Source organism: Notothenia coriiceps, unplaced genomic scaffold (genome assembly GCF_000735185.1).
Source record: "Notothenia coriiceps isolate Sejong01 unplaced genomic scaffold, NC01 NC01_scaffold00035484, whole genome shotgun sequence".
Lineage (NCBI taxonomy): Eukaryota > Metazoa > Chordata > Actinopteri > Perciformes > Nototheniidae > Notothenia > Notothenia coriiceps.
The window spans coordinates 213,410-274,184 of record NW_011368185.1 but is presented as its reverse complement, the minus strand read 5'-3'; the positions used below and the strand labels follow the sequence as shown (position 1 = coordinate 274,184).

Below are 60,775 nucleotides of genomic sequence, written 5' to 3'. Positions count from 1 at the left end.
CAGTTCCACCGAACTCATCAGTTTTAAATGGGATGTTTAGAAATGTGTAGACATTTATAATTAAAAGGTGAACAAATGTAACACTCAGATAAAATACGTCGAGACGCACTAAAACACCCGATACTTCAGTCCGTTCGATGTCTATATTTTCATGAGTCTATAACCATGAATCATTTCCATCTTCTATGAGTCTAGAACATGAACTTCATTTTTCATCTTCATTGAGTAGTCTACAACATGAAACCTCACTTTCATCTTCATTGAGTCCATATACTTATGAGACTCAGTTTCATCTTCACAGTCTAGGACGTAACTTACTTTCCACAATGAGTCTAGAACATTCACTCGTTTTCATATAGTCCAGTACGTTTTATATCATCTTCTCTTCATAGTCTAGCTGACTCAGTCCATTCTTCATGAGTCTAGAACACGAACTAACCATGTCCATCTTCATGAGTATATAACATGAACTCATTTCATTCTTAATGAGTACTAGAACTATGTACCATTTCACCAAGAGGTCTCGAACATGATTTCATCGTCGATCAGAACTTACTGAACTCATATTTCGTCTTCATGTCTCACTCCTATATGAGACAGTGCCATTTTATCTTCAATGAGCTAGAACATGATCTCTATACTCATCTTCAGTGAGTTAAACATGTATCTTTTCATCTTCATTTCTGACATACTATTTCATATACATTCACTCATTCTTATGTGGTAAGTGTCTTTTCAGGACTTAATTTTACAAATGACGGTCACTTGATCTTTCATAATGTAGTTTTATCATTACTTCATTGCTGTCTTTTCATCAGTAACCCGTCTAGCCGTAAAAGTCTTATATAACTACAAGTCTAGTAGCCAACTATACTTCCACACGGAGTTCGATGCATGTCTACGTCGATTCAAACTTACTGATACATATGACGTCACATGAACACCGAAAGAGTGGAGCACTTCTTCCGTAGTGCTTTGTGTTTACACCAACAAATATCGTATTTCTTGTAGATTAAATTACACTCCATCACCTTTATTTAGAAACTCATACACCATATATTATTAAATTAAATGTTGTCGACCTTCTTCGACCTTTTACGTGGAAACTTTTACCGAACTTTTCACGACTAAGACTGAAACTTTCCACATTCCTGGGACAATTTGATACTTTTGCCATTCCGTCACGTACCATCAATTTATAATTATAATTAAAGTACTACTTTTACCACTTACCTTCTCCGCTACAATTTTGACTGTGTTTGTCCCCTACGTTTTGTGTGCATACCACTTTTTCTCTCTTGATAAGCTTCGTCTTTTTTTTTGTGCGCATTATATGGTAGACTGTTTCCGACACGATATTACGAAGTAATTGAACGATAAAGAAATATTATATTGAGTCTAGGTATCTCTGCTCTCTACAATTCAGTATGTTAGTTCCGGAGAGGCCGTCCACCCCTTGGAAAAAAAAAAGTTTAAATGTTGATGGAGCTCCCGGCATGTTTACTAACTTGAGTTGAGCGAATTTTTATGATTTAGTGTCGGTAAGTAAACGGAAAGAAAGTACGACACGGTTTCTTTTTCGTGGGAGAATAGGTCAAAGGAAGACTGTGTTTGTTCTACAATTACATGGGATTAAAGCAAAATGTAGTTTTACTTGTATAATACTTCAATTTTATATAAAAGACAGTTTGTTTTAATCTGTTTTCAAATAAACAAAGTAATGGCTTTCAGAATATTAAACTTGTTTCGGCAAATTCAGATGATAAATACAACTTTGAAGCTTGTAACGGCATAATTACAAGCAGAGAACGGACTAATGTAACATCACAGCAAGCATAACAACAGCCGGTGTTTCTTGTAAGTGTTTCCCCGGTACACAAACGCAAAATACACAAACACACTCGCGAGCTTCCCCCAGAACAGTTTACAAACGAAAATGTGTCTTCGGGTCAATGTGACTGATTTCGATAGAGCAAGTCACATTTGGTTTAGGCACGAAACATACTACCAGTAGATACATTGCTTTCAAAATCGCTCTGTGTTGAATCAATAGGTTATATTTCGTGACTATAACACGAAATGCCGCGAGTGCTTCATCCTCTGAACACCACAGGATGGCGACTGTAACGCACATAGGTACGCTCCTCTGAAATGATTGTCCCCTTCAATTATTATTATCCCTCAATCGAGTTCGCTATTCAGCTCGCTAACGTTAGCTTAAACAAACGTAACATGCAACGTTAGCCTAATCTGAAATGCTCTACTACGGCGTACCTTTCATGTGGCTCGTCAGCGCAGACTCTCGCATCGTTATTTTTGCAAACTTTGCAGGAGGCTACTCGTGGGCTTGACCCTCGTCTTAGCCATGGCTTCTATTTGTCTTCTGATGGCCAACGCTCCTTGAAACCTCCTGGCACACTGTCATCTATCACTCATCAGAATGCCCAGGTCACACGTAATACAAACACTTGCAGGTCGCGCGCATAGCGCAGGAAGGTCGCAACGGAGCTGTTTTATGTAGAAGCGAAGCAATTCTTTTCTTTTAATCTAAAAAGCGAACTATTCAGTCAGACAGCCATTTATTGTAAAAGTAAAGCATTTACATTTTCAAGCACTTTATCTCAATTTCAAGCACCATTCCCAAAATTCAAGCACTTTCCCAACCTTGAAAACACCACCTCAAATTTCAAGCATTTTCAAGGATTTCAAGCACCCGTACGAACCCTATAAGTGACTCTTTCTGTGCACGTCTTCAAGAGAGAGGGAAAGAGAAAGTGGACAATTGCACATGATGTAAGTTATTAATAACTTACTCAGAATGCTGCTCAGTCACCCGCCCTCCCAAACCGCTGATATTTTCAAGAAGCTTCCACAATGCACTCGTATTCTACGAATAATATAATACTAATATGACAAGTGTAGCCTATTATTTATATAAAGCTATGCAGACAATCAAATATACCACACAAATAAATAGTATTGCAAAAAAAGAAGCTACACAGCATTCATATGTTGATTTTAAATTTGAAAGCTTTTATAAATGAAGCTTGAAACCCTGCTGGGGTCACCCCGCAGTGATGTTTGGTAAATTAACCAGATCTACATCCTCTTGTTGCTGTAAAGCTGCACCACACACCTGAAGCCAGTGTTCCTCTCTTTCTGTTTTGGGAGGATGAGCAGAGGAGCTGTTTGTCCGGCTGCGAAAGCAAAGCAGCTGAAGATGGACTGGGGGTAGCGGATCCTCTGCAGGTGCTTTCTGAAGATCTCCACCATCTCCGAGCTCACCTCCTCATCAAAAGCCACCTTTATCAGCTGTAAGAGGTATTCATGAAAATGATTATTTAACGAAACACGCAACATTTGATAAATCACTGAATTTGTATCAGTCCAGCCCAAGCAACGTGGGTTGAGGCTATCTTAAATGTAGAAAACATCTCAAGGGTTAAGAGTTGACACTTGCATCTTTCATGTTAATAAAAAGATAGGAATGAACCATAAAAACTTTTACAGCAGGATATATAAATCCTAAAGAAACACATGCTTGGCTGAAATTAGCTTTTCTCGTTGATTCTTAGAATCAGTTATTTTGAGGATCTATGTCAAGATTCCTGGAAAGAGACCTGTTGGGTTTTTCAAATGTATTGTTTTGGGCCACACAGACACAAATTATCCAGATAAAAGCATAAATATTCACACATCAGGAAATGATGGACTCTTGATTGTGTGGTAACCTGTACTTCAGATGATATAATAACATGTATTTATTATTTGAGAAACAGAACCATAGATTAAGTGTGTGAGAGAGAGTGTGTGTGTGTGTGTGTGTGTGTGTGTGTGTGTGTGTGTGTGTGTGTGTGTGTGTGTGTGTAAACATTTGAAATGTATGTTAATGTTGTTAATTATTTTGTATTGTGATGCTTTGGCAACATTGTTTAATTTAACTTTCATGCCAATAAAGCCCCTTTGAATTGAATTGAATTGATTAAGTAACCATTTGAGCACCATGTCCACCCATCCATTTAAAATCTTAGGAAACTTAGTTTGTCCACCCGGGACTAAGATCAGATTGCAGTGTGTTTCGTTTATTACCTGGAAGGACGCGGAGCGGAGCTGCAGGCCTTCCTGCATGTTCTGCTGCAGCTGGTTCTGGATGCTGATCTTCTTCTCTTTGGTCAGCGAGGACACTGGGAAAGCTCGGATCACTGCCTGCTCCCCTACTGGACACAAAGAGGACGTTTTTTTGAGGGTCAGACATGAACTTGTGATGTCACCAAGGCACCAGATCTACTAATAACTTTAATGGTTTTGAAAGGTCATTCGTTAATGAAGAGGGTTGAGTCTGCTGCTATTTGAGACTTAAGAATGCACTGAAGTCCAAGGAAAATGTTGTACTTAGTTCTAAAAATTGAAATACATTTCATTTAATCAAAAGCATAATTTGTTTCCATAAACCTAGAAATGTAGCTTAAACTAAAAGCTAATGTTGGTGTTGTTCAGTTTTTACCGAGTGGATCATGGGGGGTGCCTTTAAAGATGATGCGATATGTGGTGAGAAAGAGGGCTCCCTCTGCTGGCAGGATGTGGGGGCCCCCCAGAAGACCCCCGGTGGCCTCCTCTCTGCCGTCAGGGTCCAGAAGAACCCGCAACCCCTCTGACACAAACTCCTCTCCAGGGAGCAGTGCTGGACGCAGAATCTTAGGCTGATGGGGGAAAAATAAACACATTATACTCAAGGACAGATGCTACATTTTACCTGTCTGTAAAGAACGTATAAGGTATTTTTCTTCAGAAGTTAAGTGCTTTATAATGAGGGACTCAGCACAAAGCATTGACGTCAGAGAATCAGATTCCAGAAAAGCCAGGTAAATCAATAAACCATTATTATTTCTAATCACAGACCGTGTTTTTGCAAGCATCACATGCACGTCACTATCACAAACACACACAGACACAGACAGACAGACAGAGAAGGAGACACACACACATTAGATATCATTCTAAAAAAACAAGCTTGCCAAAAAAACTGATATATTTTCTCCGTAGGGACTCATTTACCACTCAACCCTCTAGCTAAACTCATGAGATGGTTTTCGAGAAAAACACTTTGACACTCTGTGTGGGTTTGCATATGGTTTTTCTCCCTCTGGTAGAGAAACACTCAGTTGTTCCACAGCCACAAATTAGGAAAGAGGAGGGTATTTAGATCCGTTATAGCATTTCCCATTTAGACCACAGCCAACCTGGAGGAGTTCAGCTCTGGTCAGGAGTTAATAAGAGCTTCCTGAATACATCCTTCAATAGAACGAGAGGTCCTTTCCTCATTACGGCTGAAGCGCGGCTACTTCATGACCTGCACCTTATTGCATTGTTAGAATTCTTTTTATGTGTTTTTCTCTACTACTACTTTTACTACTACTACTACTACTATTCAGACTTGTTATGAATCCAATGTCAGTGTTGTTTTCACACTTTTTAGTACTTTTTGGCATGCTGCTCGCAGCTAGCAGCAGGCCAGGAGGGAAGCTTAGTCCAATACATAAATGTTGAGAGGTTAGCCACAAAGAACAGCAGACGATCTGCCCAGACTGCTCACCGAGGTCTCCAGGTTGCTCCCTTGGTAGTACTGGCACGGTGCTTGTCTGTGTGTATGAGTGTGTGCAAGAGGAATTACCAAGAGCCAGCCAACATATTGCAAAGCAAGCTCCAAAAGACCAACTGGTAAAAATAAAAGTGCAATTCCAGTGACTGGAAAAAAATAGAGGAGACTCTGAAGCTGATGATACTTAACTTATGACAGTTTTGGACTTGTTGGTCTTGATTTGTATAAGTCTAACCATTATAATTGTATATACACTGTACATAGAGACAGGGTACACTTAAGTCCGGAAGAAGAAACAAGTGAATCGATCTCCATTGACTTTCTTTCATATTTCTCTATTAGCAAAACAGAAAAATGCCTTAAAACTGCTGTGTTGTGCACCACTAATTGGGTTAAGAACAGAGAACTAAGTCTTATAAGACTAAGTCTTAGAAGCTGCCAATTCAATACTTCACTACTTACACTTTCACTTCAACACCCTTTTCTGTAAGTTAAGCTAAAGTATTTAGACAATATGCACTTTGTGATATAGTGTATCAAAATGCTGGTTAATCACCGTGGTAGCAACCTACCAGTCACAAGGTAGCCATGCCCCAAAGCATGCTTGTTTTTCTTAAAGGGACCATACGTTCCAACATAAATATCTCAAATATAATTTAGGTCATAAATCATGTGAAAAGCAGGGTCATTTGCTCATAGACTACAATACAAAGCGGACTTCCTTTTGCATACAGTAGAGTCACGTTATGCAGGCTAATTTGCAGCTCTTCTTCTCCTGGAGGTTGTTTTTCCCTTAAGGGGCATGTCAGAGTGTGACGTGTTTCTAAAGTCCTAGCAGCCAAGAAAAGAGCGACACTCACCTTCTGAATGGGAGGTAATCTCCTGCTCTCTCTGTGAACTGCATCCAGAGCCTCCATCTGCATAGCAACGATGCCTGTGGGTTCACAAGTGGACGTCACCAACCACATGTTCATACACAAGTGCACACACGGACCAGAGAAACACATGTATGTCTACACGATCTTACAACCAGACTGTGTATTCAGAGATTTGCAATGTCAGGGGTTAATTAGCTCAGACGTCTGTTGCTGTGAATACACTCACGTGAAGGGGTTATTCCTCGTAAAGGTGAGGGAATCAGGACAGTGGCACAGTTTGAATGAACGCTGTGAGTACTGTACCTGGGATCATGCTGTGCAGGCTCTTGATGTGTTCCTGGGTTACTCCGCTCTCGGTGCACACCTTGTCGATGAAGCGGGCGACGAACCTGACCACAGAGTTAGCCACATCGCTGTTTTCTGAGTCCTCAAACCCGCTTTCTGTGTCAAAGCTCTCTGCCACGCTTCCGGCAATGCTGTAAAACACACATGATGACACAATGATGATGAGAAAGAGTTAACCAGCATGTCCCAGGAGGAGATTTGAGAAGAGAGTTTCTGTTGACAGAAATGAATTTGCACTGTGATAAAGAGCAGTATGAGCGAAAGTGATCTGCAGCAGTTTAGTGTTGATGCCCTGATCAATGGCTCGGACTCTGCGGTCCAGAAGAATGTCTCACATGAGACAGTGATGCAAGCTATTCTCTGGATTCATAGTTAGTGGTGAGATCCAACTGTCATCTGTTAAAAAAAAGCAAGTCTTGGGCAAAAATGCAAGGAAAAAAAAGAGACAAAAATGTCCACACAAACAACTTCTTGGCTGCAATGTTTCTGCCTTCTCAACAGTGAAGAAACATAACACAAGTAAACAGTACAATTGTGTTCTTGCAGGACATTTAAAAAAGAAGTTTAATAAAGCATAAATGCTGTTCAAAACTAAAAAAAATGTACATTAACATCGTGTTCTTTTGAATATTCAGTTCCAATGGATGAAATTCTGAACAAATTATCTTTGGCTGTATGTCTTTAAATTCCAAGAAAGGACGTAAATAGGAGAACTTCCAGGATTTATTTCACTCCACAGTCACTGAAGAGCCCGGGAAATCACTTCCACTTCTATTTTGTTTGGTTTGGGTGAGTACAGTGTAGCTCCCATTAAAGACACCCTAAGGGTTTTGAACTTCTCTAAAGTAAATGATCCTCACTCTGTTTTATGCAGCAGTGATGTAAGCCCACAGGATGGAAAGTGGGCCGGAAACAGGAGAGGTACTGTGTTCAATTTGGCTGAATGAGAAGGTATCGTGTAGACTGTGAGCAACGCCACAAACGCCCACATACCTATCATCAGCTTAATAAGAGAGGAACAAATACTCCCAAATCATAAAACCTTAACTTGGAGTCTCTTCCAAGCCGGTATATTGCACGCACACCTTCACTCAATCCTGAGGGTTTCCTCAGCTCAGAGCCTGAGCCCAAACGTTGTTGAACTTGCACCCAAGAGGAGATGCCAAGTACACAGACACACAGAGCAGCAAACTGAGTTTCAATGGATGTTTCCTTCTGCACTTTTTTTCTTGCGACAACAGGGCATATTTTTTTTTTTAAAGCTGTTGTTGGCCTGTGGAAAAATGTAATCATAAGAAATAACTCCGGAAAAGCTGCAGATAGAGCCATAAGAAATGAATGCAACTGATTATTTAATGTTGTTTTTATAGTCAATAATTTGCTTTGTTAGTTCCAGGTTTAATATGTGCAATAAGTTCATTTCAATACGTTTTACAATAAACATTGAACCAGTCCGGCCCTCGACGAGTCATGGGAGCCTGCCTGCAGGCAGCAGTCTCAGGACACCTGCACTCTGAGACACCCGCTAGACAACAGTGGAGGGTTCGAGAAACAACCGTGTTTGCCGAGTGCACCGCGGCGGAGGTGGGGAGGTTCCAGCTGGGAACCTCCACCCCGCTGCCGGACCCGTGGGACCCCTGAGTCAGACGGTGTGTCTTGGTCACGCTTCATATCGGCCGGCCCGGGAAGGAAGAGGCACGCTGAGTGGGGGAAGTCCCCCACCCCAACGCAGCACACCCTCCCGGCCATCAGAGTCGAACCCGCAGTTCGGAGGAACCGACCGCCAGAGCACCGGCGCGGAGAGGTCACAGGAAACGGTTTGAGTTTGACAGAACTGGAAGAGAACTCTGTGCTCCATACATACTACTACTACTACTCCCCTCCCTACACTTTTAATGCGGAGGCCCTCCGACAGTGGGTCGCGTTTGCCATTCGATCAGTGAGAGGAGAGGAGAAAAATGCAACAAAAATTGTCAAAATCCATTAATATATGGATGAGTGGGGGGGGCTGGACACAGGCCGTGGGGGGACACCCGAGACAGGGCAGTGTCCCCGGTAGAAACCGGGTGAAATAGCCAAAAAAAATAATAATAATAAAACCGGGGAAAAGTGAAAAAAAGTGAGGCGGGCAGAGTCCCCTGTCAACTCCCGTTACATTCCTCCATGGTGTCATTTGAGCGAAAAATGGCTAAGTCAACTTTTACGAGAACCAGGCTGGGTGGGTCAAAAGGGCTTAACCAAGGCCGACCCAAAGTGCACGGTGGGCGGACTCATCACCTCCGTGATGAGTCTCCATTGTGATTTGAAAACTTCCATCAAACGAGTCTTTCGGGGGGCGGGGAAAAAACGTGTTCGTCAGAATCGTCACTTCCTGTACTGACAGTGCAGGTGTCCTGAGAGTGCAGCCTACACCGGAACTGTCCTGAGAGTGCAGGCCTGCAGGCAGACCCCTCTCCGACGAGTACCGATTTTTGTATTTTGGCCCACTGTGCATTTGAGTTTGACACCCCTGCTTTACATGAAAATAAGGACCCACTCCCCACGTCCCTCTGAGAGATATTTGGTTAAAAAGAACACAATGGTGCTCTAGGAGGAGATTCAGGCGATAAGGTGGTGGTGGGGGGGGGGGTTACCTTGGTTGGTTATTTGCTAATGGTTACACAAGCCAAACTATTTTCCTGAAACTTTCAGAATCTCTTTACACAGAGGGGACACATTTTATGTATAAAAGACATGAAAAAGTGGATTTTGCATAATAGGTGACCTTTAAATTATTTCTCTTCTTAGATATCAGCCTGACCTGTTTGTGACGATGCTGTTGCTGCCGCTCTCCCAGTCTGCGACGGGGGGGTTGCGGAGCAGCTTGAGCTTGCTAGTGTCCAGAGGAACCAGCAGGTACACCATGAGGCTGGCGTAGTGGATGGCCTGGCTGAACACAGTGCTCTCCTCGTTCTTCACCAGCTCGTGCTGCTTCTCCTTGCTCAGGCTGGGCCACAAACGCAGCTGCTCCGCGGCCAGGTCCATGGCCGTGTGCTCCTCCTCTCGGCCCGCCGCAGCCTCGGAGCCCGCATCCTGGAGAGGTCACAGGAAACGGTTTGAGTTTGACAGAACTGGAAGAGAGCTCTCTGCTCCATACATACTACTACTACTCCATTCCCTACACTCTTAATGTAAATAATATCCTGCTTTATATTGTCTAAAGCCCTTCAATGGTGTTTTATTGTCCGAGTTTATAGATGTTTTATCTTCACGGCCTACTGTATATTTTCGACTTTTTAATGCTGCTTTAATTCTATTTTGAGATGTTTAAAATCTAGTTTTGTTTATTTCTACTCTTTAATTCTACTTATGTGCAATGCCTTGTTTTGTTATGTTGTTTTTTATGCTGCTGCAATGCAAACATTTCCCAAATTGGGATCAATAAAGTACCTCTTATCTTTATCTTATCTTAACTCATTTAAACTTGACCCCTTGAAACGCAATGGTGCCTGCTGAGTGTGTCAGAGGACCATTTCTCAAGTATGTGTTTTTTTTTAAAACTTTTTTCTCTCTATTTTCTAAATAAAGAACACTATTGACACAAAGAAAAACCAATACAAGTCCTAGTGATCACAGTAGGCAAGAAAACAGTAGCAATTAAGAAGCAGGCATTTTGCTTGAATAATCAATATGCTCTTTATGTCAGTGGAATTCATATGATTTATCCCACAACTTGTATTGGTCACTTTTCCAGTCTAACCTTTAGCCTGGCAGTGATGCTGTCTTTCCCCTCCAGGGTGTTCAGGTAAAGGGTTCTGATCTGACTCTGGACCTCGCTGTAGAAAGTGGCTTCCCAGAACTGCTGGTTGGTCCAGATTGGATGGTCTTGGATGCAGGTGTAGGCAAACTGGTTCACACCGGCAACCAATTTCTGCAAGAAAAAATATAATTCATAGAGTCAGGACGACGTAAAGAAGTACATTTAACAGCTGACTATGCCTTTGAGTGAACTGTTTTATGAGTCAACATTAGGGAATATAACTGAAATGAGATGAGCGCATTAAATGCCTTCAAAGAAACGACAACATGCAGTGTTATACAAGCTGAACTCATCCCTGTTTCTCTGATAGTTTATGTAATATCACCTAGCAACAGATACAAACCAGATGTCGCATTGTCACGCATTGACAATGTTATTGTCTACAGTTTAGATTCAGATTCGAACGGAATTTATTTTTCATGATACGGATGTTAAAAATGACGTTTATGTATTGAATAAACGAGAATTCTAAATAGAGAGACAGATGATCTGAATTATAACTTCACATGCAAAACCTTGTTAACCCCGGTCAGTGCAAACACATGGAACTCAGCCAAACTCTGTGGAAAACCACAAAAAATCTTATATCCTATCCAAAGTTTCCTAAAAAAACAAAATATGTCATGCAGAATTGTGTGTAAATGTGTATAAAATGAAACTCAAAACAGTCTTGAAACTAAAATGTAACACCTTAAAAAAGAGTATTTGGTTTATTTTTCACAAAATTATCCAGCTTTACTGGAAAGTTGTTTTGGCTTAATGTGAACCTAAAGCTGCTAAAACAGTTAAGTAATACGGTACTTTAATAACAATCTCTTGTATAGGCTTTTATAATAGACTCTTATATTTGTATATTCAATTTACTTTTACTGCTGCTGCCTTGAATAAATATACCTTGCAGTATTTGTGTTTAGTCCTGCGTTGCTCCCAGAATCCTAATCATTGCAATGCAGCCCTCTACATGGAGGCAGTCAAGTTTATTTCTCGATGGGTATTTGCATCAAGAAAGAATTTGGGCTGCAGAAAGTGCCCCTTGTAAAGGGGGTTTGCCAAAATGCTGGGGAGAAGTGGAAAAACACCACAAAAAAAAAGTCATCCATGGGATTTAAAGTGAAATCAATCATTCCTTGTGAGTTGTAACTTTTTAACAGACAACAACCCTAAAGGAAATTAGACCCCCCCCTCACTCCTTCTGTGTCTGGATATATTTGGAAGCGTTGCGTTGTTTTTCATTAGTGAGGGCTGAAGAGCAAAGCACCTGCTGCTTGCAAAAACAGCTACTAAAGGGAATGTACAGTGTTCAGCTAAAGGCATTAACGCTGGCCCATACTGTACTCGATAGCACACATGGTACACACCGCAGAGAAACAACATTACACTGCAAATAAACTCAAGAGAAGACAGGACAGATCCCAGCATTCGCCAAGCGTCCATCTCCCAGTAGAGACTGCAGGCCACGCGTAAGGCTCAGGCCTGTTATTTAATTAGCTTCTGATTTCTCTCCCCTGAGCCTGACACATGCACACTGGTTCCCATTATCACTTCACAGTTTGCCTTTGAAGGATGAGAACTAGAGGGGTTACTGTAATTACAACGGACAGAACAAGAACAGCTCTATTCCCAGTGTGGTGGGCCAGGAGCCAACACAGAGGAGAGCTGGCGGTGAACACAGAGCTCATGCCCATCCACAGTTAACAGTGTTTTCAGTGTGCTTTATAATGATTCAGATTTATTTTATTTACATTTACAACTGAATGAATTCATAAAGATGTGTGTAATGCAAGTAAAAAGACATCTTGAATACATGCTCTCACTTGTTCTTACACAAATGTTAAAGCAGGCTCTTGTTGCTCCTCTCTCTAATATTAGATATTTCGGGGAACTTTTTACTGCTCAGATCAGCAGACTTTAAAAGGTTTTTAAGATAACTATATCATGTTGGCTAATGAAGGATGCCAACATGAAATGGATACAATAGGTCTCAATTTAGGAAGGGAATGTTGGACACAAGTCTGAGGGACTTGAAGGCATACATGCAGAAAATAAAAGGTAACCACTGGTTTTTAAATTAGTCACAAAGCCAACAAAGGCTTTTACACTTAAACGTCGACAAATCAAATATAAACAACGCCAATATAATTGGTTGAGAATCATGAAGATTAAGGGCGTTTTTAGACATTTTGTTCAGCTTTGTAATAGATTATGTAGAAAAGTAAGGCTGACATTAAAAGCAATTTTGAGTTTAGATGGACTGTTGTCTCTGCAGAAATAGAGATGATCAAATGTACTTTGCCGTCGGAGAATGTGTGCATACCACCTTACATTGAGTATGGGAATTAGGCCAGGAAAACTTTGGATGAAATGCCAAATCTGCTGCCAAAAACACTTTGGCAAGAGGCTAAAATGTGTGACACTGGTCCTTTGAGCACATGGTCACCAGGCTGATTGCAAAGGAGTCAGATTTTAGGGATGGAGCTGCATTACACAAAACCATAAATAAATGGGGAAAAATACAATAGGAGGAGTCAAGCCCTTTTGGTATTTACATGGTAACACCTTTCTATCACAGGCGCGTGGGACGTGTCTTGCAGCAGATGTTGTTTGGGTGGGTGGGTGTGTTTGTCTCTACGTGATTTGACTACGCTGTCCATTCTCAGCATGGCTGTCCTTTTTCGACTTGTCAGATATGTGCAGGTCATCTTGACCGAGGTCATCACTTCTGTGAATATGATAATACAGGGAGCTTAAAGAGACATCTACAAGATGAATGGGCAAGGAGGAGGACAGGGAATGAGAGGAGAATGGAGAGGAAAGGGAGGACGAAAAAGAAAAGTAGGAAGTGTAGACAAAGGGGAAGGAGGGAGTATAGCACTATCAGACCCATCTGCCCGTGTGACTCGTGAAGAGGAATGCAGGGTTGAGGGTGAAAAACAAGCAAAGAAAACACAAGGGGAAGACAGAAGGGAAACAATGCTGTGCACAGGTCAAATGATTGAGGTTATCAGGATTTGGGATCTTGTTTAGAACTCTAGGACATGATCCCAAGGTTCACAATATGACTGACTACGACATCTAAGCAGCATCCCACATGTCAACTGTGACTGAGAAACGAGACAGGTTGTCAATGAAAGGTGTGTAAACTTCTTTGTAGACACTTAGTGTTGACCACTGTTTATGATATGTCACCAGCCTGGGGGCAGCAACATCATTTACAAGTGTTTTGTAAGAATTCATAGCATTCCTGAACTGCAGATACAAAAACAGTTCATCTGCGGTAATGCATTCTTCACCTGAACAAAATCTATCCTCATTATTGCAATTCTACGTGAGTCAGTGTGTTGCGAGGAAAGTCTTCGCATCCTGGAACCATGAAACACTTTCTGTTCAAACAATGTATTTACAGTCTCCAGTCACGTAAAACAAACAGAGAAAAAGGCATGTTGAAAATCAGACTAATACAAACCCATCATGGCACCCATAGGCCAAAACTGTGTAAAAACACCATGTACAAGTAACATAAATGTTCCAAAACAAAGTAAACATAGATACGGTAAGTAAAGGGCTGGACATTTCTGAGATATACAAGGGTCAGGCAGGATGTCACTTTCGTGGAGAGCGTTTTCAGAGAGCAGGCTGCCAAATCCCCCCTATGAATAAACTTTGGCTTTAAAGAATGCTAACAGTCAAGTGCTCTCGCTGATGTGGAAGTCTTCCAGAATGGTGTTTGGGTTTTTTTCTTGCTGCTGTATCCAATCTGTGTTTTCCCCGAACAGAGGTATTTACTCCAGAGACGCAATCCAAAGGACGTCAACGACACCTGTTCATCTCCTGACAAACCACCCCAGCACTATAGATAATGAATGCCAGAGGAACTTTCCACACAGATTAGAACCACAACAAAATGTACAACCCAAACTCTAACAAAGGGCCACTGTGCAAAGGTTGTGTGGCATTTGAATAAACTTCACCTTCACGGGCCAAATGACACCATCCACACATGATCCAGGCCAAAATATATTTTGCATATCTTCCTTTTATCTGATATATGTGCATATGTCTATCAATACTGCTGGATAAGTTTGATATAAATATCCAAGAAAGGTCAAGCTGAGGGGTAAGCAAAGACATGGAGAGGTAAAACAACTTAAACATACTGTAGATTGAAGCTCACTTGCATAAACTGTTCAGTGTCAACACATGACCAAGAATAAAACTAAACACCGCCTGACTCCATCCGGCAGAATCCGGGAGCAGACCGTTGTGGAGCGAGCTGAGCTTTCCACGTTTCCTGACCTGGAGACTTTAGGGGCCATTGGGACGGTTACACTGTTAGCTGATCACAGAGTGAGCCGACTAAAGCCTGGCCAAGAAAACCAAACAAGAACTTCACCATTGTCGGACTACTCAACTCAAACAGTCACAGATACGCGATTTGTTGAACACTAGATTCCGATTATTCAATTAGGGCATTCTACAGTCTGTTATTTTTGTTTACATATCAGAGTTGAAGCAGATATATCCAAACATAAAATAGCTCCTGACGTTTCGAGCACCATGGTCTTCCTCGCAAATTGCTAAATGAGCTTGACTAATTCAAGTCCTGCATCACCCCCGTTTATTTCACAATAATGATCCACCCTCTGTACATCATCCCAGTGGCAAATGTTTTTCATGCAATAGCAGTAGAAATAAACAATGTACTGTATATCTTATGAGAATAAAAATGTACTACTGTGTTCACAGTGTACATGCATGAACATTACCATCTCTGACTCATCTCAACTAAAAACTAATTTATTCAGAATTTGAGTTATTTAAAAAGTTCTGTACAACATGACAAAGTGCAGGAAATCAAAAGGTGAATACCTCGTCACAAATCAAACTTGGAAAAGTTTAACAACGGCATCCCAGTACCATCAACTCCACTTTAGAGTATAGGGCTCTCAGCTTTTATTATACAAACCATTTTAAGTTTATGTTCCGTTCACAATAAGGTTTAAAACAGTGAGAGAAGAACTGACCTCTCAGCAGCATGTTCAACAACATCCTACCAAGTTCTGCAGAGGTAATTTAAAAACAGCTACAAGATAAAAGCACCCATCTTTAATCACTCTCACATTGTTTGTCAATGACTTTCCTTTTCAGGTCAGATTCAAGGACATGTTGGTCATTAACTGCATAAAGTATTCACAACTGTTAGAATAAATAGCTACTGTAATGTGAAAAGCATAGTTTGAGCGACCATGCGAGCAAAGGTCGTTCTATGGGTTTCATGTTCCTATAGAGATGGACGGCTGCAGAGGGGCCTCTGAAAGATGAGATGGGCATGTATGCTTCAGTGTCATGGTACATTTTGTTCTTTGCAAAAACCAAGGCAACCCCTTCCATCAAACTTGTAAGGCTCTCTTTTGTAATGCCTCTCGATCCCCATGATGACAGCTGCTGGGACGCTCCATCAGCGAGCTTTGTTTTTCTAACTATTTCACTGCATGTTTCTTGCGCCACTAAAAGAGAAATTACAGAATGATTTTGGCAGATTCCCTCCTGACCTCACTTTACTTTGTCTCCCTTTGGCTGAGGCAGAGCTGGAGCATGTCAGCAGTTCCAATAATCTGTAAATAAATTGGGTGTTTTCTCAAAATATTCTTTCCTATAATGAGTTGCCAGTGTTAGACAATGAAATCATTTATAATCTTCAAACTCATTTAGCTGGATATCACTACATTACTTCAGAATTGTGACGGACAATGGATGGATATAAATCATAGGTTTCTCTTTAGTGGTATATTCTTGTTGCATGGTTGAACAGAAATGCACTAAACTACAGAACTTCACAAGATTGATGAATATTAATACTGGTGGCCCTGAAGACAAACAAGAAAACAGGGCTTATCTGAGGTTCTGAGCCTGTGCCATGTTAACAGGATGAGTCATGTGGTGGTGAACAGCGGGCCAGGTCCCATTGCAGCCCATTAGGGTATGGCACTGGTACTCAACAAGAAGCCAGTGTGGACAGTTGTGTCTGTCCCCATAGCAACAACCAGGCTGTTGTTGAATTGTTGTGGTGAATAATGTAGCTACCATGTGTTGACAATGTGGTGAGGAAACTTAAGGCCATGGCCCGCGCTCTAACTATGGAGGTTTACCACATGTTCTGTGGATGTGATTACTGAGGGATCAACTGAAGTTAAAAGGTTGATAATGTTGTCCTTTTTATGGCTATTCTGTGCATACAACCTGCCCTATAGTCAGGGGTGCACATAACTGGTACGCAGGTACGCATGCGCGGCAACAATCTGAAATGCGTACCGTCACTTGTGTCACAAAGCGCATTTGCGCACCGACGTAGGCCTACCTGTGAAGCTTTTCCAGAAGGCGGTTAGATCCCCGGACGACAGAGTCGGTCTCCATGTGCACAGACAGGGCTGCTGTTAACGTCGGTCTGTACAACGGAATTGTGCCAAAACTACGCCAACCGGCTGCGGAGGGAGACTCCCCCCCTTCCCCCCTTCAATGGAGAACTGCGCTAAAACAGCTGATCACAACGTTCATGCTCTGTGGTCACGAAGTACTCCACTAGCCCCCCCCGTCGACTTTCCTGAAGTACTCCACTAGCCCCCCCCGTCGACTTTCCTGAAGTACTCCACTAGCAACCCCGCCCCCGTTGACGTTTGCGATACAGAGGGCTTCATCAACTAACTTTGAGTGGAGCCAGAAGTTGGAGTACCAAACACTGACTCCAGGCACTCATTTGAGTACCTCACTGAGAATGTTATGCCCTGCCTGTAGTGCCTTTTTATTGGAGCAGCAATATAGCTGGACTTTAGGCCGATAAGCACTATTGATATGAGAGTTACACAAATCTGCCAACAATATGTTGGCAAATATTCATTTCTTTAGATCAACCAGCACACACACAACTATTTCTATATACATATATTTGGACATTTTTAGCAGTATTTCTTGCTGTATTTCAGGCAAAATTTAAGCTGGATACAATGTTTTAAAAGATGATTATGGAGGTAGCTGTTTCAATTTAGGTCCATAAAGTCCTAGTTGAGCGAGTTACCTCAGTGTGACATTAGATTTAGCAGCTCAAACTGCTTACCTATAACCACAGGTGTTCAGGTAGATCTTACATTTGCATTGTACACCTGATTAAGCGGTGGTTTATATACAAATGAAAATATGAGAAACAGAAGCATAATTTTGAGCTCACATACAGTGTTGTTTTCATTGATTTCCTTACCCTGTAAAAGGCTGTGGACAGGGGCAGCAGTGCAGAAGCCACGGTGTATTCCTCTGAGCTGGAGCAGTCCTGAGGGCCAAACAACAGGAGAGAAGTGAGCCCCGTGCAGACACAGCAGGAGACATGTTACACAGCTCTTTTTCACAGGAGCCCCAAAACAAGCAGCACAGGCGTTCAACAGAGAGGTCACACATTCCAAAAGGCCAAAGGGTAACATCTTTTTACTGCAATACTGTATCTAGTTTTTAACAAACAATAAGAAATAACTTTATTGCATGACTGATGAACTTGCAATGCAGAGATGTGACCTGGAGACAACCAAAGAGTCAATCTTCAGATGTAGCTTCCTGTTACATAAAGACACTGCTGTCCTGCAAAATGTCAGGAGAAGCAAAAAAAGAAACAACCACAGACTCTGCTCTGCTTCAATATTAGGACATGTGCTTTCAATACTCTTATATAATCCCTGCCTTGACATAAACATCAGAGCACTCCGGCCTCCAATGTATTAGCTATTATTATAAATTGCAAGAGAATAGCAGAGCAACGCAAAAAGTTCCAGTCTTTTTGGCCATAACATGCTCATGCTGCCACTTATCATAAGCCACAACTAGCCTTTAATTCTCTTTTTATATTGAATCTAAATATTCCCGCTTTAACATTTACTCACCATGGGATTGTTCCAGGTCAAAGAGGCGACGCATAATGGCGCTTTCTAGAGGATGATATTAAGGTGAATAGTACATTAGGAGGCTTAAAGTGGGGGACTTAGGGGCCCAAACAAAACTCTTCTTGCAGAGATCACCAAGAATGATGAGAACAGGAGAATAGAAGAAAAGGACGCAATTTGGAGTAAAAGTACTTGATTCACAGGAAATTGGTACTTGTCTCATGTGGGCTTTGTTGGGATTTATTTGCGGGACTCTGTAAATGAGAATGGCTCGGGGAAACTCGATTTAAGACCAAGTAAAAACATGGACACTGATTCTGCCAAAACCCTCAGTGGGACCTCAAACCCAGAAAATGTGTAAACAACACACTTCTCTCTGTGAAAACCGAAACACCTGAACAGAGGTCTTACATTTAAGACTGAAACTATGGAACTTTAACAGTCTTATCAGAGTAGTTTTGGCGGGAGAGATGGGAGAAAAGACGTACATTTTTTTTATAGTGGTTCGAGATGGGGGCCTCAACACAAGAATGTGAAGAGGGGAGAAAATGCAAAACACAAGTTCCACAGCAACACATGAAAGCCTGGCCCCCCATTGAATAAGCAACATAGTTTCAGTTTTATTTCTCTTGTCACTTGTGTTTCTCCTTGCAGTTATTTGGGCTGTGGTGAAACGTCCAAGCTTGGAGCTGCACCAAAGCATTGTTTAGAAGCATCCCTAACAATCCAGCGGGTCAGAGGAGTTCATGGACCCCAGTCAAAATACAACAACAAGTGAAAAAGCACTGGCAGAAAAGAGTGAATAATTGACAAACCGGTATTATTCCAACACTCAGCGAAGCATAACCATTGGTTCTTTGAAACAAAAACTCATAACGAAATGCATTTTTTCATGCGTCGGGTGAAGAGAAGCTTTGTCCCTCGGCTGCATCATCGCTTCATATCTCATATAGTGTCAGGTTTACTTAAGCCACACTTGATATCACCTGTAAACACTTAATCTCCTGTTAGCAGACTGATAGGCTGAGTGACAGCTACAAAAGCATGCACGTCAACTCACAAAGGGAACCGATAAGCAGTGAAATCTGCAGCAGGCCTGGGATTAGACATGACAAGTGAGACCTGATGAGTCGAGCTGAGCTGTTTCTTGTCCATCAGCATCACATGAGACGCTTTAAGGGTCTGTATTATTGTATTTAGGCCTCTATCATTGTAAGCTGAACAAAGCCACATGGAGCAGAGTCAGGGAAAATTCTTTATTTTGGATTTCAAGAATTGGGTAAAGGAGGGTGTCGTGTATCCCCACATTTGTTTTGAAATGATACCCTGCTGTTTTCCTTTCCTCCTATTATTTACAGTAAGTCTTACCAATTCTCCCTTGTTCTTGAAGCGGTAGGAGCTACCATAGCTGTGATGACTCACACTGCTATTCTGTTTCAGACACGTATACAGCGGGCAAAAACAAAAAACATGAGCATGTGACAGAAACACTGGAGGATGTGAACAAACAGCAGCATCCTCTGTGTTTGTGTTAACGCTTTCCAGGAGGGAATGAACTGCCACTTGTGGCCCTTATGGATATTTGTTTATCTAGAGACAAAACAAAAAAAGTCTCAACTCTATTAATGTCAATCACGGCTTGAATCACAAATAAGCCTCATAGTTGATTTCTGTGCTGTTTACCTGCTCAAACTGCTGGACTTCCTAGAGAAACTGAACATGGGAATGATACCCAGCTAAGATTCCCAGTGGCCACGTTATGTAAGGCAGTCCATCAAAGGCAGACAGAGGCCATGTTCTCACAGTAAGAAACTAATTTATGATCTAGAAAAATCTAAAAATGTAGAAAACTCATGTACAGAGACTCCGTGTAGTTGCAGTATAATGATGAAGAGACCTTGATTCTGTAGTGCAAGTGAAATATTTGTGGCTGCAGGAGTCACTACTGCAAACTGTCCTAAGGAATCTCATGTATGCATTTATGGCGGGCTTAATGACTCCTAAAATGCATCTCGCGCTTATCAAACCATGAGGTTCTCCAGCTGTGGAGACATTGGTATGGATATCTCTTTATGTGAAACTGATTTATTTTCCTTCTAAAACCACAAGTTTTTATTGGCCGTTTTTACGTACTGTAATGCATTCTATAAAATGTATTTTATCTGGTCACCAAGTGTTTAATAACGTTTAGATTGATTGTTTAGCTTAAGCAGGAGATGTTTAGACTGATTAAAGTGCAGCAGGCAGCCTTTAAGAGGGACAGAGAACAGACTCAGGAGTTGTATGATTCAGACATGTCAGATAAAGAGCCTCGTACTCTCCAACATCTGTGTGTAACGTGTGTTTCTGCACATCAAGCTCATGCGGAACTCATGGACTCCATGCCGCTGCGGCCGCTTCCCATGGACCCCCTGCCTTAATCCCCTCTCACAGTAAACTGCCATTCAGAGTGTTTTTGAGCACCATCATGAGGCCCTCGGCAATGAGAGAGCAGAGCACAGAGGGCTCATAATCGGACAGGAAATGGTTGGGATGCCAGGATACATCCACAGCAGGGCTCATTCCCCCACATGGCTTGCGCTACTTTTACTTCTAAAAGCTGCAGTGCTAACCACTGCACATATACACTCACACAAAATAAATGCGCAATTAACACAAATACCTTTATGAGGGTCGTTACTGTGTGTGATTCAGGGCAGAAAACAAAACAGATAAGGATTACAACAGATGTTTAAAAAAAATGACACTGTAAACGTTCCAAATAATTTCAAACAATGTTCCAAATCATTTCAAAGAATGTATCAACATTTTTAACTCAAAAAACAAGAAAGAATGAGCACGCACTAACAGTGTACAGTACCACCTGATTCTAATGTGCTAACCTTTCACCTATTGCACATTTCTGCATTACATAGCCCTTCCTGCAGGCTCCCCTGCGAACACTGATTACAACCAGACAACCGAACTGTCACTTAGCCTGAAGTTGACAGTTAGACGATAAATGCTGTAATTGGCCTCATAATGATGATGTCATTGAAAATCAATGTGCACAGCAACATGGGCGCCATAAATCCTAATGATGCATCATGCTGTCACTTATAAAGAGCACATGAAACATTTTTTACTGAGTAGGTCACCTTGGCTTTAAGCCTTAAGGATGACACACACACACACACACACACACACACACACACACACACACACACACACACACACACACACACACACACACACACACACACACACACACACACACACACACACACACACACACACACACACACACACAGGGTTCTTAAGTGGCTGGGCGTTGAAAGAAAGGGCAGCACGCAGAATATGAAAGTAATTACTGGCCCAGCTATTTAGTATGTATATTACTTTCACTTATATGAGAGGGATCCCTCACAACTGAGGCCCCCTTCTTCAAGTAACTGAATGCATTACAGCCAATACAAAATATACAAATGAAAAAAAGCAATTGGAAAAAGGTTGACTATATTTTACCCCAAGTTGTCACAAAAGTGCACTCCACTTTAAATCTCTTCTCCATGTGTACAATTATCATTTTCCCGGTGTGTGGCTGTGGATCATTTGCTTTTTAGCTGAACGCCAGGGGAAATCAAGGGACTCATTTTGTGTTGTAGAAATATGAAAGTTAAGATGTTATGTTATCAGGAACTTATATTCTGATCAAACCAAAAAAACAATTGTCAAACTTAAACAACCCTCACACACTTTTTTTCTTTCATTTTTCCAGATGTGCATGACAATGACCTGTTATACAGAATTTTGAATATTTAAAAAAAAAAGTCTCCCTAATCTGTTTCAAAAAAGGTTCAAACACATTCCACCAGGATTAGATTTTAAGACAGAAAGACGCACTGATGGCCTGGGTATCAGCTGTGTGCACAACAATGCAACAACAAAACAGAAAATACCTTTGCATTAGTTTAGACTTCAAATATAATTCAAGTGTTGAATAAATAGGTCATGCAAAGGAGATGGTGCTTTTATGCAGACATCTTGCCACTTTTTGGCTTTCAACAAAAGCACATCACAGACAAACCACTGACTGCGCAGAGCTCATCATTTATGTTCCTGGAAACAAAGTCAGTCATCTCGCAACATAAAAGGCAATAAGCTCTTATTTTCACGTCTTCCTGCATGAAATAATCTAACCAGCATCGTTGCCAGGTAGACCTTACAGTGGCACTTGTCTTCATTTTGTCAATGACACGTCAAATGTCCTTGGCATACGGTGGGATTAATTAGCTTTATTTTCTTTCTTTCAGGAGAATGATTGGAATCTAAAGTCACTCCATAAAAAGCTGCACTCTTTGAGGACCGCTTAAAATTATTTAAATCCTTAGAAAGGGCTGATTTAAGGTAGTAAAACATGAGGAACTACCAATAAAGAGCTGGCTGGTCGAGTGAAGCCTCGCTGACTTTTTATGAGCTGCACCAAAACACATTACTTACTCACTTTGACAAGTAGCTCAGGCATGAGGACACCAGCAAGAGACAAACATATTGACTGATATGGAGCTGAGTCTTACCACATGCTGCCAGATAGTTTAAATAAATAAAGAAGTTGAAGAGGATGGACAGGTTTTTCCAATACATGTTCACGTGTACTACTGTCACGCTTACACATTGCTATGCTTATAAGAATCGCACAATAAGAAATAAGATTGACCGTTGGGTTAAGCACACTGGGCTGCAACAATTTAGTGAAATTCCTGTTTGGATCAGAAGATTTGAAGATTCAGGTTTTCATTTTTTTTATCAACATTACGAAACCCGTGTCATTTGACAGGAAGGACACGGTTACTTAGAAATTGCAGATGCTAAGGTATGATGCAATTACATGCTTGTTTTGCATTGGATGGGTTTATAGTTCGATTTTTTATGAAAAAATATATTAATCAATTGAATCTGCCATAAGTCAGAGACATCAGCGTTTTCTAGAGTCTAAGGGGACATCCTAAAAAACAGTCCAAAACCCAAAGCTATCAAATTAAATTGATATAAAACATGCTTGATACATATATTTTAAGTTTGATTATCAACGTTTTTTTTTCTCTCTCTCTAAAGTACTAACAATGATATACACATAGCTGCATGGAGTTTTGTACATGTTTCAGTTTACAGTACTGATTCAGAGGAAAGGATCTGTGTCTTTCTGTCGTGTGACTCACCTGGAGGGCACAGTTCATCATACGAATGATGTAATCAAACTGTTGGTGGTCCAATATGGCGCGATTCTGCTGAACGTGAAGACTCAGTTCCTCCGTCAGACACAGACGAGCTGCCTTGCTTTTCAGGGCGCGCAGAGCAGCCGGCAGCGTCTGTGAAGGTGGAACAAAGGAGGTCTTAGAAAATAAAACAGAATAACCACCCTGCTGTGGAACACATCTGCAGTTTACATCCATCTCTGTCTAAGTCTAAATATATATATATATATATATATATATAGATATAGATATATAGATTCTTGAGTAATGGCCACACCTTTTTGTGAAGTTGCAGTGACCATGATTATTGACAATCAAGTCCAAGTGAAGATTTGTGTAGAATTTGAAAAAATTCCCTGAAATATTGAGTTCTAGAGAGTAGGATGCCACCCTACGTATGTTCAGACGACCTGAAAAGATCATGCCTATCGCCATTACTGATACTGGCATACAAAAGATCCAAAATAAGAACACTGACCTGACCTGAGAGACAGAAAGAAGACAATGGGCAATTTGTGAGTGAGGGTGAAGAATGGGAAACAACTTTGCTTCCTGAGATTTTCAGGCCCTTGTTTTATGAAACTTTGATAAAACACTGGGGTAATTTGATTTGGTTATCGATTCACTTTTTACATTAACACTATGCACCAAGATAGTGTTTCAAGGAACTGCTCTGACCTGCTGTATGGTAGATGACCATTTGGCAGCGAATGATTTACAGACTCACGGGGGATTCAGAGGATACATGCTATGCATTCTTTGCACAGAGATGCAGGTTTGAATTATATACAGATATGAAGCCAGCGGGATACAAGAAGTAACTTGCAAGGATCCCATTTTAAACACATCGTACGCATATTGTGTAGAATCACGTACATGGGGCCACAATGAAGGACATCTTTGTGTAGTGCAGATGCTTAAAGAGGCGATAAACAAGTGACATTAACTGATTTGCCTCCATGAGTGTTTGATTACAGGCCTTATCTATTTCTGTGTGTGGCAGCTGTGAGATATGAGGATGATGAAGGTGTGGAGAGATCCACAGCTCCATAACGGTCTGCTGGGGGGGGAAGTAACACTGAGATGCCCCCAGATCATGTGCTGGTTTAAAGGTTGATGAGCTCCCCTGATGAAAGACATAAAGCATCACCTTTTCAGTCTCCAGGGTCTGGTTTTCGAAGATGAAGGAAATGCAGCCCCGCACCACCTCTAGCCTGCGAGCGCTGTTAAACACAGAGCCCATCTTGCCCATAATGGACACTGGAATACAGAAAAACAGATTAGGTTTATTTGAACAATTAAAAAAACATTACAGATTACAATTTATATACAGTGCAGGAAGAGGCAGAAAAACCCACTGGGCTCATTCAAAGCCTCCATCAAATACTCCTAAAGGTTTACAGTGGTATAGAGCAGGGGTTTTCAAAGTGTGGGAAGGTGAGCCTCCCCGCAGAGAACATAAGAACAGCCGCGCCCCCCTCCCAATTATTATTGCTATTATTATTATTGTTGCTATAATGCAGGGGTATTCAATTGCATTTCAAAGAGGTCCAGTAAGTCTTTTTTGAGCACACCATTTGAAATGACTCCAACTGTTTCTCTCTTCTTGTCTCGTCTCTGTGTGTTTGTTTGAATCTATCGTGCTGACTCACTGACTGCACCGATTTGATTGGCTGAGTAGCGTCACCTCCTTAAAACATTAAACAACAACTTTTTAAAACATTTTTAACATTTTCAACATCGTGGATAAATCCTTATAGCTCCCGGCAACACACTGAAAGTCAACTTTGCCTCCTTATTACACTCACCCCTACTTTAGTGGGAACAATGAGTCTGCGTCTTTGATGCGCACAGCGGATGATGCGGGGATGCAATATAGACAGGAATAAAAGCAGATCATCCTCTGGCTGCAGCCTTGACCGGTACTTGCTTTTGGTCAAAGTAAGTGTTATTAAAATTAAAATAAAGGGCGGTGCCGGCCGTCAGCGAACCGAGCCGGCCGTCAACGGCCCGCAGACGACCGGCCGTTCTGTGATTCTCCAGAACACACAGATGGCCAGTCCGCCCCTGCCAGGACCGGTCCATGAAAATCCTAGCTTCAAATAATCGTGGTTATACTTAGTCCGTTTTCTGCCAGACGCTGTCTCCTCAATAAAAACGATCCATGTTGCCACTTGCAACAAATTTCACTGTTTCTCGTTATTTTTTTCTCACACTGCGCCTCCCCTGAACCTCTCTGGCCCCCTCCCCCGGGGAGGTGCGCCTCACACTTTGAAAGCCGCTGGTATAGAGAACATAAAATAATATGACTTCATAAGTGATGCAAACCTATTAGAACCAGACGTAATAAACAAAATTAAAAAAAACTATATTTTACAGAAGAACAGGAAATTCATTGAAGCTACCGCTGATGCAAACCTCAGACTCCATTTTTTACATTGCTTCAAAAACCTGTTATGTTAAACACTGCGAGAGACTTAAAGTAAACAAAACCCTGCGTGTATGTTAAGCCTCCTCAGATCAGTAAGTATTGTTTATCACAGCAGTTCAGAGTGGGCCGTACCGACAGGGGGTCCGGCAGGTACAACACACTTCTTCTCCAGCCGTATAGAAGGAGGTGCGCTGCTGTGTTTCACCACGGCCTCCTGCAGCATCTTCTCCACCTTTTCGTCATCCAACACGGGGAAGGGTACCTGGTGCACCCGCAGGTGGGACCCCTCCGACGGCCGAGGCACTTTCTGAAATGCCATGTGGGGGTTTGGGTTTTCCTATAGTACACCCACCAGAGAAAAACATGCATTAATAGGATTCACAGCTGTACATACAGTGGATACAGCAAAACACGTGCAGAGTTGCTTAAGTCTAATACGGTACAACAACAATACAAAAGAGGAGATGTAGTTATTGGCATGAAGTCTTACATTTCTGTATAGCTGCTCAGAGAACGACCTGATGTGCTTCTGCAGTTTGGCAGGGGTGATCTCTTCTTCTTTAAAGCTGTCAGTGTGTAAGGCCACCAGCTACAAGACACACAAAAAAACAGTAATATACACTTTTAACGGGGTGGATAATCGGGAAAATACATTCAAAAGTATCCAAGCAGCATAATGAGGACACAATCACAACTGATAGAGTAGTCACATTTAAAACTCTTCCGTAGTGGCTTTAGTGTGTGTATGATTTTCTCAACTGAAAAGCTAAGTGGAGCATCATGGTACTGTACCTCATCAAAGAGATCGCAGGCTCTGTAAGGCGGACCTCTCTCCGAGACAAAGCCAGCGAAGGCCATGCCATCCAAAACCTTGGTCAGAAAATCATTCTCGATGAGGCCTCGCTGGCCCAGGAAGGCAGTCTGGAGAATGTCAGAAATAGATCAGTTACAACCCCACACAGATGGGAGCAGTGTAATCCTGGGCATATGGAAATGCTGCAGACTGAAAAACAAGCTGAGTGATCTCAGTCATTTTTAGAACAAGTTTAAAAATATCTCTGCAGGGGGGCCTGACTTTGGCATCTTTTATTGTTCAAATCATGAGTTAGTTCTTAAGCATGTAGAAAAAGGGATATAAATCTTGTTACAAACAAATGATTTTAATTTACTTTACGCATAATTATTTGTGCTTGTGGGAAGAGGAGATAAAACGCAGTTCACTCCAGCCTTCCCCCACTCCAGGCGACTAAGCTGAGCGTTTGTTTATAATGTGATCCATGTGGGGTACTTTGAGGATGATGTGCAGAGGGGTTACCACGGAGACACCACAGACAAGAACAAACAAAAACCTCGGCACAAAACAAAAATGTAAACCTAATACGTTTCATATGGCTATTTGTCGTGCCTTGCCCAAGGTAATGGGACTGTGTCTGAAGATTGCATAAACAAAAGGATCACATCCAGGAAGACTCATGGGGGCCTCAATAACACATCTAAAACAACAAGCATGCTCACACACAAACACACACTCTGTATGCCCCTGACAGGTTTATCCGTCAAGTCTTCCTACGCAATTCTGGACTCCGGGTTTAAACATTTTTGGCAGATAAAAAAGAACAATATGTTTGCTCTGGAGCAATTGCCAAACAGGGTTTAATCTAAGGTCACATATTGGAAAGTAAAGGGTTTTGGAAATATGTTAATTTCACCACTGGGAATTCCATCATGTCGTTATCTTACCTTGTGAAAGTGAATAACGGGTTCAGAATGGATGCGGATGAGCTGCAGGCAGGACCTGTAGCCCTGGAAGAGTTGTGCAAACAGCCTGAGAAACACGGCTCGCACCTCCTTGTCCTGGAATACACACACACGACTCATCAAACAACTATGCCACAAATGCAGTCTGATAAGTTAATTATGCAACTGCTATGTTGTTTTGTCTTGAGGGTATACAAGGTAACCGTCACTCCAACGCTACCCTTTAGGTGATAAGAGCCTGTTTGTTGGTAAAGGCAGTCATGCCCTTCTCCCACATAAGGAGGACATTATTGCCTTCACCCGGAGAGTCACAAATGAAAGGAGGGCATGTGATAGTGATGCTGACTTACCAACAACTTGAGGTTGGAGGGGGCAGTGCGAGGCGGAGGGAATGCATTGTCTGCTATCTCCAGATCAGGGTGCAAAACCTACGGAGAAAAATACGTTTCCAGATGATTTTCTCGAGGTGATTCAACAAACACTTTTATGTGGAGCAAATTGAAATAATTGCAACAACAACTTAAGTGAACATGCCTTGTCTACTATGAGTGACCTCACTATACAGCATACAATAAAAGGTGTGACATAATTTAATAATAAAGAAAGTCAAAACCAGATCATTAATTAAAGAGTTCTGAGAAACGTTTTCTCAAAAATAAAAATATCCTGCTTTATTTTTCTGAAGGAACAAAGATGCTGTAAAATCCAATGATAAGCTCTTATTTACTTGAGAGCTTGATGTCCTGCATCTTTAATTTAATACAGTTTTGTTTTGGTTAACATTTGAAGATAGAATTACATGTATCTTTTATTAATACAGATTCAATTGTTTGTGATTTAGGAAAGCTTTTTTGTAAAGTCCATTCTAATCTGCTGGACATATTTCTCCAGGATGATTTGAACTGACAGGGCATGTTACATGGACACAGAATATGATAATGCATCTGATATGAATTCAGGCAGTCCACATGGACTCAGGAGACAGTAATGGTTTTGCTGAAAAGTGTGTAAAACTAAAAAGTAGGGACATGTTTGCTTCAATTAAAATCGAGCTCTTGAGTAAATTAGGAATTTTGAAGGGATTTTGTATCAGAAAAACAAAAGCAGATTTTTCCCACATGAAAAATCCTGTGATAATAATCTATTTAATTCAGAAAAAAGGGGGCACATATATTTTTTTCTAAAATGTTTTCTATTTAAATTCCTTAAGAAAGGAAAGCAGGAATTTTCATTCTACCAGCAGTCGCCTAGCATGTTTGATTATGAAGAACCCTATATTACTTTCAGATTTGTGCACTGTTCAAAGTTAAATTATTTCATGAATTAATTAACTTTTGCTTGCTCACTTCCAATGTAAAAGCAAAACTGGCAAAGACTATCGCAATATTGGGGAAAGCCAGACACATTCTGGACTACAACTTATTGTATACTCTATAATATAACACACTAATATTGCCATATCTGATTTACTGTGTGGAGATTTGGGGAAACACGTACAAAACCAACCTACAGCCGTTATGCACATTACAAAAAAGGGCTATGAGAGTTATCAATAATGTTGGATATCTTGAACACACTAATGTATTATTTTTGAAGTCACACATATTGAAGTTCACTGATCTGGTTAAATTTAAAACGGCACAAATCATGAACAGAGCCAGACATAATCTACTTCCTAGGAAATTAAAAACATTGTTCATAGACAGAGAGGGTGGGTGTCATTTGAGAGGAAATCTACATTTTAAACAACTCAAGGTCAGAACAACTCTGAGAAGTATGAGTATAACAATCTGTGGGGTGATTTTATGGAATGGTTTGGAGAGGAGTTAAAACAAAGCACAAGCATAATTCAGTTTAAAACGACACTTTTTTGGAAAACTATGAGAATGAAGAGAGGAGAAATTATTGTATGTGTAAATGTAAATGTAAGTAGGAATAACTTGCGTAATGATATAAAGGACAATCATTGATCCAGTAAAGAGTGGGAATTCATAAGCATTTGCTTCCTCCTACTCCCTTTCGGACACATATGATTTTTTAATTAATATTATTAATATGAAGAGTTTTTGTATCATGAATGTGGATAAATACTGTATTTTAACAATACGGTATTCTGTTTTTCACATTTGTTATTTTTTATATGTTATTTTTTTTATCTGTTCGAAATAAAGATTGAAATGAAATGAATGTCATCATACTTTGATTATTTGAATAACATGGTGGAATGACTGTGGGCGTGTGTGCATGTTGTTGCTTACCAGGGAGAGGGAAGTCTGTGTTTGGTGTAGCAGAGGTTCAGGGAGCGGGGACAAGTGGATGCATTCAGGAATCTTTATTGTTCCTCCGTCCAGGTCAGCAATAATAACATCCAACTGGTTGCACACACATAAAACACAGACAGGTCAAGTGTTGAGTTTGCAGCTGGAGGGAGTACTGTGAGGCATGACACGTGCGCCTGACCAAGTTCAGCCGAAACCAGTTAAATAAACATCTTGTTGAAGGGCAGATTACTTAATGTTTGTGTGTTAACACGTCCTGAAACCAAGAGGCTCTCTGATTAGTAGAAGGTCCCAGTCTATCACAATGCAACCTTAATTTTAGAACATAAAATAACTGTAAAGGCTCCAATATTTGGTAATGATTCACAGGTGTTTGACAGAATTCAACAATTTATGATCCGCAAGTTCATCTGCACTCACCAGATCCTGGATTTCAGTCTGAAACATGGAGTGCACTCCGATGATGAAGGGAGTGGGCGAGCTCAACACCTCCAGCAGCCGCGAGGGCAGAATAGGGATGTACGGGTAACTAAACACACAAGAAGACATAACCACAAGTATAAATATGTATGAAAAATAAGACTGGAAAGACGGATGGGGAAGAAAGGGGGAAAATGAGTGGGCAACAAAAATGGTACTTCTAAATGTACTTTATTATGAAATGTCATATCTAAAATGATGAAAACAAACATTAGCAATAAAGATAAGAACGGCACGCGGCATTCTCATGACATTCATACGTTTTGCAATGATATCATTTACAAGCTTTGGAAAGTTATAATCATCATCTTCCCGTAAATACAACTGTGCAACATGGACAAAATAAGAATGACTACACAATACTTTTACAGCATAATGATGACTACTGCAGTTCCTCTTTTCACAGGATGTGAATGCATAAAAGAAATGCTGATTGTTAGTAAAGAGAACTGCTACAACTCTTGCACTACAAAAGTCAGAAAAACTCTTGGATGTGCTTCTTATCAAAATGATGTAACACAAACTCATGCCTGTGCTCTTTCTACTGTACATGACAGGGCTGCTTTGGAAACAGGCTATTGTCTCAACGTGTGTACCTTACAGTTTGACACCGTTTATTCACCTGTCTTTCTTGTTTGTCATGTCTCACTAGTCGAGTCATTTAGCAAAGCTAATGTAAATGTATTAAGCAATTTGTATGAAGAAAAAAAGTCATAAAGGGGAGAAAAATTACTTCTCCTCAAATCAGTTTCAATAGGGGAAGGAAGTTAACCACTGCTCAGGCACACTGAAAATTGGGTGGAAAAACCCTTTGAGGTTAATCTTAATCTTATCCAACAGATACTGTATATCCGTTTCTAGAAATTAATACAATGATCAACAAAGTCTATTAATCTAATATGGTTAGTGTATGTTTTGGTCATTGGATTTTCTTTTCACAAATGGATATTCAAAAACGAAAAACGACTGGATATTTGATTTTCGTTTTAAAATTGAAAAACCAAAATTGAATTACAAGGCGTTTTTCTTTATCATGGTCAAAAAAAGATTTACTAAACTTAAAAAACTGGAAGATTTTCATTTTCTACTTCTCAAAACAAAAAATAAAATCACTAGAACACAGAAACAAAAAAAACTACCTTTTTGAAATCACTTCCGTGAGTTTCGTCTGCGCTCTTATTTTGTAAGGTAACTTCCGGTAGCAGAATATGAAAAGTAGTTTTTTTTCTTCAATTTTGGTTTTTCAATTTTAAAACGAAAATTAAATATCCAGTCGTTTTTTGTTTTTGAATATCTATTTGTGAAAAGAAAATCCAATGACCAAAACATAGACTGACCCAATATCATGCCATGATGGAAGGCATGACACCAGCCAAGTTTTTGTTAGAAATCACATGACAATTTCTTCCCAACTTCGGGGCTCAAACACACGTTTACCTGTATTTGAGGGGGAACATGAGTGCTTCCAGGGCGCGACACGCCTCTCCGAGCCTCTGGTAGCTGGTGGAGTGGAACAGAATCTTGTGTTCTGTCAGAACGGCACAAAAGAGGCTCAGAACATTTTGGATTCCTGAAACGAAAAACAACACAGAACAAAACTGATGAGGTATTTGTTGGAATGTGACAGCCACATTGTTCCAGATCATCCATCAAACATTTGTTTCTATTCGTGGAGGATTTCAAACTTCAAACACACGTTACATCACACAATGTTCATTTGGGAGTTCTGTTCATATCCAAACCAGCTTCAAAGACAATCTTCTGTGAAAATGTTTTTTTAATTCTTTGCAATGCTATGCAGAATAAAACAATTCTTATATAGAAGGTTGCAGTGCTACTTGGATTGATTTATGAAGTCTGTTCCGAAATTGCGGCAGAAAATAACCCTTTATTTGAGAGCATAAATACTAATGTATAAATGTATTGCATTCAGTTTCATTGTAAATTATTCCTCTGTAGTGTGATCTTTGTTTGTAAAAGGTGAGGCCTGCCTTGCCTTTCTGTTCTACACAGTTCATGGCAAAAACATTTCTTCAGGAATACTAAACAGTTTACGCATTTTTGAGAAATTCCAACAAAATTATGTTGGCTCCTTCAAATTTGTTCAGTTTTCTTAAGATTTAGATTAATTCAATCTATTACAGTGTATTCTTCCACTGATCACCACTGGGGTCTAAAAAGTTAGAATGAGAATGATTTGACCTAAGTTGCCATGTGTCCCCTTAAAACCTCCTGGCTCATGATGACAAAAACAAGACATTTCCACTTTAAAACAGTCAGTTTATGTTAAACAGCGACTATAAACCTAAAGGAAACGTATCTGTGAAAACAAAGGAAATTACACTCTCATACGGTAGGTATAAAGATAATATTTCAAATTCCAATCAGGAAGAATTCTAAGTTTCAAGTTCCTGTTATTGTTTCCCATCAAGCAACTGAGCAATTCATCACACATTGGAGTGATAAAGAGAGAGGAACCCTGGCAGACACATCCGCACCACTGGGGGCGCTGGGTCTGGATGTTTGCCTGCGTGAAGCACACAGTGATAAACAGGAAACCGAACACCAGCCTCAACAAAACCTCAGTTTTCAGGGTAAACAGGCTTGTCAAACTAAATGAGTTCTTTCATCTTTTACAGACATGGAAACTTCAAATTCTGTAAAAATGCTCTGTAAATTAGAGCGCTCTTTTCACTGTTTTGCAATCACACCTCAGGTTCAGGTGTTTACTTATCTTATGGAAACAGCAACGCACTTCCGAGCTCTAAATAAAAAGTGACAGCAACATCCCCAGACAACAGAAGAGACAAAGGCGACAAACAACAAACAACAGAGCTGTTGATGGCCGGTTTTATCGCGGGGGTGGGATGTACTTCCTGTGCAGTGCGACATGTTTAACACACATTCCTGTCTGGTGATTTGGCTGACCTGTGCACACACACAGTGATCTTCAGACCTGTACAGCTACTGGCCTTTCCTTATTTGGTCATGAGGATGACCTAATGAGTGGAAACGATGCACTTGTTGTCTACGCTAACATGTAGCTATTTACCTTCCTGTCAGCGTGTATAGGAACATGTTTTAAGGGTGGAGAAATGATTAACTCCGTCGGTCACTTTCACCATGATGGCCTGACTCTCAATCAGAGACACCTGCTGACATTTGTTTTTCCACACAGTGCTAAACAAATATGTGCACATTTCATTAAAGTGGGATGAAGGACAAAGCCAACAGCAAGATATTACAATCTGCTACATGTTGCTCAAACAGCAGGAGGACTGACAACAGACAGAGAACTACACACCATCAGAAGATAGACTGAGCCATTTCAAGTCTATGGTCCTGATTCAACCCTCTGCAGTATGCGTATAGAGTTTCGTTTGCCAAGACTTAGATGAGAAGAATAATACCAGTGTCATTATTGTAAACTTAATATAAGCCTTATAGCCAAGGGTTGATAAGCATACAGTAGCTTGGCTTGTTAAAAAAGGGCTCGGTCAAAAGGAAAAATAAAGTTAAAGAAATCTTTTGAATATTAATTAAGAAGCTACGTAATATATTTTTTTGGTTGTTAAAATCCATTGTGTACACAAATGAGTAAAAGGGTAAGTTGTGTTTTCTTGTTAATGTTGTTTTGCACTGCATTGCTTAACAATATTGTCGCATTTTGAGCACTTTTGTCGTCCGGTTGCAGAAGAACAAGATAAGATAATAGGGGATCAGAGACTGTTGTTCTGTGCCGTTTGTTTTGTTAAGAATTGTCATGTTTTTTTCTTGTAGCATACATGGACCAGGCCAAAACTGCCTGCTGTTGTGATGCCTTTTAGAAGAATGATAATAAAAGATCCTTAAAACAGAATGCACAAAATTAAAGTCTTATGTGTACTGACAGGCTGACCCATGGCTGGGTTTTGTGTCGAGTTTGCTTTGTTTTGTGTATCCAGTTTGGCAACAAGTCTATGACTTCCACATAACCCTGATCACATGTGTATCGTGCGAGTACCCCCCATGTGCATGCTCACCACATTGTCCAAACAAACAGAGGATGGTGTTAATACACTCAGGGAATAAAATCCATTCTGGTTTGAATCACATTCTTCTAATCAAATGAGGATAAATGAGGGCCAACTTTCCATTACAAATCACATTTCAGGTGAATTATATTCCATTTAAAAGTATATAATTTGCACAATAGCTCATATTATTATTTATGCCAAACTGTGATTTTGAAAGTCTGAGGAAAGTGATAGGTACAATGACACCATGAGTCATGATCAATCAGGCATGTTAAATCTTGGACAAAGCACGTATGGCCTTAGCAAATGGTTTACAGTCTTAACTGTAAACATATTGGGCAAACAAGGCAACGTGAAACCAGTAAACTGAATCAAATCTTCATCATGCGCTCTTTCCAGCCCAGATAAAACTACAGAAACTCTACAGGGCAAAGAGAAAACCACATAATCGTTCCTTAGACACATTTAGTGTAGAATTAATCCAAGTTCTTAAAGGCTCATTGCGAAATTCCCCTGTTGGTAGAAGTCCTTTAGTGCTTGTGTTTATCACCACATGATTAGCAAAGTACAACAAAGCCTCAATAAACCAGAACGGATTAAGACAGGATTAATTAAAGCAACTAAGACGATGATGCTGCTAGTATGAATAAGAATAATGTTCTGTGAGCGTCAGAACTGTCAGATTATAACAACACAAAATGTCTGAACACCAAAGTAGGACTTTATGTAGACGTGACAAACTGCAGCAAGGGCTGAGATACAGTTAAAGATTCACAAACAAGTCATGGCCTGAATAAATCTGCCTTGCTCATGATCACTACTTAGCAGTTTTTTTAAAGAGCCGTGGACCCACCCAGCTGCTGGAAGAGGAGAGCAACACTTTTGCTTGTGACGGGCAGCGTGTCGTTCAGAGGCGTCTGGATGAGCTGCCGGTCCCCCGCGCCCAGGCTGAACAGCTTCTGTAAAGAGAAACAAAAGCAGGAAAGGTCAGTTGTGGAAATTGTCTACCGCCATTCACTTCTAAAGAGCCGAGCAGCACATCGACTGAAAGTCATCCATTGAGATTTATAGCTGCGTGTGCTGTGGCAGTATCACATGAAGAAGGAACATGCTATTCTGTGCTTCACACTGCAGCTACACGACTGAATTATCCAAATCTTGTCATTGAGCAAAGAAAACCTCGATTACATGTTATTAAAATGGTATTGTATGGTAACAACCAACCAAAATCACTCTAACTTAAACAGAAACATATCAGTGTTTTGCTACAAATCTTTTTTAGTCCCTTTTTGTTTGAAAAATAAACACTCTTTAATTAGGTAGTCATGAATTACTCTCTATTCTCTCTCTTCCACCAGGAAAGCAAGTTTGACAGCTTCCTGCATGCATTTGTATGCACAATTATCCCAATAACAGAAATTCATCACGATCAACTTATCTTTGCCAATCCCATCCCTATTACTGGGAAGTTTAAGTGGGCGGACGTTGTGATGTAGCAAGTAGTAAATGTGAAATTCCTTAGTCAAGAGAAAAATGAGAGGTATCTCAAGGTCTCCAATCATTAAATTCTTGACATACCCAGGTGTTTAACTAGGTGCTGTTTTGACAAATGAGTCTGGTCCACTGCTATCTGTCTGGAGCCACACTCAAGGACACACGATCTAAGTGGCGTCTTGCTGGGGAACAAGCCAAAACTCTTCCCTCTTACAGCACATTAGCCGTCTTTTAAACAAAGTGTGATTTATAGCCGAGTGATGAGGACCTCTCCCCAGTGGCAGTACATGTACTTTAATAGTTTAATAACATTGAAGCACATTTTGGCTTCGGGTTGCTTTTTCATGTGGTGTAAGTAAGTAATCACAGCATTTAAAGCCTCATCTTCTGACACTTTCCGACCAAAGCTATGTCAATCATTTTAAATATACATTTCTTTAATCTGTCATAAAAACAATTTAAAGGCGCTGATGTCCTAATCTAGGCCGAGGTATTTTGCTCCACGCAAAGTGATGGAAAAAATGACAAGTATGTTTTAGACAAAAATCACTGCCTGTGGCTGGATAACAATCTCTGGCACCGTCTGAACACGACTGTCTTGATTGGCTGCACGCAGACAACATAAATCACTTTAGTATCTGCAACATCGAGCCTCCACTAACAGTCACTGCCTCACAGTCAGGCAGCACTGACTAACTATTTTGGACATCTGACCTTGACCTGTCGCCCCGTTAAATACAGGCGAGCAGCAGCGAGTACCGAATCTAGTACTTTGACAAGCTTCGCCTCAGTGAAGACTCACCTGGGATCCACCAGCAACAGGAACCTGGAATGTGAAAAGGTTGGACACCAGACCCTCTAAAGGGAAGCTCAGGCTATCGATGTGCACCGTGTAGATCAGCCCTAAGCACCCCTGCAAGGACAAAACCAAAACATTACACATGGGAACCTACAGAGGATAAGTACTCTTCATAGACGGCAATATTACAGCTCGTTTAAACACATGGCCTGTAACATGTACTGTAGGTAATGTCTGGCAGCTTAATTTTAAAAGCACCTACACAAGAACATTTTAACAATAATAGCAAGGTTGACCTTGAATCTTCATGACTGTGATCTACTGAGTCTGTGATGAAAAGCTCAGAGGTGCTTATGTCTCATTTACTTTACTGAATTGTGTGCTTACACTTTAGCAAACTCAGGCCTTTTTAGCAGACAGTACAAAGCAGATAAGCGTCATCTCAGAGCTGAAACATGAAAGCCGTGATTTGACAAAAATGTAAAGTATTTTTTCTGCACAAGATATAAAACTAATCAAGATTTAATCATGTGGCGTCTTATTACCCGGAATATTTCGGGATAATCCAGCCTGGACACGATAATGAGACTTTTTGGGGCAAACACTTGAGCTGGCTGGATAAGGCCATTCTCCTCCGCCTCTTCATCGTCATCCCCATCAGCCTCAATACTCTTTGATCCCTGAAACATAGAAAAAAAGAAGATAAGCTATTTCAGTTGAAGAGTTCAGCACAGTGCCGTGGAGTAGAGACCGTGAATGTACTGCCTGAGCTCCTGCTTTAGCCTGTGAATACATCATGTGCCTCAAACGCATCACACTGTCCAGCACGCGTCTGGCATGAACTAAACATCCTCATGTGTTATTCTTCAAGGAAATATAAAAGATGTGTTCCAACATAGTGCTCAGTAGAGTAATGTATGCTCAAATGCAGTTTAATTAACAAAGTTGCTCAAATTTGTATGGATGGACACCCAATTCCTTACACTCAATTGTGTTTCACTTGAGAGGTGGGTCATGAAAAGGGCTGAACTGAAAGTAATTCTTCATACAAAACAAAAACATTCAGGGTGAAACTCTTGAAGAAAAAGGTCACAGCATCAAACGAAACAAAAAAAATCTTCTGTCTCCAGAGAGGAAACACATTATTAAAAGTTGGATTATCCTTTATCTCATTTCACCATCTGTCCCCATGTAGGACTGCTGTTCATCCTACTGGAGCCATTAAATGAACACAGATTTTCTAAAATCTTGATAAGGTTAATACAAGATCTCGCTGACAAACAGACAACATTATATAAATGGAGAAGAGCCAAAAAGAGTTTAGAAGATTGATGTTGTTTCCTCCCCCACAAACATAAAAAAACGAATAAATGCAAAACATCTGAGACAATACAAAATATGCTTAAAAATTGTTGTGATGTTGAAACAAGTGTATTTATTGTAGACCCTTAAAACCACCTCTATTCTAAATGTATTAGTACTCTAAAGCGTGCAATCGTTGGCATACATTTAAACAGAAACAACGAACAGTAGGAAAACAGAGTTATGCTGTTAAAGAGAACTGCATTTAAATATTTAGCGTTACAATGCCGGCATTATCAGTGCACATTTGAGTAGAAACCACATCAAAGGAACCCTGTAAAGTATTTTTTGCAATGTAATCTAACATGTTATCTACGTCTCCCGAAATCCAGACAGGCTTGTCGCCCGGGAGCTTCGACCTGGTTATAATAGTCTCTATGGTGGATCCTCAGGGGCTATCGGAGCACTGATACTCTGACCTCCCCGTGCTCATTCCTAATAAAGCCCTTATCACAATCTGGTTTATTTCCCCAGGCAGTAAAAACATGCCATAAGTGCTTCAGTATCTCAGAAACATGGAGTCAGGGATCAAAATATCCCATTCAGAATGCTGGTCAGATTCTAACATTATTCTTAGGATTTGGTTCAATTATTAGACTAAATACATTCCTCTGCTGCCTGTCTGGACTCCCCAGTTCCATACACTGAAACCAGGAGGTGTGCTTATTTTGAAGAAACACCCTAATCTAATAATTAAAACGAGGCTGACAAAAAAAAGATTACGTTTATGAAATACAAGTCTTAATAACACAGCATTAAAATTAGAAAAAGCTGCCAAGTGTGTTGGTTAAGTGTGTTTTTGGTACAGACAAACATATCATAAACTGAGATATTTGAACCATAACACAAACACAACTATGTATCTCAAAACACAATACATATCCTCCAGATGTATTCATCTAAGTATGATGCAGTGCCAGAGCCAGGGATAATCTTCTCGTTTTATAAACCAGGAGCGAGTGAAAGCACAAGACTGTTTACACTAACAAAAGGACGAAGTAGAAATACAACAAACATTAGTAAAAAAAGAAAAAAGAAAAAAGAAGAGTATATTTAGTGTTTCTTATTGAGGCAACATTTTTTTCCTTACAATATGAAACAAATGTGTCTTTAAACTTATGTTGCAATGTTTTAACAGTCAAGAAGGACACAAAAACAAAAACATTAGGCCCATAATCTAAATCTGGTGTTATTAGGCGCGTTCACACCGCAGTACTTTTCCCACTTTAGTTCATCAGAACNCGTACATTTATGAGAATGCTGACTTATAACTAAGTGGAGGGTGCTTACACCTTTTCCAAAGTCAAATTCAAGCACTTTTCAAGCATTTTCAAGGTGCATTTTCCAATGCACCTTGAAAATGCTTGAAAAGTGCTTGAATTTGACTTTGGAAAAGGTGTAAGCACCCTCCACTTAGTTATAAGTCAGCATTCTCATAAATGTACGTTGACAATACTGAAGCGATTTCATAAAGAAAAATATTATAAAATATGGCAACAAACATTTAATGCTTCTTTTTAAAAACATCAATAGTAGTTTTGAATTTCGCCTGAATTATAAGTGCATATAATGTCATGCCTCAGCAGTTTGTCCTCTTTAGGAAATATTGAAAAAGTTTTAATACTGATTAAAATATTTTGCGATATTAATAATAATAATAATAACTTCATTTATACAGCACTTTTCAAAACAACGTCACAAAGTGCTTTACATGGATTAAAAAACTGAAATTCCCCACCCAACAGCAATTCATCAATAGCAGCAGTAATACAAAAAAAGAAAGAAAGTAAAACCAATAATACATGGATGTCGAGTAAAACCGAGTGGTGTCATCATTAGTTAAAACCTCTCCTATATTCTGCACTCCTCACAGAACCCTCTCCAAAACCATTGTCAAAGGAGCGAAGAGGGCAGGGATGATCACCATGGGCCGCGGCAGCCAGACCACACTGAAGAAGAGCGACAGAGGCAGCAGGATGACCTGGCATGAAGACGACGACATTTCAAGTGAGAGGAAGAAGGACACATTCATCATGGTGCGGAGCGAGATGGGAGAATGAATGTAAACCCCTATGAATGTCTATGTGTTTCAGTATCAGACGACGGTGAGCCGCCGCCCAGCAGCACCCTGAGAGCCTCGGAGAAATCCACCATGGAGCAGCTGGTGGAGCAATCCTGTTTCCGTGACTACCAGCGTATGGGCCTGGGCACCATCACCGCCAGCTCATCTCGGTCCAAGTCGGGCGAGCAGTTCAGGATCACGGCCGTAAACAGACTGTACTCCCTCTGCCGCAGGTACACACTCCACAGGCTGGACACCTTTTAAAGTTACATTCCTCTAACGTCAGCACTGACCACATTAGTTTCCAGGTTTTAAAGATTTATTGTCATTTGCACATTGGCTACAGTGTAGATATGGCAATGAAAAACTTAAGTCGCAGGCTCCTCCAACAGTGCAACATGAATATATATATATATATAGGACATAGAACAAATAAAACAGATAAAATAGTGCCAGAGATTGTTTTGAGATGTGCAAGTAAATACAAATAAAATAGAAATAGTGCAAGAAGAGTCTATATACAAGTCATCATTGAATATGATATATTCGATAAATAATGTCCAAGATGCAAAGAGGAAGCTTTGTAAGCCTCAATATTTCAAATTAGCCAGTAGGGATTCACTCCGTTACCTGGCAGACAGATGTTAGACATATGAATTGAGACAGCTCGGTTCGAATTCCTCCTGGTGTGCAAAAACAAACGCACTGTAACTAATACAGTCCTAATCCCACTCAGACGTTTAATATAAATTCAGCAAGAAGCCCCCTATTCATCTGCGTCTCTGTGTATAAACAAATGGCTTTGCAGTGTTTTATTCCTGGAAGACCATGTTTTTCCTAATATGTGTGTTTCTCTCTCTCTCCGTCAGTTACCCGGGGCTGTTGGTGGTTCCTCAGGCCGTGCAGGACAGCAGTTTACACAAAGTGGCGCGCTGCTACAGACACAACCGTCTGCCCGCGGTGTGTTGGAAACATCCTCGCACTAAAGCCGTGCTGCTCCGCTCGGGAGGCTTCCACGGCAAGAGTGTCGTGGGACTGTTCAAGTCGCAGAACCCCTCCTCAACAGGTGGGCTTTCACGAGTTTAGGAGGTCTTGTTTAATTTTTCTCCGTTTTTCACTTGCTTCTTAGGTTAACAGATCTCCAGGAATAACAGCAAACTAAAATGAACTAGCTTGTAATATAATCTCAACTGTTTACATCAGTTATTAAGCCTGTAGAAAAAGCCTATAAAACATTTCCTGTCCTAATCAAGTGTTGTGTTGTGCTTTTAGCTCCTGCCTCGTCTTCAGATTCTTCCAGTAGTCTCGAACAAGAGAAGTACCTGCAAGCCATCCTCGCCTCCATCCCTATTCACTTCAAAATGAACGGAAACAACACCCTGTCCAACCGCTCCCTCATAGGCCTCTCACCAGGTACGCTGATCCTGATGTTCATATCGTAGTTTTATTTACTGTGTGAATACCACAGTTATATGTGCTGCTTGAAAAAGTCTCTTTTTATTATTATTTAGATATCTCTAGATTATAAACCCATTATATCTAGGTCTTTTACATTCCTGCACAGTTGGAGATGAGGTCTGGCTACATTTATATTATTATGATTATTATACAATTTACACTATAATATTAGATTCAGGTAGTGGCTGCATAGATCCAAGCAATTCCAAAAACTCCAATGTTGTCAAAAAGATAGCTGTAATAATTTAAGGAATTTAAAAAATATATATGTATCCAAAGAATATTGTGATTGAATTCTCATTTGTGAGTCTTTGAAAAAACAAGATTGGTGAAAGATATGCATGTATGTATGAAAAGGGCGGTCCCGCAGCAATTTAACTGCGCCATCAATTTCATTTAGCCACAATAATGACAAATCTGTTTAGGCACTAACACTATTTTAGTAAATGACTTCATTAAACAACAACAGATATGTAGGGCCATTTGGAATATCTCATAAGAGTTTTCAAAAGTAAAATAAAAACTAGATTTAAGATGTGAAACAAATTCATGTGTTGTATTGTTATGACTTTTGAGTGTTTAGATCTCACGTCAGTTGGACCTGAAAACAGGAAGGCCCAGGTTAAAGTAAAACATTAATGGCGCTCTTCCCACGGCCCTGATAAGCTTTCCCATTGAGCGGGATTGTCACCTAAATCAAATGCAGCTCTCTATGTTAACATTGACTGAATTTTGGGCGTGAGAGAGGGCAGGAGACCTTGCTGCCCTGAGCTCAGACTCTCAGGCTGCACATTCAACAGGACTGGATGACCTAATGCTGCATTCATTTGGGAAGTTACCATAGTCATTCAGTCTCCAATGCTCGCTTTGATTCAATAACAAGGCAAACATAAGTGGTTACTTCCATTAGCTCACATCAGAAATAATATTTGTTGCTAACTTGGTAAAGTGGATATGCCTTGTTCACATTATGTGGGACAGAGATATATTGAACTCCCATCACAAAATGCAGTCATTAGATTTATCAAAAACAAGTACCGTAATGCATTTGCAACACAGCATTGGATTGGTGGAGTCTGCAGGGAGTCAGTAAGCAGTGCCTGTGAGCCTGAACGCTGGGATCAAAGCTCCGTCACCTGGCTGCCTGCAACATGACCTGAATTTGCGATGCAATGGCCTCGGCTCTGGCGTGGGAAAAAGCGTAGTTTGTTTGCGAGGAACAAGAGGCCACGGAGAGTTCATGTTTTCTGATAAAGAAAAAACTGCAGAGTTGCACTCTTTATTTTTGTTCACTCCAGCTCTGTTTTCTGCCAAAAGGCGATCCCTCTCTTCCCTTCTGTGTTTGCGCTGCTCCAAAGCTATTTTTCACCTTCTTATCTTTGTGTGTGTGTATTTGTGACTGAGAGAATAAGAGACTGTGTGGGAGAAATACTGTATCAGATATTTGGTAACGTTTGGAAGGAAATGTGTACAATAAAAGGTTATGTAGGAATCACAGGGCAACCCGGGGTCACTGACCAGCACATCCATCTCCTCTGACTTCACCTCCTCCTGCCTGTATCCTGAACACACAGGACAACACACACTACAGTACACAGTACACTACAGTGTGCTGTGCTGAAGCTGCTCCGGGATGCTCACATAAATGCAAACGCATGCTTTTCACTCATTTAATCATCATGTATCTTGTGTTTAAGGCACTCAGATCAGGGGGTTTAATAGGAAATTGTATTCATCTCAATTCTGCAGTGTCACTGAGTTCAAACTGAGTCCAAGGGCGTAATGATTATTTGGTATCAGATTTGTTTTCGCCTGTAACGCGAGGCAAGGCAAGTTTATTTATATAGCACATTTCAACACAAGGCAATTCAAAGTGCTTTAAAAAAATGAAATACATTAAGAGCATTAAGAAACTTATTATGAAAAGGCATGTAAAAACACACATTTAAAAGCAACGATATAAAATGACATTTAAAAACACTCATTTAAAAGCAAAGATACATGAATTAAAGTTACAGTGCAGTGTGAGATACACACATCTGAAATGTTTAGGTCTGACTCTCAATCATTGCTAACTTTTTAGCAGCAATAGTTTTCAATGACCTCCCTTTCTTTCTACGTTCTTGTTTAAATTGTCCTTTAGTTATTTCAAGTGTTTCATGCTAAACGAACCCCCCTTTGAAAATTCTAATCTGACCCCATGGTACCTTTTAGTGTTCGCCGAAACTATTCCCCTGTAGTTGATAGGAGTAAACATTTGTCATTTTGTCTTGATACCATCCTGAACCCCTCCCCTAATCTGAAACTTTTTGTACCGATAGACAGGTTATGTATAAATGTAAGTTCGTTTATATATAGTTACTTTCCTGTTTTGTGTGGCATTGTCTTGTCTTCAGGCAGTGACAGGAGGTCATCCCGGATGCCAAAGATGGCTCCTGTCCATTTAGACCTCCCATTCTCAAACAGCTTCACCAGAGGAGGTGAGTGTCTCCAACACGTCCTCCTCTGTCCTCCTTCTGCCAGATCAGTAATAAAACATCAGAATGTAGCATCTTTAAGAACAAAGTGTTTTAACATCATATATCTCGTATATTTTGCCGGTTTTTGCTTGTTATAAGAAACAATTAAGTCTCTAAAGTACAGTTTAAACTGTGTTAAATATATGAAAACATTTGAAATACATTTGACCTGTGGTGTTTCTGGAAAATGGAGCATTGCTGTAAATGTAATCTCACAGAAGTGAATGAGCTGTTAACACCACCATGACTGTATTAACTGGAATTTAAACTCTTTGGAGGAAACCATCAGCACTGAGTGTTTTGTCTCGTACAGATGTTGTGCTCGGTGTCGATGCATGTCTGAGGTGTTAGTCAGATGAATGTCGAAGGGGAATGGGTTGCTTAAACTGACTCAGCACTAAAAAAGTATGACACAGCGCTTGTTATTATTTAAAATATGTTTCATCCCCACAGCTGCAACACTGTACAGTTTCTTTATTTAAAACAAATTGTATTTATTCTTTGGCTCCTTAGAAACAAATGGTAAATTATTAGCTAGATTTCCCAAGAAAGTTGCGCAAATGAAGACGTGTTTATCTGAGATGAAGTAAGAAAATATGTGATATTTTGAAGATCTTTATTCCAAAACATTTACTTTATGAAGTGACGACACTCCTACAATCATTCAATATTGTTCTAATCATATTAATAATGCATCTATTAACAAATTCAATAGAAGATGCAGATTATTAATACAAAGTCAGCCTCTGCGATAATGTCTTCCCCTAAGGAGAGAACAAATGACATGCGAGCTGAGTGTCCGATACACCTGTTATGTGACGTCTGTTCGTGATAGAGAGGAACAACACGCACTGTTTTATCTCTCTCAATCATAACTATGGACAATCATATTCATGCATGAAATCACAATCATTCTCTTGATCATCAAACATTAAACTCACGTGGACCGGTCCAGTCTTTGACCTTCAACTGAAACTCTTCATTTGCATGTTTCTGTGGTCTGAGACGGTTAACATTAACAGTGGTGATGTCCGTTTGATGTTGACATGATTTATTTTTTCCATGCCCCTCTCCCTGCCTTCATCCTCCATCTCTACCTCCTGTACAAACAACCACCCAGTGCTTGAGTACAGAGATAAACTATTCACACAGTCAAACCAAAAGCCTGCCAGTAAGGAGAGAATGCAGCAGCAAGGTATAGTCAAACTGTCTCCTCCCCAGCAGTCCTCTTAAATTGCCCCTTTCTTTCTAATGCATCCAAAGCTCATGCTTATTCCTCGCTCTAACCTCCTCACTAACCAGGTCACTTCACAGCGCTCCAAACCCCTCACAGAGACCTTGCGAGATATTGTACTAATCATGGCTGACTTTGTGGGCACTCCTCTGGGAGCTGTGGTTTTTCGCAAACCAGAGTGCCGGCTCTAATTAGGCCTATCCATTGTTAATGTGTTGACTCAGCCAACTGTAATTAGTTATGAGCCGGGTCCAGGATGAGGAGGAAAGGAAACTTTTTTTTCATGGCAGACAAGCCATAAATCACATGAAATGAGACCCCTCTGATCACGTAGATTTATAAAGACAGACTTAAGTATTCTGTAAATGGGATTCAAAGCAGAAAGGATTTAGTTTATATTACAAAATGATATGAATGTTCTGATATTTTGTGTTTTTTAATGCCTTTTATCCGGCCTAAAAGCTAACAACAGTTATCGATCTGTTAAAAAGTGTTACCAACAGCATTAGACTTAAAGGGGGGAGGTAAGTTTGAGAAACCGGCTCGAGATACACTTTTTGTTATATTCCATGGAATGCCGGCCGGCTAAAATAACTGGATGGCCTACCTGCCTGTCAGCCTTCCATCTGTGCACAAACTTATCTCGTGCCCTCATTGGTCATGTGCGTGTTCGTGTGTGTTGGAGGAGGGGCTCTGTAAGGAAGTGGCAGATTTTTTCCAGCTGTGTATTTTCAAATTCTAGCGCACTCAAGCTGGTTTCTCCAAAATTACCTACACCACCTTTAGGATAAGGAGTTTTTGGAGTTTTTATCCCCAATGATTGTAAGATTTTTGTCTGTGGGTTAAAGGCCACATTATAACTGCCCTGATTGCAGAAGTGCAACAGAAAGGGCTGAAAGTGATTACTGTGAAAAATCATGTCCTTCCCGATAGTTATTCATAATGTCTGGAAGATATTGCATGCTGGTTTTCAGAGAAATGTGCCTCTAGACTTGTCCTGCTAAAAAAAGACTTCTGCTTCTAATATCTCAACACCCCGATTCACAGAGGCTTTGTTAGTGGACTGAAAGAATGAAGGTCTACATGCACTTGTACTGCTGTGCATGTAAAAAGTAGTCCGCATGTCATGTGTTCATCATTCAGTGTCAGTTTGTTTGACAGCTTGTGACAGCAGTGGCATTCCAGCAGGCCAGCTCCTGTGTGTGTGTGACTGTTGTTTGTGTGTGTGTGTGTGCTTGCAGGCGTGTGGGCCAGCCTGCGCTCCAGCAGCAGACTCGGCCATCACCCGCTGACCGCAGATGTTGGCGCCAGACTGGCAGGGAAGGATCTGGCGCCCCCTGCAGGGAGCAGCAGTCTGCAGGCGCAGCTCCTGAAGCAGCAAGCGGCCCTCTACGTCTTCGGAGAAAAGTCCCATTTACGGGTGAGGATGAAAGAAAAGCTGCTCTCAGGAGGCGAGGGGAAAACAACCACTAACCTCGCAGTTATAGTTAATGGGTTGCACTGGAATGCATTATATCAATGTGTCTGTATGATTCTGACCCACGCATTTCAGGCCATGTCACCAAAAACTGAACGTTATAATCTTTATAAAAGAAGGATTATTGTAAATGTGTTCCTCGTTCACTTGTCTAAATGAGTTGGGGGAAAAAACACCTTTCAGTAAAGTCTGATCATTAAATCAACACTTCAACATATCATCACACTTTGAGAAACATTGTATTCATTTCAGGAATGTGTTTTGCACTGTACACGTGTTTGTATTTTTGTGGTAACTCTGTTTAGTTTTCTTTAATTAGAACTGTTGATGTTTGTTTTTTCATAGAAAGCAGTGTTGATACTGACTGGATTACCTTAGTTTCAAGTGTTGTATTTCTCTCTGTGTCCGGACAGGGCCTCAGAGTGGACTCCTCTCTGAACTGTGAGCTGGTGCCGGTGGACTTTGCCGACACGCGGCAGGTGAAAGCCTCTTTTAAAAAGCTTCTGCGAGCCTGCGCTCCCAGCGCCACCTCGTCCGACTCAGAGGACTCCTTCCTCAAAACCTTGGAGGACTCTGAATGGATCTTGCAGGTGAACAAACAAACACACATAACACATTGGTTGTGTTCTATAATGATTCACACTTAAATAATACAGTGACGGCCCGTCTACACAGCAGCGTTAAAAAAAACTTCCAACGCTTCTGCCCATTCACTTTGAATGGGGTGACGTCACTTTGCCTCGCTTTTCGCCGAACTGCATTGTGGGGAAGCAAAGCGAAACCAGGATTTCCAGGATTTTCAGGATTCAAAAGTTGAGCAATGTTCAACTTTTGAAGCTGAGGTGGAAGCGTCAGCCAATCAAACCCGTTTATGCAAATCTGACAGTACAAGCGCTAGCCAATCAAACCGCGTGCAAGCTGGGAGAGCCAAACCGCAGTATTTCCTCATATTCCAAACAAGAAATTACGGTAGCAAATCACCCGGTTCTTTACGACCAGTAACTATTTACCGGGATACAAACCGGAGGAACCAGGCATGGAGGGAGGTGGCAGAGACAGTGGTTGACTGGTAGGTTTTCGCCTGTTTGGGGAGTTTATATATATATATATATATATATTGCTCGCATAAAATCCCTGGGGTTTTTTGCTTTGTATGTCGGGAGCAGGAGATTCATGTGATTGGTTGTTGGTCGCGTTGCTCGCATAAAATCCCCAAGCTTTCAGACACGCCCACCTCCAAGATTTTCAGGATTTTTTTAACGCTGCTGCGTGGACGGGCCGTGACCCCGAGACAGACTCAAAAGACTTTGTGAAAACGACCCAGCAGTGCTCTTTCTGCTCCTCCTGTATATCAGATTCACACAATGAATACAAGCCATGTTCCCAAGGGAAGCAGATTCACAACAGTTGTTATCACGCTGGATATCTCATTGACCCCCAGCAGCCTTTGACGCACATTGACCATATCATATTAAAACCCACTCAGCAAGCAGCACTCAAGAAGCAATTTACCTGTCGACCAAACATGGTCTCATATGCACAGCGAGGATTAATTGAGTGTGTGTGTATACGTGTTCACATGCACATATGTTGATCTCCCACAGCTTCACAAGATCCTGCAGCTGGCTCTGATTCTGGTGGAGCTTCTGGACAGCGGCTCATCTGTTCTGCTCAGCCTGGAGGACGGCTGGGACATCACTACACAAGTGAGGAAAATCACAGAAATAACATTTGGGAATTAAAAAACAATTAAAACAATATCTAGTCAAGAGGAACAATAGACATATGTTCAGTTTGTATGTAAAATACCTGAGGGATAAGAAGAAAGAGTTAATATTTTTAAAATACTCAAGGCACTTAGTGCAGGAAGGGAAATGTTGCATGATAAAAAAAGTTGGTGTTGTAAATGCTGATGAGAGAAATCAGTCACTCACAGTGAAGTGCCTCCACAGCACATACATGCATGAGTCAGAAGAAGAGAGTTGTTGAGTGTACAGTATGTAACCACAACTTCCCTGTCCAGATGGGGATCCTTATTACATTTCACTCTCCTCTTTATAATCATAGCAGTTTATAAAAAACACCACAGGGAACACATGGATCAAAAGAAACACATTAAATCATTAAAAAAACACAACTGGCATCCGGAGCTGGAAGCACTCATTAAATGCCACAATATATATATATATTTAAAAAACGGACAAGTCAAATCAAGCAATCTGATTGGTTCTTTATACCACGGGTAGAATTGTAAGTTACTTTTCACAACAAGTCAGTATCCCTCCGCGCCTGAGAAAAACAGTATACAGTTGGGCTGAAAAGCAAACTGCCTGCATAGTAGGTAGAACCCACACTGATTCACATATTCTCACACATTAGGCTTAAACTTAAAAACTTTTGCAGCATTTTACCGAATGCATAACTTGCATGTGTAAGCTGTAATTTGTTAAAGATGTTTTTTAGATAGTAAATAGCTGACTGTTCATAAAACACTTATTACATTATGAGTACTTTTTAACAAGGTTTCATTACTAAAAGTCATAAAAACTATCCAGGTGCAGCACTACAACCGTTCAACAAGAGAGTATCGCACATAAAGAGTTATTATAAACAGCTGGGTGTAAGTCAACTGTTGAGACCGTTGCCTCCTCGTCCTTCATTATCATTATCCATATATGTTATATACTGAGCTCGAAAAAAAGAAGTTTTACATTAGATTTGTAGGGATTCTCCAGAGAGTTGGACTGCACTCTAACGGCCAATGTTTCAATACATGCTTTCTTTTGTTCTCCTGCTCATCTTCAGCTCTTTTACTGATGATCCAATCATGCAGAGAAAGATAATGAACAGGTCTTGATGCGTCACTGATATGAGCTGATTTAGAAAGTTGAGTTTTGGTTTAAAGCACATAAACAACGAAGTCTGTTTCGGTCCTGATCAATTGTCGGTATCAATTTGCTGCTGCGTCCAGCATTTCATAACATATTTGTGTTCTGAGCTCATATTTTCCATGTTGACCTGTTAAAGTCCACATGTTTGTGTTGCAAGCGCGTGTCCTTCACAATGTGTTTACGGGTTTAGAAAGCCCTGGGCTGCTGTTTAAAAGCACACTTTGTGGACCCCTAATGCCAGGCACGTGTTCCGCCCGGAGCATCTCTCTCCACGGGCCACCGGCTCCATCACGCCAGGCCCGATCAGCCGCACAGCCAAATGGGCTCCACATGTTCTGTGTCTCCTGCGTACACCGCGCAGAGACACCCAGCAGACAGGAAGCAGAACTGTCTTTACTTTCTGTTTTTCCGTCTGTCTCTCTCATATCCTCTCTCCTCTTTCATGCCTTGTTTCTTTCTTAAATCCACTGTAGTCTCACAAATAATCTGAGGGGTTTATTTCATTGCCGGGGTTTGCGGGGGGGCTTTCTCTACCACTCAGCCCTGGATGTCCTCACGGGGAAGCCATTAACTGTTCTCCCCGCTCATTCCTCACGTCAGGGCTCATTAGATGTGTTGCAGGAGACGCGGGCAGGATAGCAGGCCAAACATTCTGCATGTGCAGACAAGTGGTGCTCAACTGGTGTTCTGTGGAGCGAGCTCCAGTCTGCTGCGCTGTTATATAATGTAATTGATTGCAGATGATCAGTTTGACGTTGTGTTGTCAGAAGATGTTCATTTTTTGAAGGGATGTAAAACATAGTCAGTCAATGCAATCGTAATCAAACTTGACAAACTTACAAAATCTGCTGAGTCACGGTGAAACCGCTGCCACTTCCTTTTAGTGGTAAACCACTTATTGCCCAAAATATCAGGGATTTTCAACCTTTAATGAAGAGTAATGTATTGAGTAGGTCTCAGTGGCTTTGACAGTGGATTGTTGATCGAATTATACTCACACTTAATTAGCTCATGACAGATACACTGGTGTCAGCATACATGTTAGCAGCATGGTTAGCAGATACTGTGAGTAATAGGAAGCAGAAGAGAACACGTGTTTTTAGTCATTTGGAAAGGGTGTCTCCATTAGCTTTCCCATCAGAGCACACGGACCATTTTATTATCTCCAGCAGGTGTAAATCCTGTAGGGAGAACATGACCTCGCTGTTGTGTATATGTATAGCTGTCTGTCTGTCTGTGCAGGGGCTAATCTTGCAGAAAAGTGCACTCATCAGCCAGATTAGTTTGTTCTCTCTATTCAATGTTGATTTGTCACAATTTAAACTTTTCTGTTGTTTAGTTTTTTATAGAAGGCTATAAAGGACCAAACACACCACAGTCGACTCTAGGGGAAACATACCTAGTAAAATCATCTTTTTCAGTTTTTTTTTTATTTGACCCGTATCTTCTGACTCTCACCTTTCTCTCTCTTCCTCTCTGCAGGTGGTGTCTTTGGTGCAGCTGCTGAGCGACCCTTTCTACCGGACACTGGAGGGTTTCCAGGTGCTGCTGGAGAAAGAGTGGCTGTCTTTCGGCCACAAGTTCAGCCTGCGGAGCAACCTGAGTCCCAGCAGCCAGGGCGGGGGCTTCACACCCGTCTTCCTGCAGTTCCTGGACTGTGTGCACCAGGTGAGGTTCACAGTCATTTCAACAGGTTTCTCTCAAGCATCTCCTGAACCCTGTTTGAGACCTCTCTCCACTTTTACCCCCTCATGACTTAACACCATTCATACCGTCTTCATGAGCTCATCACATTCCTGAAAAGTGTACAGGCCAGAGGTCGTGGAAGGCGAGAAATTCAGCTGTTATTATCTATACATTTGGTTTAGTTTTGCACTTTGCATTCCCAACACTGGAAGTGTAATTTCAACACTGCGTTGCACCAGGGGGGGGCCGTCCAGGGGGGTTGCTGCAGGCCAGATGGGCTGTGAACCCAGTGTTCAGCGCAGAGCTGTCTGCACTCGCGTGTTTCAGCATCCCCTCACATTTCAGTGCGTGTTTAGGGGTGCAGTTTTGGGGATTGAGAGTCTCTAGGAAGGTTTGGATGGGCTTCAGGATTTCAGGGGGGGGGGGTTAAGAATGAAGCTCATGCAGCTGAGAGGGCTGTGTCCGCTCTGAAATGCTAACTGGTTTTTTTTTTTTTGTGTCTCCTGGGGTCCCACTCCCATACACTTACATCAACACATAGTTTCTGCATTTGTCTTTTGAAACTGTAGGCCTGGCAGTTAGGGCAGTTTGGCGGGGGGCTGGGGGTCTAGAGAGCTGTAAACAAGGAGGAGAGGGGATTCGGACGAGGGCTGAAAATAGAAGTGCCTCATCTCCAAAACAGCTGTTGTTTTTGCCAGCAGACCCAGGTGGCTTCAAATATTCAGCATCTCTCTCTCATTGGCCGCCTCGCAGCGCTGCATGGGAACAATGGAGCTGCAGTCCCTCTGTCTGGACTGTGTCTGGCGGTGATGATATCACTGACCTTTGCCCCCCCCCCCCGAGGACAGGAGACCTTCTTTCCTGTTTCTAATTGGTCACTTGTGCAACGCAGGGATGTGAAGCTGAGAAATGAGGACATGATACAGCTGTCACAAACACACACACACACACACACACACACACACACACACACACACACACACACACACACACACACACACACAAACTGACCTTCCTTCTCTGTCTCCTATGTCTAATCTCTGTTCTTATTTTCATGTCTTTGCAGATTTTAGAGCAACATCCTCTGGAGTTTGAGTTTAATCAGTATTATCTGAAGTTCCTGGCCTATCATCACATCTCTAACCGCTTCAAGAACTTCCTGTTGGATTCCGACTATGAGCGGCTGGAACATGGTCAGTGTCCTTTACGATTAAAACCAGGGGGATGTGTTTTTATTTGATTTGATTATCTTCTTATGGTCTAAGGACATTTTGCATAACAATTGCCTGTATGTGACTGTCATATAACCTGGTACGTTATAATAATGATGATTCCCTTAAAATTAATACAATAAAATGTCCTTGTTATAAACAAAATAAATATCTACAATAGATCCCCAAACTAAATACTAAACATTCATTCCTTTCATTTTGGATGCACAATATCCAGACTCTAGTGGGTTGAATACAATTGTCAAAAACCAACTTTTGCTAAAAGAATTATATGAAAATACTCACCAAGGCAATTGCAATGACTCTTATCTACACTCAATATCCCTATCATGTTATTAATAAACACTTAATAACCTCTTAAATCATTTCCGGTTCTTCCCAAACACCAAACACAAAAATACTCGAATTAATTGGCCCCAGAAAATTAAACCAAATGCACGAAAATTCAAATGAAAACAGATCCATATATGTGATCGTGATAATAATAATAATATTATCCATAGATACATAGCCCGCAATATTTGTGTAGTAAAAAATAAGATATTTTGACAGCCTTATACTCGCCAAATATCCTCTATATTTAATATAACCAGTTTATGAGGTGAGATGTTGGGGTTAAGTGTGTGCTTGAAGATGACATCAGTGTAAATCTCTCATGATGATCGTAGCCCGCCAAAATGTCCCCTCATATCCTGTAATATAACACATCTGTTGAATTACCACTTTTATGACCTGAGTGTTGCATCAGCCAAAACTATCTGAGATGAAATGACCCCTGTGCTCAGCAGCTTCTCCTCTGGGTTTCAGGCACGTTGTTCGACGATAAAGGCGACAAACAGGCCCGGAGAGGCATCTGTATCTGGGAGTGCGTCAACAGGATGCACCGGAGGAGTCCCATCTTCTTCAACTACCTGTACAGCCCGTCAGAGAGCGACGTGAGTCTCCTGCCCCCCCTCTGTCCTTTAATAGAGCTTCCTCTGTGTCTCACAATGACAGTTAATACATATGTAGTACTGGTACATTGATATTTGACTTGTGCACTTATTCCATCTACTTGATTTAAGACAGAGGAGCATTCTTAAAGGTCTCCTATTATACTATTTGTAGGTCTCAGATATATAAAGACATGTCTATGAAGTGATTTGCTCCAAATACCAAACAGATCACCCATTGCCATGCCTCATTGCCATGCCTCATTGCCGTGCCTCATTGCCGTGCCTCATTGCCGTGCCTCATTGCCATGCCTCATTGCCATGCCTCATTGCCATGCCTCATTCCCCTCTATTTCAGCCCTGTTAGAGAAACGCTGAATCCGGGTCCGTAGCTTTAAAAAAAAAATAATAATAATATCAAACATTTCCGATATTACGTAATATCGGCCGCAAATCTGGATCGGCTCCGTTGTACCCCCGTTTTTAGAGATGTGGGTAAGGAGGAAAAGAGAGAGGGTTGTATTTTCGGAAACTGTGTGAGACACACCGGGGACATATATTTATGTATAAAAGACATCAAAAAGTGCATTTTGCATGATATGAGACCTTTAGGATAAGTGTTTCAAAAGAATGATTTGTATTTAATTTATATTTCATGTTTAATAAAGAATCCAAATCAGTGTTGTTTTTTTTTCAAATACATTACCCAAGATGAATTAAAGAAATGTCTCAGGAGATCAAGTTTATTCTCTGGTTTCACATTTAGTTAATTCTGGTGATTTGGGAATGCCTGTGTTCTTCCTGACAGACACGTCCTCCTCATTATGTCCGCCCAACATACTTTAGATTCTCATTCAACCTTTTCTGATCCGTAGGTGATCCTGAAGCCCTCGATAGGCATCCCCAGCCTGAACAAATGGGACTTCTTCACGGACGAGACCCTCTCCACCGGGCCGTGCTACGACTGGAGGATGATGGCTGGGAGCTCGGACTGCTCCGAGGAGGTGCACACGCTCTCCAACAGCAAGAGGAGGATCGTGTGGCCGTGCTACAGCAGCGTGACGCGCGCCCAGCCCGACGCCATCACCAAACTCCTCGCTGTAAGAATCCATACCAAACTTTGGTCTGAAGTTTTTATCTTTTTCGTTCTTGTATTCAACATTTGTGGTCTCTCTCGGCCGTTGTTGGTGCTGCAGGATGTTGGGAGGCTGGAGGGAGAGCTGAACCAGTCCTCTGAGAAATGGCAGACAACTCTGGAGAGAGTGCGCATCAGTATTCAGGAAGACCTCGCGCAGGAAGGAAATGTACGTATTATTTTATTTACATGAACAATGTACGCTAGAGGGGGTCGGACCAGAAACTTGTTTAAGCTTCTTCTTGCCCCTTTTGAACATGACAGAAACTATTTGAGAATTTATTTTTTTATACCTTTATAACGTTTATTTTTATTTATTTTTTTTGCTTCTCTTTGTTATAATTATTATTATTATTATTGTTATTATTATTATTATTATTATTATTATTATTATTGTTATTATTATTATTGTTTAGAATAGAATCGGAGGGATGAAACCCTCTTTAATGGTCACACATACATGCGTGAAACTTGACCTCTGCATTTAACCCATCCTAGTTTTAGGAGCAGTATTTTGTGTTTTTGTTTCTAACATGTTCAATAAATGGACTAATAATAAATGATGATTCAAAAGCTAGTCATACACTTCACATCTTAGATAAATGAACTGTTCTTCTCCCACTCATGCTGTGTTATCTGGTATGTTTGCAGCTCCGTAAACAGTCCATGGTTTCCATCTCCGGCCTCATTCCCACGTCCAGCATGCAGGCGTTCCAGCGGCGCTCCATGCTGCACCTGCCAGACAGCGGACTGGGCGAAGACCGCAGCACCGCCGCAGCCAATGGGATCAACCGCCGTGCCGCTACACTCTACAACCAGTTCACCCCCAAGAGCGAGGAGAACAGGTGGGTCGTGAACTTCCTGATTCCTGGAACAAATAAGAAGCCAACATTTGATTCCCTTAAAACTGCTGTCCAGGGGCCTGTCCCGTTTTAGATGATGAGTCAGCGCTGTGCTATGTGTGTGTGTCATGTTTGTGGGGATTGTCTGTACTCTGTTAAACTCGTGGTGTGTAATTTAACAATTACCGAGAGGTTAAAGTACAGGCTCTTGGCTCAAATATCTGGAAATTTTCCCGTGTTGGCTAACAAAGGATAAAATCTCTCTCTCTGTAAATAATGTTAGCGCTCTTAAAGTATCAAATCGTGTGTGATGGGCCAAAAGCTTTCACAGATGAAGTGAAACACCTGAACCAGTGTCATAATATCCATAAATGACATAACCCTCAAAATGATTCTTATTACCTGTAAAATACTAAATCATGTTAACTTCTCAGTCATACAGCTACTGTATATGAAGGATGCTGATAACTTTGACATGTTTGTGTTGAAGCTTTATACAGGTTGTTAATAAAACATATTAAAGGATTTCACAGCTAAAATGAGAGAAGATGTGACTTATGGATTTTATCATTAGTAATAACTACCCACCGCTGGCCTCTTTACACAACAGGAACGTAATGTACAGAGGTTCGGGGAAATGTGGAGAACACGTTGTCAGGCGTTGTCAGGGGTCGTATTGTTTTTTAACAGCAAAATTCAACTTCTCCTAATCAAAGACTTCCAGACTCTCTTAGCCTTCATCATCATATCTACACTTTTTGCACTAAATTAACTATAAAATAAGGTTAACAGCTGTTCAATAATCAATTAAATGGTACGTTTTGATTATGATAACTAAACTCATTAACAGAGTAAGGGATCAACTTATCTATATCATTTGTTTCCATCTTTAATGGTGTCATAGAAATAAAAACAGACAGCCTTTAAATCGTTTACAAATATATACTTTTAGTGTCTCAGCAACTACTTCAGTTCTCCTTGCACACTCATGACAACAAACATATATGCAAGAGGATCATTTCATTTCAAATATTATATATGTTTAGTATACGTAACATCAGATTATGTTAAAGATCAAGCTTTTCTCAAAGGATATCTTTAAATGCAAGCATATCCCTAACCTTCTAATCATAATAATTCAAATCAACCATATTTCAAGCCCTGGAGATGTAACATCCTGTGCTTTGCGTCCCATGTGCTCTTCAGGTCTTACGAGGGGATCCTGTACAAACGTGGAGCGCTGCTGAAAGGCTGGAAACCTCGCTGGTTTGTATTGGACATTACGAAGCACCAGGTGAGCCGATCTGCAACAAGTTTCAGAAACTGTAAAGCCTCACCTGAGTGTCGGCTGCAGGCTAACACTCCCCTCTCCACAGATGAGGTACTACGACACCGGGGAGGACACGAACTGCAGAGGCCACATCGACCTGGCCGAGGTGGAGTCTGTGATCATCGCTGCTCCCACTATAGGAGCTCCCAAACACATCAGTGAAAAGGCTTTCTTTGACGTGAGTTCATGTCAACACAGATATTCACTGAGCATTAGTTTAGTCACATTTCCTATATCGTTAAGCGCTGTTTTGATCATGTATTCTGTGTTTTACAAGTATTTTGAAAACACGTTTGCTACATATTATACATGGGGTGACCTTTATCTGTGGCTTTAAGTTACTGTATGCAGTGAACACCATCTTATGGACATTTTGTTGGCCGGCAGGTGATCAACAACTGACTTTTTGCTAATTGGCTAAAAACAAGCCTTACAGAGTCAGTTTCAGGAAACCTTTTTTGCTGTTCTAAAAAGTGACAGTCATGGAAAAGCTTAGTGTCCTTTTAAACCTGAGCCTCAGCAGATTACTTCCATACATGTTCGGATCCACAAAACCACCCACAACACGGGTCCTTCAAAGTTTGTAAATGTAGGGTTTAGAAATTGAAGTTTTTGAGGTCATTGAAAGTGCCTAAATGTATCTCGTATGGAATACTACAGTATCACTTTTTTACTACATGACTATGACATTGTTATAACTTACATCCTTATGGCATACTTTACTATAACTTTATGTGACTTGTTTTTATAGACTACTATTCTATCTATACTTGTTATGACATGACTATGTTTTTGCCATATATTTGTATGCCCTTTAAAAACCTATACTAAGGCATACACTCTACTATAGTTGAACTTTTTAGGACACACCATAATATGACATTTGGATAACATTCAGTCCTTAGATTTGATGTTTAAAATGTTCCGGTGCATCCTGACTAAAGTAAGGCACATTACGAGATGCAAAGAAATTCTGTTGTAGTTACCTTTGCCGCCATCTTGCTTGAAAAGTAGCCTTTTTAGCAGAAGAGTAACCGTCGCTTCCCTCCGCTTCACAAACTGTGGAAGAGAGGTAAAACACAATGCGGGTGACATTAGAGATGAACCTTTGTGTCAGGAAAAAAGTCTGGATTTGAGCTGTTTTATTGAGTTACACATTAAAGCCTGTCCCTTCTGTTCTGCATCTAACCCTTGTTGTCTGATACCTGTTCAGCTGAAGACCAGCAAGCGCGTCTACAACTTCTGCGCCTCTGACGCTCCGAGCGCTCAGCTGTGGATGGACAAGATCCAGAACTGCATCTCTGACGCCTGAGCAGCGACGAGCAGGAACACAAGAGGTGGCGGAGAGCAGAGCCGTGACAAACGCTCCACTCAGCTCTTAGATGTTTTTCATTCGGGACCGCGGTGAACTAAGTGCCTGGTAGTGGAGGATGAAAACTGCCTGTCACTTCTCAGCTGGTCGTCAAACACACTCGTCTGCTCCCTCCTCCGCGTCGCCAACAGGGACGAAGTGAAGATAAGCTAGTGTTTTAGGGGTCTGCACTACAAAGGACATGATATCCTATTTAAGCTGTAAATAGATCAAAGCAATATCACTGGCCATTCAAACTGTGGGTTCAATTTTAGACTTTAAAAAAATGTAGAAAATAGCCTATAAAGTGATTTCTATCGGATATTTTACTACCATGAAAAGGTTATTGCTGCTTAAAGAGACGTATGAACCGCCAAAAACTCAGAAATCTTAAATGCACAACATGAAAAAGCAATTTGTTTGCACTTAGCTCTTAAGTATGCACTCCTTATCAAATATAGATTTTCTAACGGATGCACACGGCGAGGCTAAAGGCATTACTTTACAATGTACATACGTTTCCTCAAGACAGATAAGATAAAAAGAATTTGCACAGTGAGTTCAAAAACAGTTACCTGACATTTTTCTATTTAAATACGTGACATTTTCTCTATTTTGTTGAATGTTTTATTGACTTTTGCATAACACGTGTCTCATGTCGTGTAAATTATTATTTTGTATTAAAAGTGTAACTGTGTTCGTGTGGTGGTTCCATGTTGTTCTGTAAATACGTGTGACATTTCATTTTATATACTGTATGATGTTCTGAACATAAGTATACTTTTCTAACCTTAATTCTAATGTGACCAAACAAGTCTTTTTTAATGTGTCGTTGCAAATACCTGAGTGGCCTGTTCCCTTTTTGTGATGAATCATTGTTCTGAAAATCTTTTTTTTCTTGTCGTACAAATTGTCCAGGCAGGCTGTGTGTCTTTTAAGGGCTTTTAAATAAGTACTTAAATACATCCTTGTGGTTTTCAGAGATCCTTGTCTTGTTCGTTCTGTTTGTGCAACCCATTCTAAAGTTTTAGTCAAAAAGAAAAAGAAATCACACGTGAAAATACTCAAAGATGTTAAAGGCTTCTTTTTTTTTAATGTATCTTTGTACCAGGTTTTGTGGTGATACTAATTTTTTGGAAATAAACAAAACATACTTGAAAAATACCTGTTTGTGTTCTTGTTTAGATGAGCGAATATCAAAGGCTTTGTTTATGTTTAAAAGTTCAAATCGGTTTGGAGTACAAGTCCTGCATTTAAGGTTAATTGAAGTGGCAGTACAGAAGATTTGTAAATTATTTAAAATAAAGGAATTATGATTAAGCACTTAATAAAAGTGATGATCATTTAAATATGTAATATAATTACTGATGCACTAAATTAACCATACTGCTCTTGTTGCTTTGTGTTTTGGCCAATTCACAATAAATCAACTGAACCAGTTTCTTACATCACACCTTACACTTTTCTTTTTAGAAATATTCTATTTATGTTTTTCCTTTCGGGCATTTATTGATCTCCGATAATCAACATACCAAAGGAAAATCTAAAAGGAGACTCTCGGAAGTTGCTAGAGTTATTGAATTAATCGCAGTAAAATAAAAGTCTACTTTTTAAAACTAAGTTGTAGTTATGCAATAATCTTGCTGTGGATAAAATGCATTATGTATAAACCACAATTAAAATGAGATCAAGAACCAAGAGTGCACATTTATTTTCAATAACTTTATTGGAATCAGTAAAAACTACAGCCCCCTGGAATTGTTGGACGAATAGGCCGACCTCTGCACAGAAAGCCTTTAACATGATAAGGATGGAGGTTCTGTACAGCAGGGGTTCCCAAACTCTTTTCCCAAGAGTCCCCCCCAAATGACTCCTGTTGGAAGTTGCGCCCACCCCCCCCTACCCCACACACACAAACACACGGGGGGAAAACAGCGGTAATCAAAGTCTCAAAAATGCTACAACTACTGTCACAAACTGGATGAATGTGATGTATTTTGTTAAAGGACGATGAAAGCGTAATTAACGAGCACTATTGGAGTGACTTTGATGCTTATTGGACTCAGGATTCATTCATTTGGATTCCCGCTGTATGAAGAAATTAAAGGACGGTGCAAGTGGAAACAATTCACAAAGGGATTAAACTGTTTAAAACACATGCTCAAAGTAAGCCGGATTTTGCCGATGTGTTTATGTGGATTCAAAAGTCGTAAATAATCTACAAAATGGAGGA

At 40.7% G+C, this 60,775-nt stretch overlaps 1 protein-coding gene across 1 annotated transcript; it reads right to left on the bottom strand.

The window, feature by feature from the left end:
- Positions 1–3,099: 3,099 nt before the first annotated feature.
- sbf2 (SET binding factor 2) lies at positions 3,100–37,826 on the bottom strand. Its single transcript, XM_010791540.1, has 22 exons — positions 37,794–37,826; positions 37,577–37,711; positions 37,035–37,145; positions 35,592–35,697; positions 32,160–32,292; positions 30,663–30,771; positions 30,222–30,335; positions 28,314–28,391; positions 27,946–28,059; positions 26,998–27,126; positions 26,696–26,794; positions 26,338–26,542; positions 24,925–25,034; positions 23,739–23,888; positions 17,871–17,939; positions 10,562–10,732; positions 9,623–9,894; positions 6,781–6,953; positions 6,460–6,533; positions 4,505–4,700; positions 4,090–4,217; positions 3,100–3,312 (listed from the first exon to the last, which is right to left on the bottom strand). The coding sequence occupies exons 1-22, from the start codon at positions 37,824–37,826 to the stop codon at positions 3,100–3,102; spliced, it is 2,922 nt and encodes a 973-aa protein (XP_010789842.1).
- Between the last annotated feature and the right edge of the window lie 22,949 nt (positions 37,827–60,775).

Coding starts and splice junctions, on each gene's coding strand:
- sbf2 (XM_010791540.1), bottom strand. CDS start 37,826: ATGTATTCACAGGCTAAAGCAGGAGCTCAGGCA. Junction 28,060..28,313: donor CCTCCAACCTCAAGTTGTTG/GTAAGTCAGCAT, acceptor TGTGTATTCCAG/GACAAGGAGGTGCGAGCCGT. Junction 27,127..27,945: donor CCGTTATTCACTTTCACAAG/GTAAGATAACGA, acceptor GACATTCTCCAG/ACTGCCTTCCTGGGCCAGCG.